At 38.3% G+C, this 72,089-nt stretch overlaps 2 protein-coding genes across 2 annotated transcripts; one reads left to right on the top strand and one right to left on the bottom strand.

Annotated features, from left to right (window-relative positions):
- The first annotated feature begins 14,877 nt into the window (after positions 1–14,877).
- On the top strand, positions 14,878–71,222 carry LOC114706876 (cytochrome P450 2C70-like). The gene is made up of 9 exons (XM_037206699.1): positions 14,878–15,097; positions 43,654–43,816; positions 45,755–45,904; positions 54,926–55,086; positions 58,526–58,699; positions 59,793–59,934; positions 63,657–63,844; positions 67,827–67,968; positions 70,730–71,222. Exons 1-9 carry the CDS (start codon positions 14,930–14,932, stop codon positions 70,909–70,911), a joined length of 1,470 nt encoding a protein of 489 aa, XP_037062594.1. The 5' UTR covers positions 14,878–14,929; the 3' UTR covers positions 70,912–71,222.
- On the bottom strand, positions 33,381–33,552 carry LOC114706871 (DNA-directed RNA polymerases I, II, and III subunit RPABC4-like). Its single transcript, XM_037206719.1, has one exon. The coding sequence runs from the start codon at positions 33,550–33,552 to the stop codon at positions 33,403–33,405; it is 150 nt and encodes a 49-aa protein (XP_037062614.1). The 3' UTR covers positions 33,381–33,402.
- Positions 71,223–72,089: the final 867 nt, after the last annotated feature.

Below are 72,089 nucleotides of genomic sequence, written 5' to 3'. Positions count from 1 at the left end.
TACTTACCCCACCTATACTTCCTGCCTGGCTACTGGACAATCAGCATTTTATTTATCAACCAATCATAGCAACACATATTCACAGCATACAGAACAATATCCCACAGCATATCCCCTTTTCTGTCTAATCAAAAAGGAAGGTTTTAACTTTAACATAGAAAAATTACATATAATAGAATGGTTATCAAGAAAGAATTATAGTTTTGTATCTAGTCTATTTGTATTTTTTCAAAATTAAAGAAAACATTCCGTCATCTGTCATATATTTGTGAGTCTAAAGTTTTATATCTAATTTATCTTGTATCATAACCAAGGAAAATTATAATTATAACTATCTAGTTTTTCAACTACATCAAAGACCCCAGAAGGATATAACATTACCTAAGCAAACAGGAAATGCATTGTAAGCAACTTCTAAAATTCTAGAATGACAGAGACATTTGGCTGCCTGGACAGTCACCCAAAATTCCTCTGTAGTGTTGGAGCATTCATCTTCAGCCTATAGGCCTAGAATCTTTTAGTCCTTCTTCCTGTATCCTGTAGAATGTCTGACAGTCTCCTTTGCGAAGCAGGAATGTGAAGAACCATTTTGGCCCATTTTGGCAAATTCAGTGGTCATTTTCCTATAGGTCCTGCATGTCCAGTTTATACAACATATTATCAGCAGTCCAGGCAAGAGCAGCCTCTTGCCCAAATGGCTATTTTGCCAAGAAGAAGATAAACTCCATATGGAGTGTCTTCAATGGCCATCCTCCTCTCTGAAGTAAATTGGTGCTGCCAGGAGCAGGCATATCTCATTGTCCGTGTCATGCTCAACTGCAATGGGTCAAGGAAGAAATAAAGAGAAATTAAAGACTTCCTAGAATTTAACGAAAATGAATGTACAACATACCCAAACTTATGGGACACTATGAAAGCAGTACTAAAAAGAAAGTTCATAGCAATAAATGCCTACATAAAGAAGTTGGAGGGTTGGGGATTTAGCTCAGTGGTAGAGTGCTTGCCTGGGTTCGATCCTCAGCTCAAAAAAAAAAAAAGAAGTTGGATTAATCTCAAACTAGTGACTTAACAGCATATCTGAGAGCTTTAGAACAAAAAGAAGCAAACTCACCCAGGAAGAATACATGCCAAGAAATAATCAAATTGAGGACTGAAATAAATAAAATAGAAACAAAGAGCATAATATAAAAAAAATCAATGAAACAGAGTTGGTTCTTTGAGAAAATCAATAAGGCACACAAACTCTTATCCAAACTAGCCAAAGGCAGAGAGAGAATATCCAAATTAACAATGTCAGAAATGAAAAGGTAGACATAACAACAGACAATGAGGAAATCCAGGGAATCATCAGGTCATACTTCAAAAACCTATACTCTAAAAATTTGGAAAATCTAAAAGAAATAGACATTTTTCCTGGATAGGTACCACATACTCAAATTAAATCAAGACCAGATAAACAACTTAAAAAACCCTATGACCTCTAAGAAAATAGAGGCAGTCATTAAATGTCTCCCAATCAAAAACAAACAAACAAACAAACAAACAAACACCCCAGGGCCAGATGGTTTCAGTGCAGAATTCTACCAGAATTTCAAAGAAGAGGTATTACTTATACTCCTTAAATTGTTCCACACAATAGAAACAGAAGGAACATTGACAAACTCTTTTTATGTGGCTACAGTTACCCTGATATACAAACTACCCAAAGATGCAAGAGAAAAAGAGAATTACATACTAATCTCCCTCATGAACACTGATGCAAAAGTACTCAATAAAATACTGGCAAACCAAATCTAAGAACACATCAAAAAATTCATTCATTATGATCAAGTAGGCTTTATCCCAGAGATACAGGAATAGTTCAACATACGAAAATCTGTCAATGTAATCTACCATATAAACAATCTGAAAGAAAGAAACCACATGATCATCTCATTAAATGCTGAAAAGCCCTTTGACAAAATGCAACACCCCTTCATTATAAAGGTCTTGGAGAGATTAGGAATACAAGGAACATACCTAAACATAATAAAGGCAATTTACAGCAACTCATGCAGCCAACATAAAATTAAATGGAGAGAAACTCAAAGCAATTCCACTGAAATCAGGAACAAGACAAGGCTGCCCACTCTCCCCATATCTATTCAATATAGTACTCAAAGTCCTAGCTAGAGCAATAAGACAACAAAAGGAGATCAAGGGGATAAAAATTGAAAAGAAAGAAGTCAAATTTTCCCTATTTGCAGATGATATGATAGTATGGATAAGTGACCCTGAAATTCTACAAGGGAACTTCTACAACTGATAAACACCTTTAATAATGTAGCGGATACAAGATTAACTAAAAAAAAAAAATCAAAACAAAAAACAGTAGCCTCCTATATACAAATGATAAATGGGCCAAGAGAGAAATCAGAGAAATATCATCCTTTACAATGGCCACAAATAATATAAAATACCTTGGGGCAACTCTAACCAAGCAAGTGAAAGACCTGTATGACAAGAACTTTAAGTCTTTGAAGAAAGAAATTAAAGAAGATATCAGAAAATGGAAAGATCTCCCATGCTCATGGATAGGTAGAATTAACATAGTAAAAATAGCAATCTTACCAAAAGCAATCTACAGATTCAGTGAAATCCCTATCAAAATCCCACCACAATTCTTCTTTGAAAGAACAATACTCAACTTCACATGGAAAAACAAAACCTCAGGATAGCACAAACAGTCCTTTACAATAAAGCAACTTCTGGAGGCATCACCATCCTTGACTTCAAGCTTTACTATAGAGCTATAGTAATGAAAACAGCTTGGTATTGGAATAAGAACTTACATGTGGACCAATGGAATCAAATCGAAGACCCTAACATTAATCCACACACCTACAGTACCTGATTTTTGACAAAGAAGCCAAAACTGTACAATGAAAAAAAGAAAGCATCTTCAACAAATGGTGCTGGCATAACTGGATGTTAAATGTAGAAGATGGCAAATAAATCTATATCTATCATTATGCACAAAACTTAAGTCCAAGTGGATCAAAGGCCTCAGCAGCTACATTGAACCTGATAGACGAGAAAGTAGGAAGTAGCCTGGAATGCATTGGCACAGGAGACCACTTCCTAAATATAACACCAGTAGCACAGACACTGAGACAAACAATCAATTAATGGGACCTCTTGAAACTGAGAAGCTTTTGTAGATCAAAGGACATGGTCAACAAGACAAAGTGACAGCCTACAGAATGGGAAAAGATCTTCACCAACCCCACATCTGACACAGGGTTGATCTCCAAAATATATAAAGAACTCAAGAAACTACGCAGCAAAATGTCAAGCAATCCAATTAAAAAATGGGCTACATACCTAAACAGAAATTCTCAACAGAAGAATCTCAAATGGCCAAAAGACATTTAAAGAATTGCTTAACATTGTTAGTCATCAGGGAAATGCAAATCAAAACGACTCTGAGATACCATGTTATACCTGTCAGAATGGCTAAGATAAAAAACACTGATGACAGTTTATGTTGGAGAGGATGTGGAGCAAGGGGAATATTCCTGCTCTGTTGGTGGGAGTGCAAACTTGGAAATCAGTATGGAGACTTCTCAGAAAATGGGGAATCAAGACCCGGTAATACCACTCTTAGGCATATACTCAAAGGATACTCAGTCACACCACAAGGAGAATTGCTCAAGTATGTTCATACCAGCATTATTTGTAATAACCAGAACCTGGAAACAACCTAAATGTCCCTCAAATGAAGAATGGATAAAGCAAATGTGGTACATATATACAGTGGAGTACTACTCAGCAGTAAAAAGCAATGATATCATGAAATTTGCAGGTAAATAGATGTAACTAGAAAATATCATCCTGAGTGAGGTAACCCAGACTCAGAAAGACAAACATGGTATGTACCCACTCATAAGTAGATACTAGATGTAAAGCACAGGATAACCAGACTATAATCTACAGCTCCAGAGAAGCTAGCTAACAAGGAGGACCCAAAGAGGGATGCAACAATCGCCTTGGGAAGGGGAAATAGATGAGATCTCCTTGAGTAGACTCAAGGCAAGGGTGGTGGGTAGTCAAGGGGAGGGGACTGGGGATTGAGAACATAAAGGAACTTGATGGTTGGTCTAGGAGAGGGATGGAGTGGGAGAGCAATGAATGAGATATCTTGACTGTGGAGACCCACAGAGGTTTTCTAGTGAGAACTTACTCAGGGTCTGAAAATCTGAGCTTGTTTTACTCAGTAGGGCTGAATAAGGGGATGATTTGACCACAGTGTGGTTACCAGGTGCTTGGAAGGGAAGGGTCTACACTTGGCTGTGTGGTGTGCTTTGACCTTCAAGGGGGAGGTCTTTTGCCCTGCCCTTTGGCAATATTATAAAAATCCCTTTTGAATAAACAGAAAAGCTATTGGGTCATGAATCAGGCCTCCTGAAGCTATCCTGTGTTTCTGTCTTTCCTACTAGGTCTCTATATCTAATATTTTTTATCCCTCTCTCCTCTGAATCCTTCAAAAGGTAGGAGCTGGCCTCTCATACTTGATAGAGGGAGACATTATGGGGTTAGGGAGAAACCTGGTGCTAGGGAAATTCCCAGGAAATCACAAGCATCTCCCCAGCTTAGACTACTAGCAATAGTGGAAAGGGTGCCTTAACTAGCCTACCCTGGTAATCAGACTGGTGAATGCCCTAACTGTCATCATAGAGCCTTCATCCAGTAACTGATGGAAGCATATGTAGTGATTCACAGCCAAGCACCAGGCTGAGCTCCAGGAGTCCAGTTGAAGAGAGGGAAGAGGGATTATATGAATAAGGGGGTCAAGATCATGATGGGGAAAACCTACAGAGTTAACTGAACCAAGCTTGTAGGATCTCACAGACTTTAGACTGACAACTGTGGAACCTGCATGGGACTGGACTAGGACCTCTGTATAAGGGAAACTATTGTATATCTTGGTCTGTGTACTGGTATCAGGTACTGTGTACTTGCTCCTGGTACTGGGATCAGGATCTATCTCTGGTGCATGAGCTAACTTTTTGGAGACCATTACCTATAGTGGGATACCTTGCTCAGCCTTGAGGCAGAAGTAAGGGGCTTGGTCCTGCCTCAACTGAATATACCAGGCTTTGCTGACTTCCTGTGGGAGCCCTTACCCTTTTGGAAGAAGGGATGGGAGGTGGGTCGGGGGAAAAGCTGAGGGGGGCAGGAGGAGGGATGAGAGGGCAATCTGTGGTTGGTAAATAAAATGAATAAAAAAATTTCTTAAATAAAAAAAAAGAACTTAATGTCCACATTCCTGACAGATGGGGTGGGTGATTTTTGGTTGTTTAGTGGGCTATGGATATTTTCATCATTTAAGGGGTTGGTTACAAGTTGTTTTTTTTTTTTTTTTTAACAGTCAGGAAAAAACCTGAACAATAGAGATTGGATTTGGGGATCTTGTTCTGGAAAGAAAAAGAGAGGAATATAGAAAAAATAGGATAAAAAGGTATATTATTGAATCTACTTTTTTTTTTTTTTTTGGTTTTTCGAGACAGGGTTTCTCTGTGTAGCTTTGCGCCTTTCTGAACTCACTTGGTAGCCCAGGCTGGCCTCGAACTCACAGAGATCCACCTGGCTCTGCCTCTTGAGTGCTGGGATTAAAGGCGTGCGCCACCACCGCCGGCTTGAATCTACTTTTAAGCCAAAAAAGCAGCCACTAGTCGTAAATAGTTTGCATTGTCTTGGATTTTTGTATATTGATACAAATTTGAGGTTGTTTTTGTTAGAACTTACTGTACATACATTTCTACTCTTGTTCAAGGTATTGTACTTATATAGCTCATTTAACAATACAATGTAAATTTCTGGTCCTTGAAAGTTACTATTACAAACTATTTAGGATAATAAATGTAGGTTAATAGTCACCTATTATAAAGCTTATAGTCATGTTAGGTATGTTTTCAAGGTCAAACAGAGATATATTTTAGATAGACAGGTAGTCATCAAACACTTCAGAGATCTACAGAATATAGCATTTAAGATGTTTTAATAACTTTTTTTTTTATGACAATGAGACGTGTGTGCTCCTGGCAACATCAATCTACTTCAAAGAAGATGATGGGCATTGAAGAAATTCCATATGGTGTTTACTTTCTTTATGGCAAAAATTAGCTACTCAGGAATAAATTGCCCTTGCCTTGACTGCTGACAACATGCTGTTTAAATTGGACAAGCAGGACAGAAATGATAGTGACCATCAAAATTTGCCAAGACAAGATGGGGCAGTCCTTCAAAAATCCCACTTCACAGATAAGTTTGTCAGATATTCTAAACCTGCAGGCTGAAGATGGATGCCCCAACTTTGCAGAGGACCCTTGAATGACTATCCAGTCAGCCAGCCTTTCCTGCCATTTCTTAATTTTGAAAGTTGTTTGCTCTGCACTTCTTGTTCACTCAGGTAATATATCCTTCTCAGGTCTCTGATGGAGTTGAAGACTAGATAGTTAAAGTTTTCCTTGTTACCAAATTCAGAAAAGAAACTCACATAAGAGGTATGAACTATATAAGGTTGAAAGGCACAAAAAGATAATTTTGGGTTGGTAATGCAAGTTAGGATAGAAAGTGAATTAGGTACAACACTTCAGACTCACCAAGATAGGATAGATAATGGAATATTTTCTCTGAATTTATCAAATGCTAATAGACTGGACATTGTTAATGTAATTATTGCCTGCCTATATTTGTATATAGTTATTGTAATTATTGTATATAGTTTTTCTATGTTAGTTAAAACTTGTGCTTTTTATTTAGACAAAGGGGGAAATGTGTTATATTTTGTTTGTGTTCTGACAAATAAAGCTTGCTTGGAATCAGAGGGAAAAGCTAGCCACTAGTAGGCCCTAGAGGTCTGGGGGTCTGTACAGAGAACAGGAATTGATAAGTTGGGGTGGAGACAGGATCCCTTTTGGACTAGAGGAATGGAAGAGGAAGGAAGAGTCTGTTTGCTCTCCTGCTTCTCTGATCTTTCTGGTTTTACTGAGATATCTGAGTCCTGGATTTTATTGATAACATTTAATTAGATTTATGCTTCAGGTCACATATTTAGACAGTTTTTCAGAGGCCATTTTACAAATGCCATTCTTACCTCTGCATTTGTTAACTGTATAAAATAATACCAACATCCAGATATATTTTAGCTAATTATAAACTAATATAGTTAATAGTGTACTAAGTCAGTCATATGTTGTATTATAAGTCAGTTTTAACTTACTTATATTTCTTTTATGTTAAATTAATTAAAAATCATAGTCAAATGTTTTATTTACTATACATGTATTGCACTAGGTACTTTGTACCTTCTTGGACTTTGCATACTTATATAAAAACACTAGCATCAATCTAGTAAACTACATAGTTATTTGTGGATTTCTTTCAAGATTCCAGGTCCCTGAGTCTTCTCAGGAAAAATGTACAATCAGAGAATAATAATCCAGTAATGAGTCACAGGTTATAATTTCATGGCTTGTTCATACATTTAAGTGTCTTATGAGCTTTTTGTTTACCCAGAAACCTAACTCATTCTTTATATCTTTTTAAGGAGAACACAGCATTTATTTTTCCCAGCTGTCTCCCATTACTAGGCTACAATGATTAGGTATCAAATAAAGGACAATTCTTTTTATTTTATATTAATTCTAATTTCTGCATCATTGTATATACTAGTAAACAAATTTAGTAAAATAGCAACCTTAGATAATTTGCACTGTAATTTGTACTGTTATGGATTCTTATATGTTGATACAAATGTAAACAAATAGTTTATATTCCTGTTTAAGATAATTTGTATATTGATACAAATACAGAACTATATTTGTTATAATGTACATATATTTCCACTCTTATTTGAAATATTTTTATATTGATACAAATGTAAATTTATATCTGTCATACTTTATGTATGTTCTACTTCTGTTTAGGATATTCGGTATATTGATATATATTTAAGATTATTGTCATATTGCATATCGCACTATATATTCCTACCTCTGTTATAAATATCTTGTGTATTGTCACAATTTTGAAGTCATCATTCTTTACCATACATTTGCTTATAGACTGTTTACCTTGTTTACGTGAAGCCTTAGTCCTTAGGTTATTTTGGTAGATAAGACATAGATTTATAGTCACCTATGCCTGTCATCTCTATAGTTATGTTAGTTAGGTTATCCAGATTTACAGATACATAGGTCAGATGGACAGGTAATCTTCAAACACTTCATAGACCTAGAGAATATGGCATTTAAATAACTTAGAATTCTGTTGCCGTGAGACGCAATTGCTCCTGGCTGCACCAATTTGATCCCGAGAGAATGTTGGGCTTCTAAGACATTTCTATTTGGAAGTTTGTCTTCTTGGCACAAAATGGCCTACTGGGCAAAGAACTGCCCTTACCTTGATGGCTGACAGTACAAATGCAGTGCTGTCCTTTCTGGACAAGTGGGACACAAGGAAAGCGACCACTGTACTCTGTCAAGACAGGGTAAGATGGTCTTTCAGAATTCCTGCTTCTAAAAATGGTCTGTCAGATACTCTAGGTCTGTAGCCAATTTAAATACACCAACAATGCTGAAAAACATTAGGTGACTGTCCAGGCTGCCAGCTGTCTTGGTTTACTCTTGCAAGATTCCCAAAAGTTGCTTGCATCCATCTACCATTTCTCAGGTACCATTATGTTCCTTCTCAGGTCTTTGGTGGGATTGAAGACTAGCAGTTATAGTTACAACTTAGTATATATAATATCTTAGAACATATTAAGTATTAGATTCAGGTTCTTTAGGATAGGACACCTTTTGGAATGATCTTTATAACATGCCATTTACTTATGCTCTATACTTCTCTGGATTTTAGTATGTGTTTCTTGCTTGATATTGTTTACATTGGTTGTAGTTCCATCTTATCTAAGTCATTATCCCTCATTATTCCTAGACAATATTTGATAACCATTCCTTTGTATATAGTCTTGTATTAGTTTAGAACCTTCTTATTTAGACAAAAAGGGGGAGATGTAGTGGGTAGCCATTCCAGCTTTGATCTGGAAGTTCCAACCCCCATTGAGACTCTGGCAACTGTCACGCCTACGAGGCGGGGCCAGGGAAGGCGCCTGGAGACCCGAGATCTGGATGGGCCAGCACTCTCTCTGTTCCAGGACCCTGAACGGTGGAGGTGGATCAAGCAGAGCTCCAGAGAACACTGCTGGACTGTGATACACCTTTCCGAGACCCTGCGACTTACCTATCCCTTAATTTGTAAGTTATGTCATTAAATAAATATCCTTTTAACTATGTGGAGTGGCCTTAATAATTTCACCAATAATGTCATGTGTACACCTCCACTTACTACTGGAATTTTTTTACAGTTCCTCCACAAGGAACCATGCTTCTTCTTGAACATAGTCCTCAATACTTCTTTTCCACATGCCCAAATTCCGAAAAGTCATGAGTGAGAAGCACCTTATTTCTTTCCATGTATTTCTATTGCTAAAAACAATGCCTAAAGAAATTGGAACATACACTAGGGAGTAGGTCTGAGAGACAGAAGAAGAAGCAGACTGGTGGCAGATATAGAGTCCCCAAACTATGCCCGAAGAGAAAGCATAGCCTCTGCCTTCCACACTCCAGCTCTTTATGCATACTTCCCAGTAAACACATATGCATGTGCATACTTACCCAAGCCTTTACAAACCTTATAAAAAACTGGGAGCCTTCCTCTTCCACCAAATTCCTTTCCTGAGAATCAATGAGAGCTTCTTTTATTGAATTTTAGCCATGGAACATCACAGTGGATTGCTAAGCTTTAGAGAACTGGAATGAAAATAGAAAACACAAATAGTAAAAATGTCACTCTAGTTTCCATAGAGTCAACCTATTTAGACTTGTAATAGTATTGTTTTATAATATTTTTATCCAGAAAACTTAAGTTTGAAGTCTGTATATATATCTCACATTATAATGATTATCACATATAGATGTCCTACCATGTGCCAGGCAATAGACCAGGCAGTTGACACACTAAAGCCAAGGAACCATCATACTATAATATTCAACAGGTAACTTTGTCTTATTTCACAAAGAAACTGATATAAAAATTCCATATTCATTTCTAGGGTTCTATTGCAAATGAATAAAACCTCAATATCCATACTATGCTTATTCATTATTTGATTACTGCACATCTTTCTCATACCAACTACATACTGAAATAGATATCAATAGTCAGATGACTGCTATAGACCAAACTGTGAAACACTTCCTGTTGAAATTCAAGAGGCTGTAATGAAGAGTTGAAATCTAAAATCTTGGGTAACCACAAGTGTTCCAATGCAGTTCTCATCTATTGTTACAAAATTACAGAGGGTGGCATCATAGGAACTGCACCACAGCATGCAGCATCTGTAGAAAAAAACACATTTTCACCATGCAGCATTCTTGGCTCGAAGCACAGGCTTTGTATGGAATCAAGGGAGATTGGGAAACCACAGTATAAGCTAAGACACACTGTTTATGGCATCTATTTCCTGTGTGAGCCCACACCCATTGATTTTATTTCAAATCAGGATCCAATTAATTCTTCAGAGTAAAGCATGAATGAATAATTGAGGAACAATGCAAATCTAAAATTATGACTCATTGAATGAAATAGTCCTCTTTCTTCACTATCAGCCACAATAATAGAAATAAGTATGAAATCAGGATTTGAAGAAGTAGACAAAACTTTGAATTCTATGATTATATTATAAAATGCAATGACCTAAATGTTTTTCAACCTGAAATCTTTCTCCTTATTAATTCCCAGAGTAGGACAAGAGGCAAATGGCAGGAAAGTCATAAAACTTTACTGATTTTGACTTTACACTCAATTTTAAAAACATTTTCTCTAGTAATAAAATTTCTGTGAAAGCAGCATAACTTATATCTCCTCTTTTGCTTTTTAAAAATTTTTATTATTAAATTTTTCTATTCATTTTACATACCTACCACAGATCCTCCTCCTCCCTCTTTCTCTCCCCAGCCTTCTCCCCAACCCATCCCTCATTCCCACCTCCTCCAAGGCAAGGTCTCCCATGGGGAGTCAGTAGAGCCTGGTATATTCAGTTGAGGCAGGTCCACACTTCTCCTCCCTGCACCAAGGCTGCACAAGGTGTCACACCATAGACACTGGGCTCCAAAAAGCCTGTTCATGCACTAGAGATGGATCCCGATCACACAGTCTGGGGGCCCCCTAAATAGTTCAAACTAAACAACTGTCTCGCATACCCAGAAGGCCTAGTCCAGTACCATGGGGGCTCCATAGCTATTGGTCTACAATTCAGGGGTTTCCACTAGTTTGGCTGTCTGTCTCTGTATGTTTTCCCATTATGATCTCGATATCCCTTGCTTATAGAATTCCTCCTCTCATTGATTTGACTCCTTTTGCAAAGTACTAGAGGAGCGTAAAGCATACTTGCTTTGGTGGATAATTTTTACTTCTATCTGGAGGATATTACCAGTAATTTGGAGAGGAGTAGACACAAGAGGTAGCTTCTCTTCCAGAGCTCTGTCTCCAGTGTGAGAAGAGAAGTAGATAGGTCAGAATGAGCAGGAAGACCACGACTGGATCCATGGTGACCTTTATGACTGACACAGATGTGATCAAGTAGCACAGAATGTTTTTAATGCAGGTGCATAATTGACCTTTTGTACTTTGGGGCCTCATTGACTAATCAGCTAGGCACTGTTTAACCTCTCTTCCAAGTAGGCTTTGTCCCAATGATAAGATAATTCAAGTTCTTTAACCTTGTCCTTTTTTATAGGGTGTCCTGTAGTGATTTTGGCTTAATTTTACTGAGTTATGACCAAATATTGGTGATAAATATTTAACAAATATTGATGTTTTGAATGTCTTTCTTTGAAAATAGTGAATTTTTAAAAAGCATTTCATTTTGAGAGTATAGTGTAAATATATCATTTTCCACTTTTCTTTTCTCATGCAAAAGCTTCCATATTTATATTTTCTTGTTATCTTTCTAGTCCATGTCCTCTTTTGTTTTTAATTGTTATTGTATACAAACTATATATATGTTTATGGATTTAAACATATGTATTGTTTATATCATATATATGTATACATATTTCTAAATATACAAATATAGCCTGTTAAATCTGTATAACATTGATTATGTTCCACATCCATGTACACCTCTCTATTTGTATTGCCCCTCAGATTTTTGGGTAAGATTTTATGGCTATACCTTCTGACATTCCTAGGAGAAATAATCACACTTTAATTTGGATGAAATAAGCTCAGTAAGTTTCTTTAAAAACAGCATAATTTATCACCTGGAGTAATGGTTGTTCCTTCTCAGCTCATCTTTTTTTTCTGTGATGACAATATGTACAGCTTTTTCCTCTACTTGAATGCAGGAAATAAGTCCCATTTGCAGAGGTGACATCCTTAAGAATACTTTTATTAATTCCATGAATTTTATACATTGCATTTAGATTATATTCACCCACAATCCTCATAGATCTACCTCTCATTCCATATCCACCAATATTTTGTCTTCATTTTTTAAACTAATCAATTCCAGTACATACTCTTGGGTATGTGATGTTTCACCTAACAGGGGATGTGCTTTTAAGAAAATCAAGTCTCCTATTCCTGGTAGCTTTCAATTAGTAGTAGCTCTTTAGCTAGGGGTGAGGCATTGTGATCACATTCATCCAACATGTGCTTGCTGGCATTTTGTCTGGCTTGAATCTCCACATGTCTTGTGTTTGCTGTTACAACTGTTTGAGTTCACGTATGCTGTTACCAGCTTTGTCTGGAAAGCACTTCTTCCTTGTAGTCATTCATGATCTCTGGCTCTTACAACATTCTGGCCCTAGATGTGCAGTGATTCCTGAGTCTTGGAATGCGATGAAGTGGAAAAAATTGTCCCATTCAGTAATGAGCATTCTGCAGGCTCTTATGCTCTGCATCTTGAATAGCTGTGCATCTTGGTGTTAATAGTAATTTAATGTGTTGTAAAAGGATAAAGCCAACATGTATCATTAGTATTCAGTTAAGTACTATGTCCTTTTAAAGTAATAGTGGTTGGCTCTCCCCTAGCATCTATAACTTATATAGCTATAGCTTCTCAGCCCTGGTAACAGTTTCAGTTATGGGTTTAGTCTTGTGGGCTGGGCCTAAAATCCACTCAGAAAGCAGTTGGTAACTCCCACTATATTCATGTCACTATAGCACTGGTGCCCTTGTCTTGTCATATTGTTTGTCAAAGGGTTCACAGCTGGACAAGACTGGTGATCACAATTCTCTTCCATTAGGTGTATAGCATCTTCCAAGTCTATGAAATTTAACCAGTATAGATAAATTTCCCACATAATATACGTGCATAAAAAGAGTTTAAATGAGATGCTCTAAATTGTGGTAACAATGTCCCTAGTGGCTACCAAATAAAAAGCTTCATGCCAGGCAAAAGTAAGGTACCTGTAAGATCCAATAGACACCTTTTCTCACTCCAACGGTCAGTGAAGGAATGTGAGGATTCTGCCAATTTCTAAGTATATCTATTCCAGTTATACATTTTGGGACTGAGGAAATAATGACTAAATGAGATTGGGACTCATTGGACCTACTTGGAGTCAGACCACAGCCAATTCTCCTCTTCTTCTAATCTTATAATGAGGGCTTTGGTTCGATTTTCTTCAACTTGAGTTATGTGAATGCCAGAGAAAAGATTTTCTTCCAGGGTACACTTAGAAAACTTTTGACTATTTATGCTCGTATGGAGCCAGACAATATTATCACTAAGTTCATTGTTATCCTTCACCATATTCTGAGATGCTAAATATTGGTTAGTTTTTTCACGGAGCTCATCCCTATCCTTTGTCAATTTACCCAGAGACACTAAGAACAACCAACCAAGCAGTGGTATTTTCCTTATTTTCCCCAAACAGTTAAAAGTTTATTGTATAGCATCACCAAATACATTTCCACTCACTGTTGGTGAATCAGTATAATCAAATGCAGTTAGCTCCTTAAATTTGTAATATAGTTCACATCATGGGCTTTCAATATTCTCCAAACTTCTAGGAAAGGCTTCAGTAACTAGAGAGGCTTCAGTAATTGTAGGTGTTGGAAAATTGGAAAGCCTATTTCAGATACTTAAGAGACTCTCTTTATACTTCTGTTTCTCTAGAACCACTTCTGGTGCCAAAATCTGTATTAGTCAGGGTTCTCTAGAGTAACAGAATTTATAGAATGAACCTCCCTATCATTATAAAAAGGAGATTTATTAGCATTATTGGTTGTAAGCAAAAAGTAAAATAATCCAGTAGTTGCTCAGTCCACAAGGCTGGATGTCTCAGCTGGTCTTCAATATATGCTTGAATCCTGAAGAAGTAGGCTCTAATGCCAGTGAAGGAGTAGACTTGCTAGCAGGGTGCGGACAAGCAGATAAAGAGCATAAGGTTTCTTATGTATGCTTCCAGAATTAGGTGTAGCTCAGATTAAAGATGTGTGTTTTTCAGACTCAAGATCTTGATTAGAAGTGGATCTTCCTACATCAAATTAATAAAAAATACCTCACTTATGTGTCCTCCATTTCTGGGTTTTAGTTAATTCTAGATTTACTCAAGTTGTCAATCAAAAGTAGTCATTGTATTTAACTTTACTGTTAAATTATAGTCATATTACACTCTGAAGAAGGAAGAGTTATGTTGAAATGGCAAATACATAGAAAAATAATGTCAGGAATTTGGAAGTTTTGTTTATACAGACCTATGTTTACTGAAGATAAAGAGGTCTCATCCAAAGTCCAAATACTTTACTGCTTTGGAGCTGCATTTATAGACTCTTGGAGTGGAAGCTTTCTAGTGTATTTGTTCAAAGTGGGCCAATGACTCTCTTCATAATCTTGGGGATTTGCCTTTCTTGTTTGAGTCTTCTTTTCCTATGGAATCAGCACCATGGCAAAGGGAAACTCCCACCTGGGCCCACACCTTTTCCAGTTGTTGGAAATATTTTGCAAATGGATATTAAAAATATCATCAAGTCTCTGAACATGGTAAGTGTGATTAGCTTCTTTTCAGGGGTTTTCAATGAGTGAATGATACATTACTAATGTTATGATTTGTGACCCCTGTGAAAGACCATAGACTCAATTCAGTTATATTGAAAAAAAATGTGTTGATTACCAAGTAGCAGGATGATAGCTTTAAAGCTGAATCCCAGGCATGTCATGATGAGGGGTATAAGGAAGGTTTTTTATTTTTTTAAGGCAAACCACAAAAAGAACTTTAATATCTGTGCAAGCAAGCCAAAACTGGTCTGTTCTGCCAAATTGAGAGGTTAATGAGACTCAAAACAGTCTCTGAATATCTGTGTAAGAAAGTTACAGAAGCCAACAAGCAATTAGTCATATCATAACAAGTAAATGGTTATGGCTGTGTATTTCTAGGTGGGGGGGTCAGTCAGTCATGGTTACTGGGAGCTTATCTTTCAGGAACTGGAGTCAGGGACAGACAGCTAGTAGGTCCCTAGCATAAAATGGAGTTTCTTTAGTTATTAGAGTCTCCAGTGGCACTAGATCATATGAATTATATCATTGATTCACACTTATATAGGGCTAAAGGTTTATGTTTTGATTGTGTTGAATTTTTTATATATGTTCTTAGCCAGTTTGTGATGCAAGAGCCTATGGTAACATTAATAATAACAGGAGAGGATTTTAGTCCATTACATTCCCCACTGACTCTAGGAAAATGAGTTAGGAAATTTAATTTTAGGGCCTCTGATATATATAGTGTTTGACATTGACATTTACAAATGATGCATAAAAATATGATGTGTAAAGTGGAGAGGCAGAGAAAATAAACTTTTGTTTTACCCAGGTAAAATTTGGTGGTCACGAAGTAATCCATTTAATCAGATCCAAGCCCCCTTCTTGAGTAATCTTTTTGTACGTTTTTGTTACTCCCCAATTTTAAGAAGTATCTGTAATACTGAAGGATCCTGGAAGCAGCATGAGCTTTGGATTACTAATAGGCACCATAGACAGTCATTTGTCTCTTTTGACAGTGACAGGGAAATTGCTTTTTTGGTAGAAGGGAACTAGTTTCCTATGGACCTAAATTACCAGCTCTTTGTGGAGATGGGCAACAACATACTCTTTTCAGTAATTGCTTTTCAGCTGAAATTAGGACATTATTGTCAGGGCCTAAGAAGACTCAAATTCTGGTTCAAGGCTGGGACAGGGCAGGGTACATCTGACTTGCTGCTCAGGTTCTGTTTGAACACCTGGGGCTAGTGTAGCTTTCGAAAGTCTGGAATGCTGGCCCGATGCTGGGGCTCAAGCAGGCAGGAAATTTCACCAGAAGCATCTGGGTTATATTGGTTTTCAGCAATTTTAGGACTTGCTGATTCCAAAGAACCCCCTGAAGTTGGTGTATTTGGAGCAGTTTGCAATCTTTAGTAGATTGGAAATCTGCTGAGACAAATACAGACTATGGATATTGACTTTATCTTGGGTGTACATTTGAAACTTCCAGGCCTGTGGTCTTGGTAATTGGGGGCATGAAAGAAGTCCCAAGATCATGGGGAAGACCATGTTTCCTGGCACAATGATAATGGACTAAATCTCTGGACCTATAATCCAGCCCCAATGAAATGTTTTTCTTTATAAGAGAGGTTATGATCATGGTGTCTGTTCACAGCAATAAAACCCTAACTAAGACAGAAGTTAGTACCAGGATTGGAACATTGTTGTTCTGATCATGTTCTTGTTTGGAGGAATTTGGTCTTTGGGACTTGGGGTTAGGAAAGAAGTGGAGTGCTTTAAGTACTACTTAATGGGCCATATTAGCAGGAGCATGGAAGACAGTGGTACTGAGGGTGATTTGAACTGTGGGGGTCTGGATCAAGAAGTTTCAGAGGATAAGAATGTAAATATGTTGCCTAGTGATGCTGTGATATTTTGATGAAGAATGTGGCCATTTTTTGCCCTTGTCTGAAGAGTCTGTCTGAGGCTAAAGTGAAGAGATTTGGATTAATTCTGTTGGCAGAGGAAATCTTAAAATAGCCTAACATTGACTCAGTCATGTGGTTACTAATGTTCACTCTCATGAAGATTTATAATGAAAAGGATTAAGCCGAGGAAGTAAAAAAATATAAAATGTGCAGATTGAGGATCAAAGGGGCACCAGGAAGTGCAAAAGCACTAAGTCCTGTGTTCAAGGAGATAATAGATTAAGAAATGGAACAAAGGAAATGGTGACCTCAGGGCGAGACCCCACACAGCTAAGCTTCTAACTTGTGAAAAGGAATTAAAGAACAGCTTAGGTCCAGGCATGCCAATGCATGCCTTTAATCCCACTACTCAGAAGGCAGAGGCTTGCAGATCTCTAAATCTGAGGCCAGACTGGCTTACCATCAAGTTATAGGACAGCAATCTTTGGCAGTGAAGAAAATTATCAAAATCAGGAAGTTGATGCAGATGCAATTGAACAAGCAGGCCATGTTCCAGCCCCAGCCAGCAGCAAACCTTGGCAGCTTCGGTCATGTGATTCTGGCTTTAGAATTAAGGATAGAAGAGAGGACTTATGGAATTTCCCTCCACTACTAAGGAAAGCTGCTGATGCCGGCATATGTCAGGGGTGTCCCTGCACGGAGGTGTGCATTGTGGTAAACTGTGAAGGTGAAGCCTGGATTTCCTCAGAGACCCTAAAATTTTGGAGATTCCAGTCATGAGATCCTTCCTGAGAAAAGCTGCTAATGGAGTGGAACCAGCCCAAGAAAAACAAGTGTGTCACACTCAACAAATCCGAAATGAGTTGGAGATCTGAAGAATGCTTTGACATCAGACATGGAGATTCAGTGTTTGGAGTTTGCTCAACTTGTTTTCAGTCTTGCTTTGGTTCACTATTTCCTCACTATGTCCCCTTCCTTACATTTTGGAAAGGTAATGTCTATCTTGTGCCATTGTATGTGGGAAGTATGTGATCTGCATTTTGATTTTGATTTTACAGGGGATTATAGTTAAGAGGCTAGAGGAATCTTAAGAGAGATTTTGAATTTTGGGCTTTTAAACAGGGTTAAGACTGTTATTCACTATGTGGACTTTTGAAGTTGAACCGAATACATTTCTGAATTATGGTATGGCTACAAGCCTACGCAGGCCATGGAGTTGAATGCGGTGGTTTGATTAGGAATGACCCCCATTGACTCATGTGTTTGAATTCTTGGACCAAGTGGCACTATTAGGAAGTATGGCCTTGTTGGAGTAGCTGTGGCCTTGTTGGAGGAAATATATCACCATCCAGGCAGGCTTTGAGATCATATATGTTCAAGCTATGCCTGCTGTTTTATAAATTTCCTTTTGCTGCCTATGGATCAAGTTGTAGAACTCTCAGCTGCTTCTCCAACACATGTCTTCCTGCATACTGCCATGCTTCCTGCCATGATGATAATTAACTAAACCTCTGGAACTGTAAGCCAGCCTTGATTAAATGTTTTCCTTTATAAGACTTGCTGTGATTATAGTGTCCCTTCACACAATAAAACTCTAACTTGTAGCTAGAGTTTTCCTGCCTTGCCCACAGTCTCGACAAATCTTTGTCACCCACAGCCGCTCAGTCCAAACCAAGTAAACACAGAGACTTATATTGCTTACAAACTGTATGGCCATGGCAGGCTTCTTGCTAACTGTTCTTATAGCTTAAATTAATCCATTTCCATAAATCTATACCTTGCCATGTGGCTTGTGGCTTACTGGCATCTTTTCATGCTGCTTGTTAGGGTGGCAGCTGGCAATGACTCCTTCTGCCTTCCTGTTCTTTTATTTCTCCTCTCTGTTAGTCCTGCCTATACCTCCTGCCCAGCCATGGGCCAATCAGTGTTTTATTTACTAATCAATCAGAGCAACACATTTGCCATACAGACCATCCCACAGCACAGCCAAGTGCATACCATCTTAGACACCTGCACTCAGGCCCGTGGTCCTAATCATCCTCTATGCGGACCTGCTGGGTAAAGCCACGAGGAATCCGAGAATGGGCTCCCACAGGACATACAGAACATCCCACAGCACTAACTAACTAAGACAGGTAGAGAAGCTTAGTCTGTTGACTAACACAACATAAGTACTTATCTGGAATCCATTTGACATGCTACAGGTGGATCTAAATTGTGACTTCCCAAAGTTTACATGAGTTTTTAAAGTTTACAAAAGTGATATCAGCATTATTGTTCTTTGCAATCTGTATTGAAATCTGCTTTGTAAAAGAAAAAAAAGCAGCTAACATGTATCTGTAAGCAGTTGGAATATACTCATGCCTGTCAGTCATATTAAAAGCTTGAGACCCAAAAGTATTTTGGAGATTAAAATCATGAACATTCTTTCCTCTGTCCAAAGTATTGGATGCATATAGATTGAACAGAGATGTTTTCAGCACAATAAGAAATTGGTTTGTTTAATCATTTGTCTTGAAACATAGGTGGTTGATTACTGAGAGCAGTCATTGAAAAACAAGATTTTAAAAAAGGGAATAGTAAAAGTTGCATTGAAACCTATTTTGTTGCTTTATCTCTTTTAGTGTGAAGCCTGTCAGAAAAGTAAAATGCATGAGTTTGCCATTTTTTAGGAGGAGACCTAGTAGCTCTCAAGAAGGAAGGCCTGGTTTTTATGCATGCAATGGCCTGAATAGACAGCTGGAGTCATAGGAGAGAGGGAAGTTGGGTGCTTGCTGCTGTTAAACAGATAAAGCTACATCCATCAACATCATCAGAGAACTGAGAAGGATAAGTTTGAGCAAGGAGTTTAATACAAATGTCCTCTGTATCAATTAAAATGACAGTGACTTACGTAGATGGTTACCATAGGTTTCTCTATGTTGGTTTTGGGGGCAGAGGTCATTGATCTTTGGCAGCCATGCAGGATACCATTAATTTTGTCATTGCCACACAAGGGAGCATTAGCTGTCAACTGCCAGATCCAGAAGATTAAAGAACTTTCATGTGGATGAGGAACTTGTGAGACTTGCCTACCTTGGCAAGGCAAAGAGGGGCAGTCAATTCTCCAGTTTCCTGCCTGTCCACAGTTTGGGCAGGGTCCTGGTGGTGGGCAAGGCATGGGGCAGTTTTTTTCCTACTGGTTAAAGGTACCACAATTCAGGTGGAATCATCTGTGTCCCATTGTCTTCTTTGGAAAAGACCTTAGGACTACCACTAGGGTCTGGCAGTTTTGTGTATCACATTTTAAATGCCATATTCAGCAGATCTCTGAGGCATTTGAAGGCTATTATTTAATTTATTAAGTAGACCTTATTTTAAATAAACTTTATTTGTTTCAGTGACTTGCTTTATTTTGGCTTTATTTTGAAAACATATACATCAGGCTAAATAAAGCTTGTCCCTGAAAATGAATTACATTTGTACTTAGCATGTTTACAAGCATAGTTTTGAGCACAGTAAAGAATTTAATCATTTGTAAGGTTACTAATCATTAATTTTCATGTCTTAAATATCTTTACCAGTTTACAAAAAGTTGGTAGTTTTTATAGGATTAGAAGTTTATAGTTTTATCCTAGTTAAGTTTTAATCTTTTTTTTAAATCATTTTTTTTATTTATTTTACAATACTATTCAGTTCTACATAATAGCCACAGATTCCCTTGTTCTCTCCCTTTCTGCTCCCCTCCCCTTCCCCCCAGCACACCTCCCATTCCCACCTCCTCCAGATCAAGGTCTCCCCCGAGGACTGGGATTGACCTGATAGACTCAGTCCAGGCAGGTCCAGTCCCCTCCTCCCAAATTGAGCCAAGCGTCCCTGCATAAGTCCCAGGTTTCAAACAGCTAACTCATGCAGCGAGCCCAGGACCTGGTACCACTGCCTGGATGCCTCCCAAACAGATCAAGCCAATCGACTGTCTCACCTATTCAGAGGGCCTGATCCAGTTGGGGGCCCCTCAGCCTTTGGTTCATAGTTCATGTGTTTCCATTCATTTGGTTATTTGTCCCTGTGCTTTATCCAACCTTGGTTTCAACAATTCTCGCTCATATACACCCTCCTCTTTCTCACTAATTAGACTCCCAGCGCTCCACCAGGGGCCTAGCCGTGGATGTCTGCATCCAGATTCCTCAGTCCTTGGATGGGGTTTCTGGCACAACTATTAGGGTGTTGGCCATCCCATCACCAGAGTAGGTCAGTCCCGGTTGTCTCTTGACCATTGCCAGCAGTCTTTTGTGGGGGTATCTTTGTGGATTTCTGTGGGCCTCTTTAGCTCTTTGAGACAAACAATCAATCAATGGGACCTCTTGAAACTGAGAAGCTTTTGTAGAGCAAAGGATACGGTCAACAAGGCAAAGTGACAGCCTACAGAATGGGAAAAGATCTTCACCAACCCCACATGTGACAGAGGACTGATATCCAGAATATATAAGGAACTCAAGAAATTAGACATCAAAACGACCAACAGTCCAATTGAGAAATGGGCTTTAGAACTAAACAGAGAATTCTCAACAGAGGAAACTCAAATGGCTGAAAGACATTTAAGGAATTGTTCAACATCCCTAATCATCAGGGAAATGCAAATCAAAACAACTCTGAGAAACCACCTTATGCCTGTCAGAATGGCTAAGATCAAAAACACTGAAGACACTTTATGCTGGAGAGGAAGTTTTAATCTTAAAAATTTGAATTGAAGATTCAATTGAAAATCCTCTGGCAGTAAGTTTAAATTTCAAACTATAAATATAGTCCATAGAAATACTGGGAACCTAACCTGAATTTTTTATAGTGTACCATTATAGAATATTATAGTTTCTTGTATGACTCAGTTTATCCAAATAGCTAAATCTTTTATTTCTATTTTTAATTAATAATTAATTAATTTTTCGTAGCCATTCATAGTTTACCCTCCCTCCCTCCTCTCCTCCAAGTGTCCTCCTCAGACATCCCCTCTTTCCCCCATCCACTCCTCCTCCTTTCTCTTCAGTAAAGTGGCAGACCTCCTATGTATATCAGCCAGCCCTGGCGTATCAGTTGCAGTAAGACTAGGCACCTCCTTTCCTACTAAGGTTGGACAAGGCAACCCTGTAGGAGAAAAGGGTCCCCAAAGCAGGTAACAGAATCAAAGACAGCCCCAGCTCCCACTGTTAGGAATCCCATAAGAAGTCCATGCTACACAACTGTAACATACATGCAGAGTGCCTAGGTCAGTCCCCTACAAGCTCTCTGGTTGGTAGTTCAGTCTCTGTGAGCCCCTATGAGTTCAGGCTAGTTGATTCTGTGTGTTTTCTTGTGGTGTCCATGGCTTTTATGACTCCTCTAATTCTCCATCCCCCTGTTCCTCAGGATTTTCCAAGGTCTGCCTAATATTTGTCTGAGTTTCCACTAGTTGCTGAGTGAAACCTCTCTGATGACAATTGGGCTAGGCAACAATATATGAGTATAGCAGAATATCATTAGGAATCATCTCATTGACTTTTTTTGCCAGTCATATTTGGTTCTACCCTAGGTCTCTGGACTGTTTAGACTCTGGGTCCTGGCCCTCTAGGCCATGGCAGGGGTGGGCTCCCTCTCATGGTAGGGGCCTCAAGCTGGACCAGTCATTGGTTGGCCACTCCTATAATTTCTGTGCCACCTTTACCCCATAATATCTTTTAGGCAGGGTAAACTGTAGGTCAAAGGTTATGTGGCTGTCCACTAAAAGTAGGATGTCCATTTTTACTATGGTAACCCTAACAATTCATAAGCAAAAAGGATTTTCCAATTTTTTTGATAATTTTTTCAATTTCTTTCTTCAAAGACTCAAAGTTCTTGCCTTACAGGTCTTTCACTTGCTTGGTTAGAGTTATTCCAAGATGTTTTATATTATTTGTGGCTATCATGAAGGGTGTTGTTTCCCAAATTTCCTTCTCAGTCTATTTATCATTTTTATATAGGAGGGCTGCTAATTTTTTTGAGTTTATTTTGTAGCCAGTCACTTCGCTGAAGGTGTTTATCAGCAGTAGCAGTTACCTGGTAGCATTTTTTTGGGGGGTTGCTTATGGATACTATCATATCATCTGCACATAATGATTGTTGTATGAATCCTAATTGGTCTTATTATAAAAACCTGGAGTTAGATATCAGGGTAAATGTTAAAAGATCAGAGGAAACAAAGGAACAAACCACTAGAGAAACTTCTCACCACTCCCGAATCCTTAGGCTGAAAGGGAGGCAAGATCCTGTCTCCAAGAATCCTTAGACCAAATGCCTGTAAGTCCTCAGTGGAAATGGCTCCAAACTCCTGTCTCCTCTCACCTTATATTCCTTTCTCCATCCAGCCATATCACTTCCTGTCTAACTGTCTTAGTGCTGGGATTAAAGGCGTGTGACTCCCAATACTGAGATGAAAGGTGTGTGCCACCACTGCTTGGTTCTGTTTCTCTTTTAGACTGGATTAATCTTGTGTGTAGTCCAGGGTGGCTTTGGGCTCGATCTCTGCCCCTGAGTGCTAGGATTAAGGGTGTGTGCCATCACTGCCTGGCCTCTATGTTTAATCTAGTGGCTGGCTCTGTCCTCTGATCTTTAGGCAAATTTTATTTGTTAGAGTACAAACACCACCACAAACCATTCGATTTCTTTCATTACCATTTGTATCCACCTGATCTCCTTTAGCTATATCATTGCTCTCGTTAAAACTCCAAGTAGTATATTGAATAGATATGGAGTGGACAGCCTTGCTTCACCCCGATTTTAGTGGAATTGCTTTAAATTTCTCTCCATTTAATTTGATGTTGGCTATTGGCTTTCTCTATATTGCTTTATTATGTTTAGGTATGTTCCTTGTATCCTTGATCTTTCCAAGACTTTTATCATGAAGGGGTGTTGGATTTGTTATAGGCTTTTTTAGCATCTAATGAGATGATCATGTGTTGCTGGAGGGCTTCTCTCCAGGTTCCCCAAGCCCCGCAGTCCCACAATCCACTTATAAAATAATCACTCAGACGCTTATATCACTTATAAACTGTATGGCCGTGGCAGGCTTCTTGCTAACTGTTCTTTTATCTTATATTAACCCATTTTTATAAATCTATACCTTGCCACGTGGCTGGTGGCTTACCGGCGTCTCTACATGCTCTTCTCCTGGCGGTGGCTGCAGTCCCTCCCCTCCTTCTTCCTGTTTCCCCAATTCTCCTCTCTCTTTGTCCCGCCTATACTTCCTGCCTGGTCACTGGCCATCAGTGTTTTATTTACATAGAGTGATATCCACAGCACTTCCCCTTTCTTCTTTTTTTAAAAAGGAAGGTTTTAACTTTAACATGGTAAAATTACATATAACAAAACAATTACCGAGCAAGAATTATAGTTACAATATTAAAAAAGATGTCCTATCTATCTTATATTTGTGAGTTTAAGGTTTTATAGCTAACTTATCTTTTATCATAACTGAGGAAATTACGACTATCTAGCCTTCAACCACATCAAAGACCTGAGAAGGAACATAATGGTACCTGAGAAATGGTAGATGGATGCAAGCAACTTTCGGGAATCTTGCAAGAGTAGACCAAGACAGCTGGCAGCCTGGACAGTCACCTAATGTTTCTCAGCATTGTTGGTGCATTCAAATTGGCTACAGGCCTAGAGTATCTGACAGACCATTTTTAGAAGCAGGAATTTTAAGAGACCATCTTACCCTGTCTTGGCAGAGTACAGTGGTCGCTTTCCTTGTGTCCCGCTTGTCCCGAAAGGACAGCATTGCATTTGTACTGTCAGCCATCAAGGCAAGGGCAGTTCTTTGCCCAGTAGGCCATTTTGTGCCAAAAAGACAAACTTCCAAATGGAAATGTCTTAGAAGCCCAACATTCTCTCGGGATCAAATTGGTGCAGCCAGGAGCAATTGTGTCTCACGTCAACAGAATTCTAAGTTATTTAAATGCCATATTCTCCAGGTCTATGAAGTGTTTGAAGATTACCTATCTATCTGAAATATATCTATGTATACCTAGAAGACTTAACTAACATGGCTACAGATATGATTATCATAGATGACTAATTATTAATCTATTTTTTAATTATCCATTACAATTTTAAATGAGTTATATAAACATAATACCTCAAACAAGAATAGAAATATATATATATATATATACAGTATAACAAAATTAACTTCAAGTTTGTATCAATGAACTAAAATTTATACCAATGTAAAACATTTTAAACATAAACTAAAATCTATACCAGTGTAAAACATTTTAAACAAGTTGTTCTTTAAAAGTAGGTTCATTAATCTACCCTTTTATCTTATCATCTCCATATCCTCCTATATATCATATCCCTTTTCTTTTTTAGAAAGAGATCACATTTATAATCAACCTGTTTTAAATAAAAATATTGGTTTTTCTCTGTCCCACACCAGAGGGCTCTTCTGATTTGGGACACAAGAATCCCTTAACCATTTTTTTTTTTTAAAGCAATATGTCTGGGTTTAGAGGGGAGTGAGCCAATTACACCTCTAAAGCCAGCTTGGTATATTTGGGAATTTGGGCGTAGCATCTCTTACTACTTCCTGCTGGAGGGGGCGCTGTATCTTATGGGGACGCAAAGAAAATTTTAGACCTATGGGGTAGTCCGTGAGGCTGTATTGTGTGAACCAGTTGCCTTGAAACCGATCTGGATGTTGGATCATCTGGGCCATGGTGTCATCGGAGTCCTTTCAGGGGTCTTGGCTGGTGAAACCTGATGTATCTTAATCTGGAACAAGTCCACAGCCTCTGGCTTTCTGTGGAAACAAAAGCAGAACCTCTTTTCCAAAGTAACATATCCTTATATCCAAATTTTGAAGTCAAGGTACCTTTAAAATATACATTTTGGCATAACTCAACAGCTTTTGTAATCAAATGTTTTTCTTTAATTATGAATATCAAAGAGAACATAATCCAGATTCTCTGTGTGGTAGCCATCTTTATGTGGCTTATGTTTTATATTACCTTGAGCCTTGAGCCTATTGCTTTAAACTGTACCATTGTAAGCCTGAAACGGGGCTGTGGCTGCTGGCTCCGCCCACTTCAGCTTCCCAACATGGCAGTGGTACGTTTTCTGCCAGCTCTGGGAGTCATCAAGTCTCAGAAATAGTGGGTCTAAGCTTTTATCAAAGCAGCGTGTAGCCAGAAACCTCTTTTTTTTTTTTTTTTTTTTTTTTTAAATACTAGTAAAGACTAAATCTACCACACAGCTTAATTTGCCGCTGGTAGATGCCTCATTTCCACCATACTGCCGGTCAAACACACCCGCCAGGAACCTGCCAGTGTTCAAACCTGCGTTTTGCCGCATCTAGCTGCCCGTATGAGACAAGAAGCAGGAACCTGGTTTTGGCTCTGTTTAGAATTGGTTATTAAATATTCTCAGGTTTAAGGTGGAAACTCGAGCCGTTGGGCGCCATTTGTTGCTGGAGGGCTTCTCTCCAGGTTCCCCAAGCCCTGCAGTCCCACAATCCACTTATAAAATAATCACTCAGACGCTTATATCACTTATAAACTGTATGGCCGTGGCAGGCTTCTTGCTAACTGTTCTTTTATCTTATATTAACCCATTTTTATAAATCTATACCTTGCCACATGGCTGGTGGCTTACCGGCGTCTCTACATGCTCTTCTCCTGGCGGTGGCTGCAGTCCCTCCCCTCCTTCTTCCTGTTTCCCCAATTCTCCTCTCTCTTTGTCCCGCCTATACTTCCTGCCTGGTCACTGGCCATCAGTGTTTTATTTACATAGAGTGATATCCACAGCAATCATGTGTTTTTTTTTCAGTTTGTTTATATGGTGGGTTACATTGACAGATTTTCATATATTGAACCATCTCTGCATCTTTGGGATGAAGCCTACTTGATCATGGTGGATGATTTTTTTGGTGTGTTCTTGGATTAAGTTTGTGAGTATTTTATTGAGTATTTTTACATCAATGTTCATGAGGGAATTTGGTCTGTAATTCTATTTCTTTGTTGAGTCTTTGTGTGGTTTGGGTATCAGGGTAACTATAACCTTATGAAATGAATTTTGCTTTGTCCTTCTGTTTCCATTTTGTGCAGTATTTTGAGAAGTATTGATAGTAGCTCTTCTTTGAAAGTCTGGTAGAATTCTGCACTAAAACCACCTACCCCTGGGCCTTTTTTGGGAGACTTTTGATGACTGCTTCTAGTTCTTTCAGGGGTTATAGGTTTATTTAAGTTTTTACTTCTTTACATTTCTTTAGATTTTCAAATTCTATGGAGTACTGGTTTTTGAAGTATGACTTAATGATTCTTTGGATTTCTTTCATGTCAGTTGTTATATACCCCCTTTTGTATGTCTAATTTGTTAATTTGGATAAACTCTTTCTACCTTTAGTTAGTTTGTATAAGGGTTTATCTATCTTGTTGATTTTCTCAAAGAACGAACTCTTTGTTTCATTGATTTTTTGTATTATTCTTTTTGTTTCTATTTTATTGATTTCAGCTCTCAGTTTGATTATTTACTGCCTTCTACTCCTCTTGCATGTGTTTGCTTCTGTTTGTTCAAGAGCTTTTAGGCGTGCTCTTAGGTTGCTAGTATGAAATCTCTCCAAATTGTTTATGAAGGCACTTAGTGCTATGCCCTTTCCTCTTATCACTGATTTCATTGTGTCCCATAAATCTGGGTAAGTTTTACATTAATTTTCATTGAAATCTAGGATGTCTTTAATTTCTTTCTTTTTTCTTCCTTGACCCAGTGGTGATTCAATAGAGAGTTGTTCAGTTTCCATGAATTTTCTGTTGTTGAAATCCAGCTTTAATCCATGGTGATCTGATATGATACAGGGGGTTATTTCAGCTCTCTTGTATCTGTTGAGACCTGTTTTGTGACAAAGTATTTGGTCAGTTTTGGATAATGTTCCATGAGGTACTAAGAAGAATGTATATTCTTTTGTGTTTGGGTAAAATGTTCTGTAGATGTCTGTTAGGTCCATTTGAGACATAACATCTGTCAGTTCCATTATTTGCCTGTTTAGTCTTTCTCTGGATGACCTGTCCAAAGGCGAGGTTTGTGGCATACTGAGGTTTCCCACAATTAATGTGTAAGTTTCAATGTGTGATTTAAGCTTTAGTAATAAATCTTTTACTGTAGACAAATTCCTAAATGGTCTTTTTAATAAAAACCTGGAGCTAGATATTGGTGTAAAAAGCTGAGAGATCTGAAAAGCAGAAAGAAGCCAGCCACATTCTTACCACTTGGAGATCTTCTGCCAAAGAGACCTACTTCCTGTATACCCATGCCTATATGCTTTCTGTTCTGCCTTTCAGTTCCTCTCTCTCTCCAGCTACATTACTTCCTGTCTATTTGTACAGACTTTCAGACCTCTATGGTTAGTGCCTGGCTTTGTTCTCCAGTATGGCCTTGAATTCACAGAGATCCAGACGAATCCCTGCCTCTCAAGTGATAGGATTAAAGGCATGTGCTACCATTGCCTGACTTCTATGCTTGATATGGTGACTGGCTTTTTCCTCTGATCCTCAGATAAACTTTATTGGGGGACACAGATAAAATATCACCACATTTTACAAATGTGGGTTCCCATGTGTTTGGGCAGAGATGTTAAGAATTGCAATGTCCTCTTGGTGAATTTTTTCTTTGATGAGTATGAAATGTCCTTCTTTATGTAGTACAGTAGCTATACCTGTTATAATTTAAGAGTGGCATGAAGGAGTCAAATCATAAAACAGGGCTCATGTGGGAGATTTATCGGGCGAGAGGAGAGAAGAGGCAGAGAAGGGGACAGAGACCAGTCCCTGGGCATGAGAGCAAAGGAAGAGAAAAAGAGAGAGAGAGAGAGAGAGAGAGAGAGAGAGAGAGAGAGAGAGAGAGAGAGAGAGAAAGGAGAAGGCAGAAAGTAAGGGAGGGAGGGAGAGGGAGAGAGGGAGAAAGAAAGAGGGAGAGAGGGAGAGAGAGAGAGAGAGGGAAAGAGACAGAAGAGACAGGAGGTGGGCGAAGCCCACCTTTTTTTTTCTTTTTCTACAGCAGCTTTATTTGCAATAGTTCCAAAAATCCTTTAAGAATTAATGAGGGGGCCGGGCGGTGGTGGCGCATGCCTTTAATTCCAGCACTCAGGAGGCAGAGGCAGGCAGATCTCTGTGAGTTTGAGGCCAGCTTGGGCTACAGAGTGAGTTCCAGGACAGGCTCCAAAGCTAAACAGAGAAACCCTGTCTCAAAAAAAAAAATTAATGAGGGAACAGACTATGATACATCAGTACATCACATCATGGAATATTGTGAAGGAAGCCAAAAGGAAGCAACTTTTTTTTAACTTTATTTTATTTTATTTTAACTTATTACTCAAAGGTTGTTGCATAATTGGAGACTTTTCTACTTTAAACACAAATATTCTTACTCTCCACAGAAAGGCTGATTCTGAATGCCTCATCTGGTGACACCTTTTATAAGGAAATGTAGTGAATGTGCACAGGGGATGTTCTTAGTGGCTACAGCTGAGGAAATATCCTGTCAGGACCTAAGGGCAGGCCAGGAAGATGACTAAATGCTAACATTTGAGTATATCCTCAGCTGTAGCCACTAAGAGCACCCTTGTGGCCATTCACTATGTTTCCATATAAAAGGTAGGCTTTGCCCACCTCTCCTTCTCCCTCTCCTCCATCTCCCCCCTCTCCCCCTCCCCTCCCTCTCCTCCTCCCCCTCTCCCTCTCCCCCTCCTTCCCTCCCTCCCTCCCCTCCCTCCCTCCCTCCCTCCCTCCCTCCCTCCCTCCCTCTCTCTCTGTCTCCCTCCCTCCCTCTCTCTCCCCTTTTGTCTTTCTCTCTCTCTTCCTTCGCTCTCATACTCAGGGACCAGTCTCTGCCCCCTTTTCTCCTCTCCCCTCAATAAACCTCCCACGTGAGCTCTGTTGTATGGTGTGACTCTTTCACACCACTTTTAAATAACAACATTAGCTTGCTTCTTAGGTCCATTTGCTTGGAAAATCTTTTCTCAACCTTTTCCTCTGAGGTAATGTCTATCTTTGGTGTTGAGGTGTTTCTGGTATGCAGCAGAATAATGGATCTTTTTTGTATCCATTCTGTTAGCCTGTGTCTTTATATTGGCAAATTGAGCCCACTGATATTGAGAGATACTAATGACCAATAATTGTTAATTCCTATTATTTTTTTTGTTGTTGTTGGTAGTGTGTGTGTGTGTGTGTGTGTGTGTGTTTCCCTTCTTTGAGTTTTACTGAGGTGAGATTATTTATTGTCTGTATTTTCATGGGTATAGTTAAGCTTCTTAGTTTGGAGGTTTCTTCTTAGTACCTTCTATAGGGGTGGGTTTGTGGATAGACATTGTTTAGGTTTGACTTTGTCATGAAATATCTTGTTTTCTCCATTTATGGTGATTGAAAGTTTTGCTGGGTATAGTAGTCTGAACTGGCATCTGTCATCTCTTAAAGTCTGCAAGACATATGTCCTGGACCTTCTGGGTTTTAGAGTTTCCATTCAGAAGTCAAATGCAATTCTAATAGGTCTGCCTTTAAATATTACTTGGCCTTTTCCTTCATAGTTTTAAATTCTTTTTGTTGTTGTTATTCTGTATGCTTTGTGTTTTGATTATTATGTGGCATACAGACTTTTTTCCTGGTCCAATCTATTTGGTGTTCTGTAAGCTTCTTGCATCTTTATAGGCATGTCTTTTTTTTTAGGTTAGGAAAATTTTCTCAATGATTTTGTTGAATATACTTTCTGTGTTTTAGAGATGGGACTCTTCTCTTTCTCCCATTCTCATCATTCTTAGGTTTGGTCTTTTCATAGTGTCCTTGATTTCCTGGATGTTTTGTGTTAGTTTTTTAGATTTAATCTTTTCTTTGACCAATGAATGTATTTCTTCTATTGTATCTTCATTTCCTGAGCTTCTCTCTTCTATCTCTTGTATTCTGTTGGTGATGCTTGCATCTGTAGTTCTTGTTTGCTTTCTCAGATTTTCCATTGAATTCTCTCCACTTGTGTTTTCTTTATTGTTTCTATTTCCATTTTCAGGTCTTGAACAGTTTCATTCACCTGTTTATTTGCTTTTTCTTGGCTATTTTTGCCAAGAAGAAGATAAACTCCATATGGAGTGTCTTCGATGCCCATCTTTCTCTTTGAAATAAATCAGTGCTGCCAGGAGCAGATGTGTCTCACTGTCCAGAAAGTCTAAGTTTTAAAAACATTTTAAATGCCATATTCTGTAAGTCTTTGAATTGTTTGAAGATTACCTACCTAACTGAATTATATCTTTGTATACCTAAAAAACTTAACATGACCAAAAGTTTGACTATCATAGAAGATTAATTATTAATCTGTATTTCTTAATTACCCTTTACAATTTAAATGAGTTACATAAACATAATACCTTAAACGAGAATATAACAAAATCAACTCTAAATTTGTATCAATAAACTAAAATCCATAGCAGTGTAAAACATTTTTAAACAAGTTGTTACTTTTTAAAAGTTGGTTCATTAATCTACCTATTCAATAATATCTATATTTTACCTTTCTATACCATATCCCCCTTTCTTGTTTTAGAAAGAGATTGACTGTGATCAATAACAATTTGTAACCAACAACCTAAACAAAGACAAACATCCATAATCCATTTATTGGGAATGTGGGTGTAGTTTTCTAGGCTACTTCCCTCTGATAAAGAGTGCTGTATTCTTATGGGAATCCTGAGAATATAAAGTCCTGACTGGAATAGTCTGTGAGGCTGCTTTGTCTGAGCCAGTTGCCTTGAAGTTAATTTTGGATATTGGATGATCTGGGCCATGGTATCAATGGAGACCTTTCAGGGGGTCTTGACTTCTCAAACCATATTTGCTAGAAGCAATCCATAGGTTCTTATTTTCTGTGGAAACAAAAGCAGAACCTCTTTTCCAAAGCAACATATCCTTAGACATAGATTTTGAAATCATGATATATTTAAAATATACATAATGATTTAACTCAGCAGCCTTTTCAATCAAATGTCTCTCCATAGTTAAAAATACCAAAGACAGCATAATCCAGACTCTCTGTGTGATATCCATCTTTATGTGGCTTATTTTTTATATTACCTTTACTGTCTGTTTAAAGACTTTATTTTTTACTTTAATCCCAGCACTTGGGAGGCAGAGCCAGGCAGATCTTTGTGAGTTCGAGGCCAGCCTGGGATACCAAGTGAGCTCCAGGAAAGGCACAAAGCTACATAGAGAAACCCTGTCTCGAACCCCCCTTTCCCCCCAAAAAAAAGGGAAAAAAGACTTTATTTTTTAAAACCATTTCTTTATATAACTATCTATAGCTTGGAATTTTACAGGTTCCCTCTGCCATCCCTTTGCAATGGTCTTACAGATCTTAACTTAAGAAAAAGAAAGTTTACATTTCAGCAAGAGTTTTGAATATCAATGACATTTAATGGGGAACATTTTTTTAAAAATGAGAACCAAGGGAGGGGGAAGAAATCAAAGAACTAGACATCAATAATATACATTTAGCCATACTAATTTTACATAATCCTTTTGGTTTAGAAAATTTTAATAACATGAGACAAACCAGTAACAAATAAATTTTCCATTTGTTATAACAAAATTTTCCTAAGTGGGTGGTAGACACTATCTGGACCCTTTATCCAGTACATATCACAGCTTTCCCATTGTTGCATAGGTGCACTCATTCCTGATTCTTAGTTTTTACCCTTTATACCACAGTTTTCTCTCAAAACCTTGAGGCCTTATTAATATGGCTGATTTGCATACAACCTGGTGGGAGGAGAGCCTGGGTACTCAGGTGAAGGTCCAATGACCTTGCTTGTCGTCTTCATTTTGAAGGAACATTAACTTTTAAGAGTTTCATCTCTGATTATTTTAAGCAGGTGTATCTGGAATTATCATTCAGATTTTAGTCAGAGGGTTTTGTTTTATTTGATAATCAGTTATGTGTTTGCAGATGGAGGCAGATAAGTGAAAAGCTTAATAAGTTTTTTTATTATAATGTCATTAAGTTGGAGAATGATATAATTATCTGTAACATAGAGGCCATAAAACAGAAAACTATTAAAAACCAGATGTCTACAGGAACTCAGAAAATGTTGACATCATTGTTTTTGTTTTCTTTGTGGATTTTAAGCTATATTCAATAAGCTTTCAAATCTTAATTTACAGAAAGTTAATATTTTAGATGTTTTAAAGCACATACCATTTTTTAAAACAAAATTCCTTTATACAAAGTATCAAAATACAATTACATTTCTAAAATGAAACCATAGGTTTACAGTTGTAGTCATAAGTAAGCTAAGTCAAAAGCTGTACAAGAAACATCAATGGGCAAATGAAGACACTCCTGAATTCCCACTTTTCATCGAGCATCAAAGACCACCAATCTTTAAGTCCTCTTCTTGTACATTATTCTGTATCCACATTCTCTGCATCTGATTGGATCCCTGGACTTTATTTTATTTTCGGTGTGACACTCTCCACAAATATTTCTCATCGGCTGCTGCTTTGGGAGCTGAACGTCTTTCTCAGTGTCCATTGTTAGTGCCTCGGCAGCTCAAAGAAGCTTCTCTGTGCATGCAACCCCGAGTTTTCTCTTGGGCTGTTTTGATTTTATTTTTGCTCTAGAGTCAGATGGCCTTCTGACTTAGGACAGAGATATTGGAGGAAACTTTTAAGCAAACACCTTTGGACTGTGAGAGGTTAGGTATTACATAACTCCAGAGCAAGCTTTTTAATATCATAGATCAGTGTAAAACAATATTTCAATATTATCCATACTGGAAAGAAACATGAATCCTTGCAAAACTGAATCTAGTGACCAGCAAGGTCTTGAGACCAGAGAAAGCAGAGAACAAAGAAGGTTTAGAGATAAAACATTCTGGGCACAGGACAGCTGTAAATGCAGAGAGCAGTAGGTGATGGAAAAGGGGGCCTATGGTGCACTCTAGGACTGTGTTCTGGGGACACCCACATTGTCACAGCCTAGTGGCATGGGAATTGGCAACAGCCAGAGCTCCATGGTCAGAGAGAGGAGCCAGCTAGGAGATAGAGGAAGCAGGGAAAAGACATTCTTCAGATGCAAAGCCAGGGAAAATTATTGCAAACAAGTGGGCATAGGGAGTAGACTGCAGCAAGCCAGTGTGTGTGTGTGTGTGTGTGTGTGTGTGTGTGTGTGTGTGTGTGTGAGAGAGAGAGAGAGAGAGAGAGAGAGAGAGAGAGAGAGAGAGAGAGAGAGAGAGAGAGAGAGAGAGAGAGAGAGAGAAACTCAATGGGCAGAGCTAGACTGGAGGCAATCAAGAGCAGTCTGCCTTTTGGAAATCCTGAAAATGTAGCATACAGCTCAGAGGTGATTGGGCTGGGTTCAGTCTGTCATCCCTGCAACAAACTTGAAAACATAAGTATAACAGAAAAGACAACAGCATGAAAAGACAATATGACAATGGAATCAGAGAGACCAAATAAATTCTATCATGTGGTAGACACCTTCATTCACATACCAAAACCAGAAGAACAGGAGGGAATCACCTCTGTAATGAAAACTGGGCCTATGATTGTGTCCAATCTCACCTTTCTCTCTCCAAATGTCTGGACTCCAAAAAAGAACAGAACAATTAATTCACTTATATGTCAGAGCTTCAGAATCATGTTACCTGGAAAATTTTACTTTTGTTTTTCTTTCAATTTGCAAATGTAGAGTAATTGAAATCTAGGTTCCCTGGGCCTATTAAGCCCACCTTTGATTTGCTCCCTCTGGGTCCTATCCCCTATTAGCAGCCTTTAATTTGTGGTAGCCTTGTAGTCTGGGCTTCAGGACATATAAGTCTACCAGGGCCTCTCCCAAACTCAAGGCCTTAAGTCTAGTGTCTCCTAAGGATATTGCTGGGGCACTCAACTGTTGTGGAGTTTGTGACCCCTGGAAAAAGACCATAGACTCAATCCAAGTATAATTGAAAGATTTAAAAATTAGCTGCTAGAAAGACAATAACTATAAAGTTGAATCTCAGGCATGCTGTGAAGGAGGGGATAAGAATTTTTTTTTGTGGTCTGATTGTTCTTTATTTTACATCTAGAATCCACCAATGAGTGAGTACATACCATAACTGTCTTTCTGGGTTTGGGTTACCTCACTCAGGATGATTTTTTCTAGTTCCATCCATTTGCCTGCAAATTTCATGCTTTCATTGTTTTTCTCTGCTGAGTAGTACTCCATTGTGTATATGTACCACATTTTTTTCATCCATTCTTCCGTTGATGGGCATCTAGGTTGTTTCCAGGTTCTGGCTATTACAAATAGTGCTGCTATGAACATAGCTGAGCATGTATCTTTATGGTATAAATCAGCATTCCTTGGGTAGATGCCCAAGAGTGGGATGGCTGGGTCTTGAGGTAGTTCGATTCCTAATTTTCTGAGAAACCGCCATACTGATTTCCACAGTGGTCGTACAAGTTTACATTCCCACCAACAGTGGAGGAGTGTTCCCTTTGCTCCACATCCTCTCCAACATTGCTGTCATTGGTGTTTTTGATCGTAGCCATTCTAACAGGTGTAAGGTGGTATCTCAGAGTCGTTTTGATTTGCATTTCTCTGATGATTAAGGATGTTGAGCATTTCTTTAAATGTCTTTCAGCCATTTGTAGTTCTTGTTTTGTGAATTCTCTGTTTAGCTCTTCAGCCCATTTTTTAATTGGACTGTTCAGTGCTTTGATATCTAGTTTCTTGAGTTCTTTATATATTGTGGAGATCAATCCTCTGTCAGATGTGGGGTTGGTGAAGATCTTTTCCCAATCTGTTGGCTGTCTTTTTGTCTTATTGACTGTGTCTTTTGCCCTGCAAAAGCTTCTCAGTTTCGAGAGGTCCCATTTATTAATGGTTGTGCTCAGGGTCTGTGCTGTCGGTGTTTTATTTAGGAAATGGTCTCCGGTGCCAATGCGTTCAAGAGTGCTTCCTATTTTCTTTTCTATTAAGTTTAGTGTAACTGGATTTATGTTTAGGTCTTTGATCCACTTGGACTTGAGTTTTGTGCATGGTGACAGATATGGATCTATTTGTAATCTTTTACATATTGACATCCAGTTATGCCAGCACCATTTGTTGAAGATACTTTCTTTGTTCCATTGTATAGTTTTGGCTCCTTTGTCAAAAACCAGGTGTTCATATGTGCATGGATTAATGTCAGGGTCTTCAATTCGATTCCATTGGTCCGTATGTCGGTTTTTATACCAGTACCAAGCTGTTTTTATTACTATAGCTCTATAGTAGAGTTTGAGGTCCGGGATGGTGATGCCTCCAAGGGTTGCTTTATCGTATAGGATTCTTTTAGCTATCCTGGGTCTTTTGTTTTTCCATATAAAGTTGAGTATTTTTCTTTCCAAGTCTGTGAAGAATTGTGTTGGGATTTTGATGGGGATTGCATTGAATCTGTAGATTGCTTTTGGTAAGATTGCCATTTTTACTATGTTAATCCTACCTATCCATGAGCATGGGAGATCCTTCCATTTTCTGATATCTTCTTCAATTTCTTTCTTTAGAGATTTAAAGTTCTTATCAAAAAGGTCTTTCACTTGTTTAGTTAGTGTTATCCCAAGGTATTTTATATTATTTGTGGCTATTGTAAAGGGTGATGTTTCTCTGACTTCTTTCTCAGCCCTTTTATCATTTGTGTATAGGAGGGCTACTGATTTTTTTGAGTTGATCTTGTATCCTGCCACTTTACTGAAGGAGTTTATCAGCTTTAGGAGTTCCCTGGTAGAGGTTTTGGGGTCACTTATGTATACTATCATATCATCTGCAAATAGTGAAAGTTTGACTTCTTCCTTTCCAATTTGTATCCCTTTGATCTCCTTTTGTTGTCTTATTGCTCTAGCTAAAACTTCTAGTACTATATTGAATAAATATGGGGAGAGTGGACAGCCTTGTCTTTTTCCTGAATTTAGTGGTATCGCTTTGAGTTTCTCTCCATTTAATTTGATGTTTGCTGTTGGCTTGCTATAAATTGCTTTTATTATGTTAGAAATGTTCCTTGTATTCCTAATCTTTCTAAGACCTTTATCATGAAGGGGTGTTAGATTTTGTCAAAGGCTTTTTCAGCATCTAAGGAGATGATCATGTGGTTTTTTTCTTTCAGTTTGTTTATATGTGTATTACATTGACTGATTTCCATATGTTGAACCATCCTTGCATCCCTGGGATGAATCCTACTTGGTCGTGATGGATGATTGTTTTGATGTATTCTTGGATTCGGTTTGCCAATATTTTGTTGAGTATTTTTGCATCAATGTTCATGAGGGAGATTGGTCTGTAGTTCTCTTTCTTTGTTGCTTCTTTGTGTGGTTTGGGTATCAGGGTAATTGTAGCCTCATAAAAAGAGTTTGGTAGTGTTCCTTCTGTTTCTATTGTGTGGAACACTTTGAAGAGGATTGGTATTAGTTCTTCTTTGAAAGTCTGGTAGAATTCTGCACTGAAACCATCTGGTCCTGGGCTTTTTTTGGTTGGGAGACTTTTGATGACTGTTTCTATTTCTTTAGGGGCTATTGGTCTATTTAAATGGTTTATCTGGTCTTGATTTAATTTTGGTATGTGGTATTTATCCAGAAAATTGTCCATTTCTTCCTGGTTTTCCATTTTTGTGGAGTACAGGTTTTTGAAGTATGATCTGATGATTCTCTGGATTTCCTCATTGTCTGTTGTTATGTCTCCCTTTTCATTTCTGATTTTGTGAATTTGGGTGCTCTCTCTTTGCCTTTTGGTTAATTTGGCTAGTGGTTTGTCTATCTTGTTGATTTTTTCAAAGAACCAACTCTTTGTTTCATTGATTTTTTGTATTGTTCTCTTGTTTTCTATTTCGTTGATTTCAGCCCTCAATTTGATTATTTCCTGGCATCTATTTCTCCTGGGTGAGTTTGTTTCTTTTTGTTCTAGAGCTTTCAGTTGTGCTGTTAATTCATTGGTATGGGATTGCTCCATCTTCTTTATGTGTGCATTTAGAGCTATGAATTTTCCTCTTAGCACTGCTTTCATAGTGTCCCATAAGTTTGGGTATGTTGTACTTTCATTTTCATTGAATTCTAGGAACTCTTTAATTTCTGTTTTTATTTCTTCCTTGACCCATTGATGTTTCAGGTGAGCATTATTCAGTTTCCATGAGTTTGTGGGTTTTCTATAATTTTTGTTGTTATTGAGTTCTAACTTTAAGGCATGGTGGTCTGATAAGATACAGGAGGTTATTCCAATTTTTTTGTATCTGTTGAGATTTGTTTTGTGTCCAAGCATGTGGTCAATTTTTGAGAAGGTTCCATGGGGTGCTGAGAAGAAGGTATATTCTTTTGGGTTAGGATGGAATCTTCTGTAGATATCCATTAGGTCAATTTGAGTCATAACATCTGTTAGGTCCTTTATTTCTTTGTTAAGTTTCAGTCTGGTAGATCTATCTTTTGGTGAGAGTGGTATGTTAAAATCTCCCACTACTAATGTGTGGGGTTTGATGTGCGTTTTAAACTTTAGTAGTGTTTCTTTTATGATGTGGGTGCTTTTGTATTTGGAGCATAAATGTTTAGAATCCAGACTTCATCTTGGTGGATTTTTCCCGTGATGAATATGTAATGTCCATCCTGGTCTCTTTTGATTGATTTTAGTTTGAAGTCTATTTTATTAGATATTAGGATAGCTACACCAGCTTGTTTCTTAGTTCCATTTTCTTGGAAAGCCTTTTCCCAGCCCTTTACCCAGAGGTAGTGTCTGTCTTTGGAGTTAAGGTGTGTTTCTTGTATGCAGCATATGGATGGGTCCTGTTTTCTTATCCATTCTGTTAGCCTGTGTCTTTTTATAGGTGAGTTGAGACCATTGATATTGATGGATATTAATGACCAGTGATTGTTAATTCCTGTTATTTTTTTGGTTGTGTTGTGTTGTCCTTCTGTGGTGTATGTTGGTGTAAGATTATCTATTGCTTGATTTTTCATGGATGTGTTTAACTTCTTTGGGTTGAATTTTCCCTTCTAGTGCTTTCTGTAGGGCTGGGTTTGTGGACAGGTATTGATTTAATCTGGTTTTATCCTGGAATATTTTGTTTACTCAGCCTATGGTGATTGAGAGTTTTGCTGGGTATAATAGTCTGGGTTGGCATCCGTGGTCTCTTAGTGTCTGCATGAGGTTTGTCCATGATCTTCTAGCTTTCATAGTCTCTATTGAGTAGTCTGGTGTTATTCTGATGGGTTTGCCTTTATATGTTACTTGGTCCTTTTCCTTTGCAGCTCTTAATATTTTTTCTTTATTCTGTGTGTTTAGTGTTTTGATTATTATGTGGCGAGGGAACTTTTTTTTGGGTCCAGCCTATTTGGTGTTTTGTAAGCTTCTTGTATCTTCATAGGTATTTCTTTCTTTAGGTTAGGAAAGTTTTCTTCTATGATTTTGTTGAATATATTTTCTGTGCCTTTGAGTTGGTATTCTTCTCCTTCTTATATCCCTATTATTCTTAGGTTTGGTCTTTTCATGGTGTCCCAAATTTCCTGGATGTTTTGTGTTAGGACTTTTTTGTCTTTATTGTTTTCTTTGACTGACGAATCTATTTTCTCTATCGTGTCTTCAGTGTCAGAGATTCTCTGTTCCATCTCTTGCAATTGGTTGGTTATGCTTGTTTCTGTAGTTCCTGTTCGTTTAGTCAGGGTTTCTATTTCCAGCATTCCCTCAGCATGTGTTTTCTTTATTGTCTCAAATTCATTTTTCAGATCTTGGAATGTTTCTTTCATCTGTTTAATTGCTTTTTCTTGGCTTGATTTGATTTCTTCCCATTTTTTGTTCGTTTTCTCTTCCATTTCTTTAAGGGAGTTTTTTATTTCCTCTTTAATGGAGTTTTTCGTTTCCTCTTTAAGGGAAGTTTTTATTTCCACTTTAAGGGAGTTTTTTATTTCCTCTTTAAGGAAAGTTTTTATTTCCTCTTTAAGGTAGTTTTTCATTTCCTCTTTAAGGAAAGTTTTTATTTCCTCATTGAGGGAATGTTTTATTTCTTCTTTAAGGGCCTCTATCATCTTCTTAAAGTCATTTTTAGGGTTGATTTCTTCTGTTTCTTCTGTCATGGTATGTTTAGGTCTTGCAGGTGTAGAATCACTAGGTTCTGATGTTGCCATATAGGTCTTTATGTTGTTGCCTCTATTTTTGCACTGGCGTCTACTCATCTCTTCCTCTGTGCGATGCAGGTGGTGTCTGCGTCTGAGAGTGCCTCTCTTGTTCTAATTTTTAGTCTTGGTTTAGTAGTGGTTCTTGGTTAAATTGGTGCTATTGGGCTATTTCTTCAGGGCAGCTGATTTCAATCGGTGAATTATATACTTATGATTCTGGTGATCTGGTTTGGTGTCTGGGTAGCGCCTTCTTCTGTGTTCCCAGGTCATGTTTTGTTCATTTGTCAACTCCTCAGCTGATCTTGTTTCTTCAGACTTTAAACTGTAGGCATCTGAATCCTCTCCCAGATGGGTTTCAGCTGAGCAGGGTAGTCTCACCAACACCTCCAAGTTGTTGGGTTTCACAGGATCAGCAGCTGGGCCCTGGGTTGTCCTCAGAAGGAGTGTTCAGATTCGTTCTGGTTCTGACCCACGGAGATAGCTTCTTCCCCAGATGTTGGGGTTAGGGGTGTCCCTGTTCCAAGCTGAGTCTGCTTGTCTTTGTCCCTGGGCCTGTCTACCTCTGCGGTCTGCCGCCGGGCCTGTATGTCCCTGTCAGCTGCCGCTGGGTCTGTCTGTTTCTGGGGGCTGCCACCGGGCCTGAATGTCTCTGCGGGCTGCAGCTGGGACTGAATATCCCTGTTGGCCGCTGCCGCCGGGACTGAATGTCCCTGTCGGCAGCTGTCGCCGGGGCCCATTTACCTCAGCGGGCCGCCTCTGGGCCCATCTACCTTTGTGGGCCGCCTCTGGGCCTGAATGTCTATGCTGGCTACCGCCGGGTCTGAATGTCCCTGTCGGCCGCTGCCGCCGGGCCCGTTTACCTCCTTTTTTTTGTTTTGTTTAGGTTTTTTGTTTGTTTGTTTGTTTGTTTTGTTTTTCGAGACAGGGTTTCTCTGTGTAGCTTTGCGCCTTTCCTGGAACTCGCTCTGTAGCCCAGGCTGGCCCAAGAATTTTTTTTTAAATGTAAAAACTGCAAGGTCATTAATATCTATGCATGCAAGCAAAAATTGGTCTCTTCTGCCAAGTTAAGAGGTTAAGGTGACTCAAAACAACATTTAGGTATTCACATAAGGAAGTTACAATCTTCCCAAAAGCAGTTAGTCATATCATAACAAATAATATGGTCACAACTGTAAATTTCTGGGATGGGGGTTCACTGAGTCAGGGTTCCTGGGAACTTACCTTTTCAGGGACTGGAGTGAGAGACAAGTGGCTAGTGGGTACCAAGATGGATTCCTAGTATAAAACGGAGTTTCTTTTGCCATCACACTTAGTACTAAATAATATATGCTCCTAAATTCCATTCAGATGTTGCCAGGGGCCAAGAAGAAAAGCTTGACACTTGGGGTTTCAACTGATTAGTTTTGATCACTTGTCTTAAAAGAAGTGTAGGTATAGAAGTTAACAGTATGACAAGGAAAGGTATTTTAATATTACTATAGCCAGTCTGACAGAGATCCAGGAGCTTTCTTTGGGTTGACAGTTTTGAGGTTTTTTTACAGGTGAGAAAAACAAAGGCAGGCTTGAGGGGTTTTAACATCACTGTGTTATTTATCAGTGTTGAGGAAATTTCTGGTTCCTGAGGGTAGGGGATGAAAATTGACTTTAATTTTTTTTTTTTTTTTTGTTCAAGAAGTTGCTAAACTGCTCAGGGGCGATCTCCTGGGATTCTGGATGGGGTACTTTGGCTGCCATGATGTGGCCACTCTTGTTTAGGGGTGTACTCTTCATAGAGTGAGCTGTCTGTAGAGAACTGCTGTTCCTGGTGGTTTAGGATAATAACTAGAGGCTTCCAGGGTCACTGTAGAGGCTCTATAACAGAACCTGTGAGCTTGAAAAGACCTTAGTCATGTCTATGGCTTCAACCTTGAAGCAGGAGGATTGGCCACTTCAGATAAACACTTGAATGCTTACCTATCCTTCAGGTAGAGACCAAGAGGAATTGAACCACAGTTTAAGGTAAAGGGAGCAGGTACATACCGAAGGCAGAGTGTTAAGTTTTTTACTGTGGTTAGTTCTTCATCAGGTATCTGAAGGCCCAAGAGAAGAGTGATTGTGTGTGTATATGATGTGTATGCATGCATATGTGTGCGGATATGTGTGTTTGAGTGGGTGCACGTGTGTCACATTGAGGAGCAGTCAGCAGACAATCTTGGGTACCTGTCCTATTTTGAATCTTTTGTCCTATTGTTGACTTTGAGACAGTACCTTTGTCACTGGTGTGTATCAGTCACTGCTGTGTATCTCTGGCTCAATGGCTGTGAGTTTCTGGGGATTCTCCTCTTTTTTCGTGTTGTGGGAGTGATTTGACTGCATGCGTCTGTGACTGTGTTCTGCTTTATGTGAGCACAGCAAGTGCTTTATACATGAAACCATTTCTCCAGCCCAAGAATGATAAAACATTTTTTAAGACAAATCTGAGCAGCTGGCCAAGTCTTGCTCTGCATAATACTAGAAGGAAATGGGATCCAGGAGGTGATTTTTGACACTGTCTGGGGCAGAACAGTCTCTGTTCACATCCTGTCCAAGGTCCCTTTTCAGTAAAGCAATTATTCTCTGATGATCTGCAGTTTAAATGGAACTGTGTTCACGTATATAAATCTCTTGATTTATAAGTTCTCAAGTCTACATTTTCCTAGAGTAAAAATTGATTTGAAGCCAAGGACATAACTAAGGATTTAGGAGTTTTGAGTTATTATCACATTTTCTGGATAATGAGTCAATGACTGCTGTATCATTGATTCAAGTGGCAGTCATTCACTGAAGCCTAAAGGAATGACCAGAAATATATCTTTTCTTTGAGACAGCCAGTCACTAGAGCACTTACTGCCCCTATATAGCTCCTTGTTCTTGGGCTGGTATACATCATGACTTGGGGAAAGTTTTAAAATCTTTCTGAGCTTTAATTTTTGTTTCTTTAACATGTAATTATCCTCACAGGTTACTTGACTTTGCTTGCATTCAACAGTGATGAATAGTTGCTTGGCATCAGATACCATGCTCTGTGCATGCAGCTGAATTTAAGGACAATTAGAATGTATAAAGCCTTATAGAAGGTACAGTCTGGAGATCAGGAATGCCCTTCCTTCTGTATTCTAAATACTGTTAAAACTCAGAGACCTCACCATAAATGATGACATGGAAAATGGATGACAGAAGATGATTATTATTTTATAGGTGGGGTAACAGAGAATGATACCCTGTACTCAGGAAAAAAAAAACATATCATGTATTGCAAGATCAGGCAGGAAAAGAAATGTGATATAAATGTATGTTTGACAGGGAAAGGTAAAAATGAAATTTGAACAAATATGTTGCATAGAATAGTAGTAACAGCAATGTTAGAACATAATCACTATGGCTGTTTAAGTGAAGTTTCTTATTAAATTACTGGGTCTAAAGATAATTAGTGCACAAATATTAAAATGTCTCTTCATTATGAATGAAAGTATTTCTGTCATGATCAGCCCTGCTCTGTTTCCAGCTAGCAGAAGAGTATGGCCCCGTGTTCACTGTGTATCTGGGCATGAAGCCCACGGTGGTGCTGCATGGATATGAAGTACTGAAGGAAGCTTTGATTGACCGGGGAGATGAGTTTTCTGGCAAAATGCAATCATCATTATATCGTGAAGTCAGCCAAGAGTTAGGTATGGCTCTGTGTTGGGGCACATCCTGAAGTTATATAGATAAGGAAACTGAGAAACTAGAAACAGAAAAAATGAGGTATTGTTTTTAAGATTCTGGCTTCTTTTACTTGAAAGAATAACTTACAGTTTCCTCCATTTTGCTGTAAACGTGATTTCATTTTTCTTTATGTTTGGACAAATTTTGATTCACACACACTAGTAGATTTTAATGGCATTTTGTATTCTATTTCAGTACACAGATACAGCATCCATTGTCCATTTATGAATTCATGTTCTTTTTTCTTACCTTTTGCCATCCCCCATTCCCTCTAGTGATTGCTAATGAAATTAGCATGAACCCATTTTCTAAACTGATTAACATTATACACACTGTCCTCATGAAAGATTAGTTCGAACTTGTGACTAAGGCATAGTATTTTATGTTACACGCAGTAAACATAATGATAAAGATACTGAGACAAATGAAAGGAAAAGTGACAAAATATCCAAGTCATCAAATATTATGCCTTGTGTACTGAAGCATGAGTCTATAGTGATTTTAAAAATGTGTATAGCATGGTAACTAGTATAGATATGAATATTTTATAGCCTGTGATATGGATTTAGATCAGTGGTTATCAACCTGGGAGTTGTGATCCATTTGTGGGTCAAATATCAGGCATCCTTTATATCAGATATTTACATTACAATTAATAACAGTAGAAAAATTACAGTTATAAAATAGCAATGAAGTAATTTTATGATTGGTTGTCACCACAACATGAGGAACTGTCTTAAAGGGTCATAACAACTGGAAGGTTGAGAACCACTGATCCAGATGATTTTAAAAATGTGTGTGGTGTGGGAACCTTATAGATACAAATATTTCCAGACTTGTATCCAGTCTTTTATTTAAAAAAAATCATGAGTAATATTTGAATATAGTGTAATGGGAAAGAAAGCATAGCCATACTCCTTTAAGAGAGGTCCACAGGGACACTCAGTATTTATGTAGTGCATTGATATTGTAAATGTTTTTTCCTGTAAATCATTTCTAAGACTTTATTAACATAATCATAACATTTCTCCCTTCTTTTTCCTCCCTCAAACACCTAGCAAAGAAGCCAGAAGCTGAAAACTGATAGTTAGAAACTAAATGTATGCTAGTTATTGGTTTTTGGAGCTGATATAAAGATGTTCAGTTTTCTGATAGAGCACTGGGTGCCCGCAAAAGTGACAAGGGATCTTTAGTTCTCTGCATTGTTCTCTAAGACTCTTCCTTGACAATCTTTGGTTTTTAAATAAGCTTATCTTGTACCTTGATCATGTTTAAATTTAGAGAATTCATGTTGAAATTTCTAGATGCAAGGGTAACACAATACATGAAAAGTTTAAGCAAGCAGAGAGTGAATGTTAAATACAAAGAGCAATCCTTCAGTTACTATCTCCCTTATCCAGGAACATAGTTTTATCAGAAAACTTCCAATGCAGAAGTCTTGCACTCTTACCCCATCTCTGCTCCATGCTAGGCAACCACTTCACTACCCAAACATATTTCAGTATTCACTTCTCTGGAGAATTACCTCTTGATGATTTTTTAAAATTTACATACAATCTGAAAAGTTAGCCCTGACTTGGTCTCACTAAAATTTATTATCTGTGTGATCATAAAGGAAGCATTTTGCTTTCATGGTCTACATCATTGTCAGCAAAATGGAGGAGACCAAAGATTCACAGAATTATGCTGAGGTTTTGAGATGTTAATGGGGGACACAAGGTTTTCAGTATTTGAAATCTAGAATCCTGGTAATGAAACACTAGTTTGTGTTAAGAGAGGTATCAGGTAGGTGAGTCTGACAAAACCTTGTCTTCTATGCCTGAATAGGAGTCAGTATTATTTCCCGAGATGAATACTCTCAACTAGAATTCATGATAATAGATTTTCTTTTATCCCAACAGGAATCATTTTCAGCAATGGAGAAATATGGAAGCAAACACGGCGTTTCTCCCTCACAGTCTTACGGTCTATGGGGATGGGAAAGAAAAGTATTGAAGACCGAATTCAGCAGGAAGTACTTTGTCTGGTGAAAGCATTGAGAAAAACCAATGGTGCATTTCTATTTCTGTAATCAACAGATAGGGAAGAAGAGCTATGGCAAACAGGCTGTTTATAAAAGTCATGGAGTCAGAAGTATAATTGAAGGTTACTCTTCTTACATGACAACATTAAGAAATAAATTAGTTATGATGCCAGTTTTTCCAAGACCCATGCTGACTAACTTTTGCCCAGTTAACTTTCAGTATTATCCATAGTTCTTGTTTTCATTTGATTATGGAAAGAGAGAAAGCTACATAAAATGAAATATTTTTAAAGTTATACATAAAAGTAGCACAGAAAATTAACCTTACATTAGTAGGCTCTATCTAGTAACAGGACCACATGTAACTGCAGGAGGTAGTTGGAAAAGTTACTATGAACACAGGAAGGAAAACATGCATTTTGGTTACATTAGTTTTGAAAAGTAAGAAAGCTGTCAATTAATATTTTGAGAAACATTAAAGGTGAGCAAATTATCTAATATGTTGGGTACAGTTGTTCACATGGGAGGATATGAAATGATGGAGCAGCCTCAGGACAAATCTCAGTGCATGACTGTGTGCACATATGCAGGTATAAGGCATGGGGAAGGAGAAAGAGTGGGCAGGAGAGCAGGTAGGAGGGGATGAGGTCAGGTTCACAAAAATATATAGCTCTAGACCTTCGGTATCTAAATATTTTTTAACAACATATTTAAAATAATATTTTGTTTTCTATGGTGAATTATGTGTTAAATCAATATTCTAAAATTGTTTAAATGCATATTTACCATTTTTATTACATAAAATGCAATTATTACAGATAATGTTCACATAATCTCTTTGATCTGTGGAAAAATATGTAGAAGTGAAGTGAGTGTGTTAGCGAAGGTTATTTGGGTGATATTTGCAGAAATAAAAAAACATAGTGCATGTATTATGTATGTTATTTTTATGAGTTCATTTTCAAATTAATATATTGTTTATCCTCATGTGTTTACCACCTGATGGATTTCAGAATATTAGTAGCTGAGTAGTATAGTGTTGTGCAGATTTAGATGCAGTGTACTTCATTCAATTACTCTATTTCTGGTTGATGGATTTATCTCAGTCTTTGATATTAGGACCATAAAAATATACAGTGTATGAAAGTCACTGTAGATGTTTGAGATCCTTGTCAATTTCCTAAAATAATATATATTTTTCTTTTTTTCATTTTTCTTTATTAAGAAATTTTCTACTCACTCTACATACCACCCACAGATCCTACATCTCCTCCCTCCTCCTACCCACCCATCCCAAGCCACCCCACATCCCCACACCTCCCAAATCAAGGTCTCCCATGGGCAGTCAGCAGAGCCCAGCACACTGAACCTAGGCAGGTTGAAGCCCTACTCCACTGCACCAAGGCTGGTCAAGGTGTCATACCACAGGCACTGGGCTCCCAAAAGCCTCTCCATGCACCAGAGACAGATCCTGATCCCCCTGTCTGGGTGCCCCCAAAACAGTTTGAGCCAAACAACCATCTTCTGTATCCAGAGGGCCTAGTCCAGTCCCATGGGGACTCCTCAGCTACTAGTCTATAGTTCATGGGCTTTCACCAGTGTGGCTGGTCATCTCTGTATGTCTTCCCATCATGATCTCGACACCTGCTGCCTGCAGAATCCCTCCTCTCTTGTCCATTGGATTCTTGGTGCTCAGCCTGGCTCCTGGTGCCTGGCTATGGATCTCTGCATCTGCCTCCATCAGTCACTGGACAAAGGTTCTATGATGACAGTTAGGGTATTCACTAGCCCGATCACCAGAGTAGACCAGTCCAGGCACACTCTAGACCACTGCCAGTACTCCCAGGTGGGGTCATCCTTGTGGATTCCTGAGAGCCTCCCCAACACCCTTCCTCTTCCTTTTCCCATAATGTCCTCATCTATCATGGTATTTCCCTCCCTGCCCTCCCACTCTGTCCCTGTTTTGGCTTGACGCTCCTATTTCCCTATGTTCTCATCCCCACTCCTTGCCCTCCGCCCACCATCCCATCTCCCAGTCCACTCATGTAGATCTCAATCATTTCTCCTTGGCTGGGCCATCCAGGTGTCCCTCCTAGGGTCTTTCCCTGTTAGCTAGCCTCTCTGGAGTTGTGGGTTGCAGTCTGGCCATCCCTTCCCTCATATCTAGTACCCACTTATGAGTGAGTACATACTATGTTTGTCCTTTTGAGTCTGGATTACCTCACTCAGGATGATATTTTCTAGTTCTATCCATTTGCCTGCAAATTTCATGATATCATTGTTTTTTTACTGCTGAGTAGTACCCCATTGTGTATATGTACCATATTTTCTTTATCCATTCTTCAGTTGAAGAGCATCTAGGTTGTTTCCAAGTTCTTGTTATTACAAATAATGCTGATATGAACATAGTTGAGCATGTGTCTTGTGGTAAGAGTGAACATTCCTTGGGTATATGCCCAACAGTGGTATAGCTGGATCTTGAGGAAGACTTATTCCCAATTTTCTGAGAAACCACCATACTGATTTCCAGAGTGGCTGTACAAGTTTTCCTTCCCACCAACAGTGGAGGAGTATTCCCCTTGCTCTACATCCTCTCCAACATAAACTGTCTTCAGTGTTTTTGATCTTAGCCATTCTGACAGGTGTAAGATGGTATTTCAGAGTTGTTTTGATTTGCATTTCCCTGATGACTAAGGTTGTTGAGCAGTTCCTTAAATGTCTTTCAGCCATTTGAGTTTCCTCTGTTGAGAATTCTCTGTTAAGCTGTGTAGCCCATTTTTAATTGGACTGTTGGGCATTTTGATGTCTAATTTCTTGAGTTCTTTATATATTCTGGAGATTAGCTTTCTGTCAGATTTGGGGTTGGTGAAGATCTTTTCCCATTCTGTAGGCTGTCACTTTGTCTTGTTGACCATGTCCTTTGATCTACAAAAGCTTCTCAGTTTCAGGAGGTCGCATTTATTAATTGTTGCTCTCGGTGTCTGTGCTACTGGTGTTATATTTAGGAAATGGTCTCCTGTGCTAATGCATTCAAGACTACTTCCTACTTTCTCTTCTATCAAGTTCAGTGTAACTGGATTTATGCTGAGGTCCACTTGGACTTGAGTTTTGTGCATGGTGACAGATTTGGATCTATTTGCAATCTTCTGCATGTTGATATTCAGTTATGCCATTTGTTGAAGATGCCTTCTTTTTTTGATGATACAGTTGTTTTGGCTTATTTGTCAAAAATCATATGTTCATAGGTGTGCGGATTAATGTCAGTGTCTTCAATTTGATTCCATTGGTCCACATGTTGGTTTTTATGCCAGTACCAAGCTGTTTTCATTACTATAGCTCTATAGTAGAGCTTGAGGTCAGGGATCATGATGCCTCCAGAGGTTGCTTTATTATTATTATTATTTTTAGTTTTTTTGTTTGTTTTTTTATTTTTTATTATTGTTTATTTTACAATACTATTCAGTTCTACATAATAGCCACAGATTCCCTTGTTCTCTCCCTTCCTGCCCCCTCCCCTTCCCCCCAGCACATCTCCCATTCCCACCTCCTCCAGATCAAGGTCTCCCCCGAGGACTGGGATCGACATGATAGACTCAGTCCAGGCAGGTCCAGTCCCCTCCTCCCAGATTGAGCCAAGCGTCCCTGCATAAGTCCCAGGTTTCAAACAGCTAACTCATGCAGCGAGCCCAGGACCTGGTACCACAGCCTAGATGCCTCCCAAACAGATCAAGTCAATCGACTGTCTCACCTATTCAGAGGGCCTGATCCAGTTGGGGGCCCCTCAGCCTTTGGTTCATAGTTCATGTGTTTCCATTCATTTGGTTATTTGTCCCTGTGCTTTATCCAACCTTGGTTTCAACAATTCTCGCTCATATAAACCCTCCTCTTTCTCACTAATTAAACTCCCAGTGCTCCCCCCGGGGCCTAGCCGTGGATGTCTGCATCCAGATTCCTCAGTCCTTGGATGGGGTTTCTGGCACAACTATTAGGGTGTTTGGCCATCCCATCACCAGAGTAGGTCAGTCCCGGTTGTCTCTTGACCATTGCCAGCAGTCTTTTGTGGGGGGTATCTTTGTGGATTTCTGTGGGCCTCTTTAGCTCTTTGTTTTTTCCTTTTCTCATGTGTTCTTCATTTACCATGGTCTCCTATTCCTTGTTCTCCCTCTCTTTTCTTGATCCAGCTGGGATCTCCCGCTCTCTTTCCCTCGACCCTCGCCCTTCATTGCTCCCACTCATGTCCAGGCTGTTCAAAACAAATGGTGCTGGCATAACTGGATATCAACCTGTAGAAGGCTGCAAATAGATCCATAACTGTCACCGTGCACAAAACTTAAGTCCAAGTGGATCAAGGACCTCAACATAAATCCAGCTACTCTGAACCTGCTAGAAGAGAAAGTAGGAAGTAGTCTTGAACACATTGGCATAGGAGATCACTTCCTAAATATAACACCAGTAGCACAGACACTGAGAAAAACAATCAATCAATGGGACCTCTTGAAACTGAGAAGCTTTTGTAGAGCAAAGGATACGGTCAACAAGGCAAAGCGACAGCCTACAGAATGGGAAAAGATCTTCACCAACCCCACATGTGACAGAGGACTGATATCCAGAATATATAAGGAACTCAAGAAATTAGACATCAAAATGACCAACAGTCCAATTGAGAAATGGGCTTTAGAACTAAACAGAGAATTCTCAACAGAGGAAACTCAAATGGCTGAAAGACACTTAAGGAATTGCTCAACATCCCTAATCATCAGGGAAATGCAAATCAAAACAACTCTGAGATACCACCTTATGCCTGTCAGAATGGCTAAGATCAAAAACACTGAAGACACTTTATGCTGGAGAGGATGTGGAACTAGGGGAACTCTCCTCCACTGCTGGTGGGAATGCAAGCTTGTACAACCACTTTGGAAATCAATATGGCACTTTCTTAGAAAATTGGGACTCAATCTCCCCCAAGATCCAACTATACCACTCCTGGGCATATACCCAAGAAATGCTCAATCATTCCACAAGAGCACTTGATCAGCTATGTTCATATCAGCATTGATGTAATAGCCAAAACCTGGAAACAACCTAGATGCCCTTCAACTGAAGAATGGATAAATAAATTGTGGCACATATACACAATGGAATACTACTCAGCAGAGAAAAACAATGACATCATGAGGTTTGCAGGCAAACGGATGGATCTAGAAAAAATCATCCTGAGTGAGGTAACCCAGACTCAGAAAGACAAATATGGTATGTACTCACTCATAGGAGGATACTAGATGTGGAATAAGGATGCCTGGTCTGCTACTCACATCACCAGTGAGGCTACCTGGAAAACAGGACCGCAAGAAAGACACGGAGAAAAGTTTGCTTTATTATACAGGATTCTTTTAGTTATTCTAGGTTTTTTGTTTTTCCATATAAAGTTAAGTATTGTTCTTTCCAAGTCTGTGAAGAATTGTGTTGGAATTTTGATTGGTGTGGCTGTAGAGTTTTTTCTCTAGGTCCTGCCAAACCCTGGCAGTCCCTTAGCCCACTTATAAAATAAACACACAGACACTTATATTATTTAAACTGCTTATCCATTAGCTCAGGCCTAACATTATCTAGTTCTTATTCTTATATTCAGCCCATTTCTATTAATCTATACTTTGCCACGTGGCTTGTGGCTTACTGGTACTTTACATCTTCCTTGTCCTGGCAGCGGCTGAAGGCAGTATCTCCCTTCCCTTCCTGTTCCCTCAATTCTCCTCTCTGTCAGTGCTGCCTATACTTCTTGTCTGGCTATTGGCCAATCAGTGTTTTATTTATTAACACATTTGCCATACAGAACATCCCACAGTGGATGGGGATTGCATTGAATCTGTAGATTGCCTTGGGTAAGATTACCATTTTTAATATGTTAATTCTACCTATCCATGAGCATGGGATATCTTTCCATTTCCTGATATCTTTGATTTCTTTCTTCAGAGACTTAAAGTTCTTATCATACAGGTCTTTCACTTGCTTAGTCAGAGTTACCCCCAAGGTATTTTATATTATTTGTGGCTATTATAGAGGGAAATGTTTCTCTGATTTCTTTTTCAGCCTGTTTATCATTTGTATATCGGAGGGCTACTGATTTTTTTTGAGTTAATCTTGTATCTTGCCACATTACTGAGGGAATTTATCAACTGTAGGAGTTCCCTGGTAGAAATTTTTTTGCGTTAATTATGCATACTATCATATCATCTATAAACAGGGAAAGTTTGACTTTTTCCTTTCCAATTTGTATCCACTTGATCTCCTTTTGTTGTCTTATTGCTCTAGCTAGAACTTTAAGTTCTATGCTGAATAAGCATGGGGAGAGTGGACAGCCTTGTCTTGTTTCTGATTTTAGTGGAATTGCTTTGTGTTTCTCTCCATTTATTTTGATGTTGGCTGTCACCTTGCTGTAAATTTCCTTTATTATGTTTAGGTATATTCCCTGTATTCCTGATCTCTCTAGAACCTTTATCATGAAGGGGTGTTGGATTTTGTTAAAGGCGTTTTTCATCATCTAGCAAGATGATCATGTGTTTTTTCTTTCAGTTTGTTTATATGACTGATTTTCATATGTTGAACCATCCTTGCATCCCTGGGATGAAGCCTACATGGTCATCGTGGATAATTTTTTGATGTGTTCCTGGATTTTGTTAGCTAGTATTTTTGCATCAATGTTCTGAGTGGGTGGGTGGGATTTGGGGGATGTAGGGCTTGTGGGTTACAGGGTCTGATGGGGGATGGTGGTCATCTGACCTGTCTGCAGGAGGTCTGCCTGCCAACTGGCCTGAAACTGGGACTGCAATATGTGGTGGTGTAGGGGCACAGGGTTGTACCACTGGGCCCAAATCCTTGGGGCTGGGGTGTTGGGGTATGAGGATAGAGACTCACCTCTTAGTCCAATCAGGTGCTGGAGGGCTCTTTAAAATAATATTTTGAAGGTTGAATAAATAAAACAATGTATTGGAATTCAATCATATATGAGAAGTGATTTTTGCATATATATATTATAATCTAACAATGTAGTATAATGAAATACAATAAAAACATTTTCTGCAAATGCTGTGAAGAACAGGGAAGAGGTAGTGCTTTGAAGATTCCATCAAAGAGGTGGGTTTAGGATGAGGAGTCTCTGTTTCACCCAAGGCTAGCATGAGTTGGATTTACTGCCTGCATTAAACTAATACATACTGGGCCTTTTACTCCATGTGTCCAGATGTGGGTGCAAAGGATTCGTATGGGATGAACCTGAGAGCTGGTAATGTGTGCATCACATTCTTTAGTACATTCCTCAAACTACCACTTACACTTTCAAACATTTAGCTATATTTGCATTTTCTGTCATCCGTACACAAGAAAAGCGCATTTAAGCTGTCTTGTGTACTCTGTTTAATGTAGTTGCATGTTTCTTATGTCTGTTGATCCATATTACTACCCAATTACTGATGTCTTTATTTCAGGCTAGAAATTTATGGAAAACAGCACATAAGAATACATACTTTGTAGTTGGCAGTACCTCAGAGGACAAGGACATCTGCTACTGGAAATTATCCCCTAGACACTACAGGGAAAATGTACTGATGAACTCTCAATGATATATATGATTGCCTGAATAAGAGCAGCATATACAAATATTATTTTTGAGAACTTGGTACATGAGCCCTGGTCTATATAACTTCCACTACCTTCTCAAATTCATGATCTCTTCATTATTGTTTTTATTATTGTTACACATATAGACACATGTATGCACACTTGCATACTCAACCTACTGAGAACCATTTATTGTAGCTTTTATATGCCCAGAGCTGACCACTGAGAACTAGACAACCTCTGTGGGAGTTTATCCTTGGAGTAATGATTGTCCATCTCAGCAGTCACTGATTGCTTGTAGCTTTTTATCTATAGATAGGGACACGTGAGATTTCCATTGTCCTGGTTGCCAAGTTAACTACTGTCATTATGTTGCTGTTATTCAGGCAACCACATCATTGAAAGTTCTTGGGTGCATTATTTCTGTCATGTCTAGGAGATAATTTCTAGTAGCAGATGCCCTTGTCCTCTGGCTCTTACTCTCTCTTCTATTCCTTTTCTGTGATTTTCCCTGAGGCCTAGGTATAAAGTCTGCATTGCAGATACATCAGTTAAGAGTACCCGACAGTCACTTATTCTCTGCACTCAGTTGTGGATTCTGTAATAGTCTCAATCTGTCAAAAAAGAAGCTTCTGTGAAACACGAGGATAATTATCCATGATATTGTTATAAATTAATTAAGACCTTAATTGAGATTTGTATTTAGGAGACAATTAGAAATTAATATTTCCACTTCCTCTCTAACAACAGAAGGCTCTGCCCTGTTATCTCAGCTTTCCCACAAATAGAAGGGACAGTATTTCCTTATCCATAGCAGATCTCAGCCTATGTGCCCTGCATTGTGCTCTGTCAAACCCCACTTTCCTTTACTCCAATATTTCCTAGGAAATTGAGGAGCCCCAGTCTCATGGAACTGCCCAGGGTACTGTGAAATTAGAGGAGATGCAAATGTAAGATATAGCATGGGTTTGCTGAGAATGTAAATATCTCATTTCCAAGTTTAAAATATTTATTATACACTGGCTCTTTTGAATATTTTGGATTTAATAAAACATATTATAAAAGGTTTTAGAAGAAAAGAAATTGATTTGAAACTTAAATTGTTAAGATTTCTGTAGACACTATAAGGAACAGCCATAATTAGATTTAAATTGAACACATTCATAAATATTTTAAAATAATCTATCTTTATGGTTTTCCTCTTCTGAATGTGGACTTAAGGAGCCCATTTAAAAGAAGAAAATACCTGTAGACTACAAATTAGATGGAGCTCATCAGAGTTTATTTGGGGGACACAGAATAAAGTGTCTCTCAGGCCTATGGAGCCCACAATGATGATTCCTCTCTAAGTATCTCACATTCCCAACTGTTTTAATTTGAAATTTTAAGGTCTGTATGAGGATTCTATATTAGCTTCGAACTTCATTTGTTCTAGGGTCTCCATGTGATCCAAACTTTCTTCTGGCCTGTGTTCCCTGCAATGTGATCTGTGCTGTCATTTTCCAGCGTCGTTTTGACTACAATGATGACACTTTCAGAGGCTTCATGAAGAATTTTCAAAGAAGTCTTGAAATTTTAACATCTCCTTGGACCCAGGTGAAGTTCAGCTTCATTTATATGTGGTGGTTTGACTAGGAATGCCCCCCCTAGACTCCTGTGTTTTAATGCTTTGTCCATTGAGAGTGGCACTATTAGGAGGTGTGGACTCTTTGGAGTAGGTGTGGCTTTGTTGGAGGAAATGTGTCACTAGGGTGTTGGCTTTGACTTCTCAGATGCTCAAGTCACACTCTGGGTATCACTGTCTTTTCCTATTGCCTGCTGATCCACATTAGAACTCTTAGCTCCTTCTCTAACACCATGTCCACTTGCATGCTGGCATGCTTCTCACCATGATGATAATGGACTAAACTTGTGAAACTGTAAGCCAGCCCCAATTAATTGTTTTCCTTTATAAGAGCTGCTGTAGTCATGGTGTCTCTTCACAACAACAGAAATCCAAACTAAGCCATTATATGTGAAAATACTATGTGACACAAGTCTATGCCTTCACTGTTCAGAAGCTAATACTCAGGTTATGAACTTTGTGCATCTGAAATGAGGTTTGAAGGGCTGGAACTCTGAGAAAATGTGGGTAGTTTTCACCTTCATAAAAGAGGCCATTTGAGTAAACTCTGGACTATGAAACGTCTTCTGCAGGGTGTTGAGGGAGTAAGAAGCTGAGCACTGACTGGTGCGTTCTGTTCTATAACTGTCCCCTTTACTGGAGGATCTGTTCTTTCCTCTTTGACTCTCTTCTTTCTTTTCATCCTTTCCTCCTTGCCTCCCTTATTTATTTATTTTCTCTTGGAATATACTTGCACAAAACTGATTTTCACCTGTTAGGTGATTTTTGTAACTATTTAGCCAAACACATCCTCGCATTAGTTCTCCATTTAAAGCCCACTATTAGCAATTCCGTGGCTCACATATTTTAACACAGCCCATGGGAGGTTAATATATTGGTATGCTTTGCAATCTGAAATGTTTGTATTATTATTTTCTGTAGGTTTCAATATATAGCCCAGGCTAACCTTGAACCCATGATCTATCTGATTCAGTCTCCTGAGAAGCAAAAATTACAGATATGATCCGGTTTAGTATTAGCATTTTAAAAATGATTTTATTTTAAATAATGTATCTACCTGAGAACATGTGCATGTGTGAGTGCAGGTGCCCTTCATGTCTAGAAATATGTGTTGAATTTCCTGAACTTAGAGTGATAGGTGGTTATAAGTTGCATGACATAGGAACTTTGAACTGAACTGGGGGCCTCTGTAAGAGCAGCACATGTTCTTAACTGCTAAACCTCCTCTCCATGTCCACTACTAGTTTATATTTTTTAGAGGCAACTAAATTTCTGGGTATACTGATATAGCCTTGGCTACACAGTAATGTTGAGGCCAACCTGGGATACAGAGTGAAACTCTTTCACAAACCATATTTCCAAACAGACAAACAAACAACAAGAACAAAACAACAAAGAAAACGGCAACCAATCATATGTGAAGGTGGTTTGAGTGTTTTTTTGTTTCCTCTTGTTTACAAAATTCCTAGGGTATTTATTGTTCATTGTTATTTATTATGATTCCTAACCAATTTGTGAACTATCAACTCCAGTTCATACTGAAGGGGCAAAGATAATATAAGGTAGACTACAAAGAAATGTATTATCAGTAGGCTTCAGTTTTATCAAAGTATTTATTTTGGATAACAACAAAAACAACTCTTTTATGATTTTGTGAATATTTGTGGATAAAGCTTCAGGCTATAGAATTCATTTCTTACTGTGGTACATGGTCAGAAAATGTTTTGAACCTATGCTGTACAACCATGAAGAACAAATGTTTCTATAGATTATAAGGGCAATATGTGTTCCACAAAACAAGGATCATTGAGAGCAAATAGTTTACTCCCTTCAGTATTGGGGCAACAAATTTGAAACTAAACAATATGAAACACATTACCCAAAGCAGCTCTGGCTTGCTTTCTTTTATCAAAAGAGTATATTTAATATTTTACTTTCATTTGTAATAAGATGGCAGTTGAGTATAGAATGTCCCTATTTTATACTTTTCCCAAATTAAAAAAGTTATAGATGTTAAACTGGGAACATTTAAAAAATATATGTATGTATATGTATAATTGAGATTATAATCACATCAGTTTCTCCTTCCCTTTCTTCCCTCAAACCTTCCTATATATTTGTCCCCCCTGTGCTTGCATTCAAATTCAAGGTATCTTTTTCTTTAAGTGTTTATTATATATATATATATGTATGTATGTATATGACATGATTAGGCAAATTCATTAATAATGGCTTTGAGCTTCTCACATTATTAACCAGAAAATTAATCGACCTCTTGACCCTTTATAAAAAGTAAAGACTGGAATTTGTTCATACTGTTGTCTTGACAGTCATCTCATTCTATTACAATGAACACAGCACTGGAATACTTTCTGAGAGGGAAAGAATGAAGGATGTGATCATTTGCTGGGTCAGCACCATGTGACCGAGAAGTCCACCATCACAGCTTATCTGGTGCAGCTACAAAGGCCTCCTTAAAAGTGTCCTTGCTCTTGTTTTGGCTGTTGGGGGTGGTAAAGAATTTGAGGAGCTCCTGTAGGACTGGATGGAAATAGACCTGAAATGCCAGACTGAGCTTCTGATGCACTGTTTATTAATTGCAGCAAGTTTTGGATCCCTGATTATTTTTAATTTAAATTACAAATAATTACATTATTTTCTTCCATTTCCTCCCTTCAACCTCTTCCATGTCCCCACCACACTTCTCTTTCTCAAATTCATAGCCTCTTTAAAAAATTGTTTTTTATATATATATATATATATACACACATATATATATGTGTGTGTACATTAAATTCATACATATATAAGAATCATATCAATATATAAGTAAAACCTGCTGAGCAGGTCTGTTTCATATTGCTTATATGGATATAATTTCAGGCTGACCACTTCGTGTTACGTAACCACTTAGGAGACATCCCCTGAGAAGACTATTTCTCCCTCTCCCAGCGTTCCTCACTTATTTTGAGTGGAATCTCATGAAATTTCTCCCTTTCACTTCATCGTGTCTGTTGGCATTGCAATTTTTAGGTGACTGGAGAAATATGCACAGGATAAACAGGGAGAAAGACTGCTTTTATCCCTGCTATTACTTATTTGTTGTCTGAGGAAATTTGACTAGTCAAAATTCTGTATGTTAGTGTTCTCAGTAGGACAGAGGGGACAGTGGGATTATCCCACACAACCTTTGGAAATCTGCTATCAGGAAATGAATGTGATCAGAAGTTGCTTCCCAAGCTGTGCACATGGCAGCTCTAACCATTTGATCCATGCTGTGCCTGCTCCTCCAAATGGCAGGCATCTAGAAGCACAGGAGGCATGTGAAACTCACCTTTATGACTGTTGGACAGACAGCTGTGTCCTGGAGGGGGCGCTGTTTGCACTAACGCAAGTTTTTTTCTCTTCCAGCTGTGCAGTGCATACCCTGTGTTATACTATCTCCCAGGAAGCCATAACGAGTACATTAAAATCTGTACTGAAATAAAAGAGTTCATTTTGAAGGAAATAAAAAGGCATCAAGAAACTCTGAACCTCAATAGCCCTGAGGACTTTATTGACCATTTCCTGATTAAAATGGAAAAGGTACAAGGGACCCTGACTTACTTCTGCACATTTTTGCACATTCTGACTCAGTTTTCCTTTTTCTCGGTGAAATTGTGATGTTCCACCTAATGTTCCTTCTAGCAGTATTCATTATTTGTCAAACCAATTTCCTAGGCAAGTTGTATAGAATATTCAGAGATAATTAAGCTGGGCAGTGGTGGCACACACCTTTAATTGTAGCACTTGAGAGGCATAGGTAAGCAGATCTCTGTGAGTTCAAGGCCAACCGGGTCTACAGAGCGAGTTTCAGGATAGGCTCCAAAGCTACACAGAGAGACTCTGTCTTGAAAAAAGCCAATTTTTTCTCAATTTATTTAGAATTAGAAATTCTATATTTCCCATATTCAAGGTTAGTTCTTTACTAACACATACAAATGAATTCAAGCATAATGAGAACATGTCATTATACGTAAAGAGACATCCATGAATAGCAGGTGTAAAGACTTAGGGAATACAGGACTTTTCTTTAGAGAGACTCTAGGAAGCCTTTGCAGCTGAGCTCAGCCTTGAGGAAACACCAGTTTAGATTAATGAGAGCTTAATCTAGAGGATGGTAATTGTAGTCTTCACATGAGCAAAATTTGAGGTGACATTGGTTTGAGTTATGGTGGTGGATATAAGGACTGAAGAGGTTTAAAATAGCAGTGGAGTTTGTATGTGTATAGTCCTGAAGACTTTAAATGTAATAAAGATTCATTAGTTGCTACAACTGATGTTATCAAAAACCTACTCAATACACATGAAAAGATCACAGAGGAACTTACTTCTTCCTTGTGAGTGAAAAGTGTGGAACAACAACAACAACAAACCCTTGGAATTTTGTAACTCCAATTGTGTATTAACTGTGTGAAGGAATCCTAATGCTCACCCCAGCATCTACTTTTATCTTCAGATAGAACATTCTTTAATGTCTAACTTACCCATAAAAATGTGTCATATTGAATTGTTACCTATAAACCTTTAAAACAACCAAACAAACTAACAAAAAACCAAAACTAATAACCAAACAAACAAACTAACAACAACAACAACAACAAAAACAAAACTAATTCCTCTCACTTATAATTATTAGGAAAAACACAATAAAAATTCTGAATTTACCATGGAAAACCTGGCCATCACCATATTTGATCTGTTTTCTGCGGGAACAGAGACAACGAGTACCACAATGAAATATGGGCTTTTGTTCCTCCTGAAGCACCCAGAGGTCACAGGTATGATCATAGATGGGCAGATGAATGTCCAGGTAGAAATGGGCAGATGGCACTAGAAACTGTCCCACTCTTTCCTAGAAGAGACTCTGTACTAGCAACATTTGCATGATCAATGCACTTACCCCTCACCAGATGAATCCAATTCATACCAGATCACAGTAAAGAAAGAATGAAATATATAAGCCATAATAGAGAATCGAAGGGCAATGGCCACTGTTCTCCCTGCTATAAGTCAGAATCCTTGATTTGGGTTATAACAAAATCATAACAGTTTTCCAAATAGAATTAGCCTCCCTCTCACATTTTTTCATGTGTCTTAATAAATACTTATTTCTTTTCCAGAAAGTATTTATCATTTAAACTTTGTTAGCATATATTAATTATAGTCAATGATATGTTTCATTACATTTTCACACATATATAATTATTTTCAATAAATCCCCATTATTCTCTATTTCCCCCATACCTCCCAGTAAAACCCTTCTTCTTTTCAACTTGTCCCATTTTAATTTCATGTCATTTTTTAATTTTTGATAAAGCAATATTTTAATTAGGTTTATTTATCTGATCATTGGTGAGGGCTTTTTTTTTAAACTGTATTATCAACAATTTACCAGTGGCTGCATTGCTCAAGAAAATCTCTCTCTACATCTCAGGAAATATTAACTCCCTTACAGATCCTCAGGAAACTTTTAGGCTTCATGAACCCCTCCCCTCTCCATGAGGGAAGGTTGATGAGACCTGTCTTGTATAGTTGTTTGTGGGAAATTCTAGCTCCTGAAAGGTCAAGGGTGCAATGGCCATTTCATGACTGATATACAGCTTTCCACACTATACATCTTTCTCCTGTCTTACATTCTTTCTTTCTCCTCCTCTCAGATGTTTCTGAGTTTGGAGGGGGTGAGGTAGATGTCCCATTTGTAGCTAAGCAATTCAATGTCTCTTATCTTCTCTGATTTGTCTTTTAAATAACTACCACCCATTACATCAAGAAGGTTCTCTGAACAAGGTTTGGAGTAGCACCAATCTATGGATATTAACATGAATCTTTACAAGGCAATTGAAGGGCACATCATATTCATTTTGCAAAACAACAGTAATAGCTTTCCTTCAAAAGCCTGTAACTTTCTCAACCACAGACATCTGACCAGCTTTGCAGCACCAGACATCAATGTTCTTCTTTGGAGAGTGACTTAAATCTAATCATTTTAGTTTGTGAGAGTATACATGACTTCGTCTTTCTGGGCCTGGATTTTTTTTTTTATTCAGTATAATATTTTCTAGTTCAATCTAGTTACCTGCAAATTTTATAGTTTTTATTTCACCCAGAGCTGAATAAAATACCACTGTATATATGTGTAACATCTTATTGATTTATCAATTAATGGGCATCTAGGCTGGATTCCATTTCCTAGCTGTTGTGAATAGAGCAGCAATGAATAAGTATAAGCAAGTATTTCTGTAGTGAAATATAGAGTCTTTGGGAAACTATCCAAGAGTGGTATATCTGGGTCATTAGTAATCCTATTTTTAGCCTTGTGAGAAATCCCCACATCAGTTTCCACAATTCCTGGACCACCACCAACAAATAATGGTTGTTTTTGAGCACACCATCAGCAACATTTAGTGTTAGATTTCTTGATGATAGCCATTCCCACTGGTGTGATATAGAATCTCAAAGTAGTTTTAATTTGTATTTCCTTGATGGTTAATGATGTTGATAACTTAAAAAATGTTTACAAGCCTCTTATGCTTCATTTATTTAAGAACTCTTTTCAGAACTATAGCACATATTTTGATTAGGTTGTTTGTTTTGTGTTTAGATTTTTGTGTTCACTGTATATAGTAGATATCAATCCTGTATCAGCTGAAAATGATTTTCTAGTGTCTTGTCAGACACCTCTTCACTTGATTGACCATTTCCTTTGCTGTAAAGGGTCTTTTTAATTTCACTATGTGCTTATGAATTGCTGACTTTATTTCATGAGACACTGGAGTCCTATTCAGTCCTTTATTCCCCCACCTTGTAGCCTTATCCAACACTCTTTTTCTTCTTCATGTCCATGTGTTCTTTTTTATCTGTGTTTCATCCTTCTTTATCACCTAATACCCTGGTTTGGTCTTCACACTTACAATTCTTTACACAATACATACAAACACAATAGATTAGGATCCATCTATGAGGAAGAACATGCAGTTCTCCTCTCTGAGTTTGGTTCACCTCAGTGTTATGTGCTCCTTATCCATTCCTTTTACTGAGCAATTTTATGTTGTAGTTTTTCTTCATAGCTGGAAACTCTTCTGTTCTCTATATGTATTACATTTTCTTCATCCATTCATCTATTGATGAACATCGAGGTTAGCTCCATTTCTTTGCTACCAATAAACAAGGATCTATAAATGTATCTGTGGTAGCATACAGAGTTCTTGGGTCTCTATAAATGTGTATGTGTTAGCATATAGAGTTCTTGGGTATATGTCCAGGAGTAGTATGGTAAGGTCATATGGTAGATATATTTCCAACTTACAGAGGAACCTCCTAATCATTTCCATAATGTCTGTACTAATTTGCACTCACATCAGCAGTGTGTAAAGGTCCCCTTCCCTATATTCACAGCAGCATTTGCTATCAGATTCCTTAAGGATAGCCACTCTGACTGGGGTGACTGGTATCTCAAGGTAGTTTTAATTTGCATTTTCCTGCTGACTAGGGATGTTGAACACTTAAAAATACTATTGAGTGAGTTGCGTTTCTTTTTATGAGAACTGTGTTCATCTGCCCACTTGCAGATTGGCAGAATTTTTTGTGTGTTTAATTTTTACAGTTCTTTGTAGTTTCTGAATATTAGTGCCCTGTTTGAAATATTGCTGGCTGTTAGTTTCTTTTGCTGTGCACAGACTTTTTATTTCATGTGCTCCTAAGAGTCTTGTTGATTCTTGGGTCCAGTACCCTGTTATCAAAGCTCTGTTAAGAAAGTTCTTGCCTACACTTTCTTTTTATAAAATATGTATGTATGTATGTATGTATGATGTATACAGTGTTCTGCCTTCCTGTATGCTTGCATGTCAGAAGATGGCACTCAATATCATAATAGATGGTTGTGAGTCACTATGTGGTTGCTGGGACTTGAACTCAGGACATCTGGAAGAGCAACCAGTGCTCTTAATGTCTGAATCGTATCTCCAGCCCCAACACCTACTTCTTGAAGTGTATTTTTGATGATTTCTTTGAAGTCTCATGATTTCAGGGTTTAATTTAAGTCTTTGATCTAGTTTGAATTAATTTTTGCATAGAGTGAAAACATGAATATAATTCATTCTTTTGCAAATGGATGTCCAGTTTTGACAACACTGTGTAGTGAATAGGTGTCCTCTTTTCCCCATTGCATGTTTTATTTTTTGTGTCAGGCTGCTGCGAATGTGTTTATTTTTTTAATTTATTCCTGTGTGCTTTTTATTGTTTGATGAAAAGATATGGATTTTATATATTAACTTTCTATTATGCCACTTTGCTGAAAGTGTTTATAATCTCTATTAGTCGTATGGTAGATTCATTCATGTCTCATATATAGAACCATGTCATCCATGCATTAGGTTTTCTTCCCTTATGGAAACAGGGGGACTTAGATCTCTCAACTTCCTACCACAACATAAAATGATCAAGAATCACACAAAAACAATTCTTTTCCATTTTATAAAAATTATGATTTCTGCCCTGGAAGCTAAAATTCAGGAAGAAATTGAACAAGTGATTGGCAGACATCGGAGCCCCTGCATGCAGGATAAGAACCAGATGCCCTACACAAACGCTGTGCTGCATGAGATTCAGAGATTCCTGGATCTTGTACCCATTCCCTTTCCTCGTGAAACAACACGGGATGTGGAGTTCAGAGGATACCATATTCCCAAGGTGAGATACATTTCATCTGTTTCCTCACTAGGCAGTTTTGCCTGTCAACAATCAATTAATATTATTGTAGGTTGCTTGACTTTCCACAGAATCATACCTCAAACATGTTACCCCCTACTTTATGCTCCTTTGTCTGTCATTTATTTGTTTATATAGCTTTCTAAATGTCACAGGCTTGGGTTTTCACAAACTTTTCAATACATTGATCTGTTCACACACTTCCTGTCTGTTAATGCAATCTGCTGTCAACATCCTTGTTTTCCAGTGGTTTTTAATACCCTTACCAATTAACCACAATTGTATATTTCCATTTTCCTACATACATCTTGTTTCACTTACTTAAGAGAAGTTCAATCTAACAGTGGATTTTCTCTTTCTTGCTTTGGAGGAACTCATCTATGAATCTCAGTAAGTTGGTATATTATCAAACACATTGGTATTGTTTTTATATACATATCAGCATACATATTTTATTTTAAAACTTGAGTGTATTCTGGATCAAAAAATAATATCCCAGCTCTAGCTTCCTGATCACTGGAGTTTGCAGGCTTCTGCCACCATGTTCTACTTAGTTTTAGCCAACCCTTAATTTGTTGCTTTTAATAAATAAAACCAATTTATTCCAATTAACTCACAAATTAAAAACATCACACAGCTAGTTTAAATAAACCACTCAAACACCTGCCCAGTTCTCAAATTTGCTTGATAATCACTTTCTCCACTGAACCCACTCCCTGGCCTTCATATTATTAATTTTACCGAATATTGATTAATATTTGTTGAAATTCAAGTTTGCTGGAGGTAAAGACAGAGCTTATCTCTGTCTGAAAACATCTTTGCATTCAGATCACAGGGAATATTTTGAGTAATCAATCATATATTTTAACGTTTGGCCCAACATGCCCAATTCACAAAGTCTCCAAAGATGTTGTTGATCTCACCCAGAAAGTTTAGGGTTCTCTTACTATGGCCTTTCTGATTCTGGGATGTACACCTTTCCCTTTTGGCTTCTGTGTGGGCCTTACAAGGGAAGCTTGACACTGGTTGTTTAAGCAGTGAGACTAATGCTATATAGCCACATAGAGTCCTTTAATCCTTTCCTCTTGGAACCTGCCATCTGGATAAAATCATGATAATGGAAACCCCACTTTGTACTATTTTCCTTTTTAAAGAAACGTCTATGTTCCAGAATATCCACAGTTTTGACCAAGTTCCACTCTAAGAACATATGTGTATACTGGAGACCTTCATGTAGAGTGCTGGCACTCAGTTTATATGCATCTATGTTCACAAATGTCTTTATGTTTGGTATTCACATGCTTTCACTTTCATGCAGCTAATTTTCAAATATGCCTTCTTAATTCTAGAATTTATGTTTTTGCACTTTCCATTTATTAATATTCACTATTTTATAGTACTTGGTTATATTAATGACAATATTCCTTCACCTACACATGTAGTGTCTCTATGTTCTTTTACAATTGTTCCTACAAGGGCTCAGGTACATTTGTAACAGCTATATTTTGGAGTCTTGTATGATCACTCTAAAGCTATACAATCATACAGCCTGTTCACATTGACTGATAGTTTTTTCCTCATTGAAGCTGCATTTCCTTCTTTTCCATGCCTACTGATTTTTAATTTGATGCTTTGTTAAGCATTTTGAATGTTGTTTTAGAGCAGTTTGTTATACTGTCTTCCTGTAAGGGTGTTGGTTGGCATTTTTACAGGAAGTTAAACTACTTGCAGATGCTTTCTACTGTGTTAGTCTTAGCGCTATGCTTGCCATTGTGGTTTAGCTGTTTTCATGGCCATTATCTCAGGTTGGGTTTCTCTGTCAACTGGTTTTGGGGGGAATTTTTTGAGTTACCATATAATATCCAGTATTCTAACCATGTTCTCTTTTCCCTAGACATATTGGGGCCTCAGCTTCTCCTTTCTTGGAGTACTGCTCAATAGTAGTGTATGGCTCTCAGCTCTCACCCTCTGAGCTGTGGTGCTGTTATAGTGCCATAGGATTGCCTCCTTTATGAAAGCCATCAATCCCCTAGCCAGAGCCTTATAGAAGAGATGCTACTGTGCTTTTTGAGATCTGCTGTACTTTTAAGTTGCTCCTCCTCTCTGTACCCTCTTTACTGTAGGTGCTGTTAGGTTAGAGACACTGTAGCCACAGGCCCCTCACTCCCAGAAATCAGGATATGTTCCTCTGAAACTCTCTCCAGAAAGAGAGTTGGGAAGTAAAGGCTACTGTGGCCTTGTATCATCTGCCTTTTGTAACATTAGGCAGCCAGGCCCTGATGTACAGCCAAAGCAACACTGAATTGTGGCCTTATTTTTTATGTAGTGCCTCCAAATAACACATTCCCTATACCCAAAGCCAAGATACATCATGTCAGAACACCCACTCCCTATCTAAATGAATATAGGAGAGATGTCAAATTTGAAGGTACTTTGCCTTTTGTGGTCCTATCAGCTGTTCTATGTCTATGATGCTATAATTGTCATAATGCTCTTAGCATGTGGAAATTCCAGTGTGTAACCTCTAACACCAAAGATAAAAAAAGCATTTTATATATTGTTAATTTATATGTGCAGTGATCTGATACAAGTGTGATAATTTTTTGTGTGATTAAAATGAACCACTGAAATGTTGACCTCTGGGTGGTTACAGAGTTCAAGGCTAAGACTCCATTGATTCTGATAACTAAACTCTAATTCATCGTATTCATCTATAATTCTACTACTCTCAGTGAAAACATAATCTTGAATTTGGAAGTGCTTTCCTCCTTCCATCAGAATCTTACAATTTGCTTGTGGAAGAACACAGCCAGAGAGGAGGTCCTTTTCAGCTGCTCACATGATGGAAGATAGAAGGTTTTCGAAGAAATTGGCAATGAGGTTTTGAAAAATGACTCACCTTTTATTCTGAAGTCAATGAGATGAATAGTTTTTTTTTAATTGAAATAGATTTTTTTCATACACTGTATTCTGATTGCACTTTTTTCTCTCTCATCAGAAAACAAACAGGCAACTCAAAACAAAACAACAACAATACTAAAAAACAAAAACAAAAAACCCACTACCAACAAAAACAAACCAGAATAGAACAAAACAAACAAAAGAAAAGGAGACAAAGAAAAAGCACAGGAAAGACACAGATGCAGAGGCACACATTTGCACCCACAGAAATTCCATAAAAACACAAAAGCAGAAGCCATAATATATAAACAAAAGATCTGTAAGATAAAAAAATGTCAAGAGATGTATTATGAGACAATGCTCCAACAATATCATTGAGTCAGTTTTCTGTTGGCCATCTACTTCTGTGCATATTGCCTGCTCTAAAGTGTGGTTGGCTTCCCCAATGAGACTGTTGGAGAAAAGTAATTTTTCCTATGTGAGTGGTTATTAACTTGAGATAGCATCTGGGTAAAGGATGGGGGCATATGTTCACTTCCCTTCTCAGAGTTGGAACTCTATTTGCCTTAGACCTTTGAAAGTTCTGTGCATGCTGTCAGTCTTGGTTAGTTCATAAACATGTCAGTCCTGTTGTGTCTAGAAGGCCTTGTGTCCTTGGTATCCTTCCTCCCAACTGGCTCTAGCAGTCTTTGTTCCTCCTCTTCTACCAAGTCAAATAGAATTTTCAGTGGCAATACATTGTAAGATGTCACTGATGAATACGAATATGAGTGCAATCAAGACTGATGCACTCCAGGATCCTTCTTTAATTCTCCAAGCTGCTGGCATCAGACCACAAATTAGTGATGGTGGCTGTGAATTCAATGCACAGATGGAATGAGAATTACAGAATATAAGACTTATAGTCCTGTTATTGATGTATTCTTTAACATGGAACAAATGACTTCATTTTTGTGCCTTAATCTGCTCATCTACACAACAAAGAGATCAAATGAGAGGTGCTGGAACTTTTTTTTAGGTTTACAGCTTTCATCGTAAAAGACTTTGGTTCTCTTTCTTTCAGGGTACAACTGTAATGACATGTCTGACATCTGTCCTGAATGACAAAAAAGAATTTCCCCACCCAGAGAAGTTTGACCCTGGCCATTTTTTGGATGAGAGAGGCAACTTCAAGAAGAGTGACTACTTCATGGCTTTCTCAGCAGGCAAGCAAACTTTGTTTCCACGTGTTTTAGGGCCCAGGTGAGGTGAGATAAGCTGTGCATGGAAGCTCCCATGGGTGGTATAAATAACCATTTATATGAATCCAGAGGCAGCAACCCCAAAGTGAAGGCTTTTTTTCATCAGATTAGAGGCTTCACCCACTGATTCTGCTTCCTGTCCTAGAGCTGAGCTTCTCAGAAACTTTTTCTAAAAGAAATACTATTCTGAGGCCTTTCTCTCCATACAGAGGACCCAGGTCACTATAAACCCAAAGAAGTTACATGGAGTGTCTGCCTCATTGCTCTATTATGTGAAGAGACACCATGACCATGGCAACTTCTATAAAGGAAAGCATTTCATTGGAGCTGGCTTATAGTTTCAGAGCTTTAGTTCATTATTCTGATGACAGCAAGCCTGGTGACACATAGGCAGACATGATGCTAGAGAGGTATTTGGGAATTCAATATCTGGATTGGCAGGCAGCAGGAAGAGAGAGACACTGGTGTTGATTTGAGCATTTGAAACCCCAAAGTCTACCCCCACTGGCACACTTCCTCCAGTGATGCCACACAATTCCAACAAGGCTACACATCCTAATGCTTGTCAAGTAGTGCCACTTCCTAATGATCAAGAATTCAAATATATGAGTCTATAGCAGCCATTCCAATTTGAACCATCACATTCTACTCATTGGCCCCTGTAAGCTTGTAACCATATCATAATGCAGAAATGTGTTCAGTGCAACCTCAAAAGTGCCCATAGTCTATCATAGTTTCATCACTGTTTAAAAGTCCAAAGTTCAAAGTCTTTTGGAGACTCATAGCCATCTCTTAGCTGTAATGCTCCCTATAAAAACAAAATAAAACAGCACATCACGTACTTCCAACATATAATGGCACAGGATATCCATTAGCCATTATAAAAGGGAGCAAAGGGATCATAGTGAGGAAATACTGGACCAAAGCAAGACCAAACACCATCTGGGCAAACTTCAAACACTGAATCTCCATGTCTGATGTCAAAGGGCTCTTCAGCTCTCCAGATCTCTTTTCACCTTTGTTGACTGCAACATACTTTTCTTTCTTGTGATGGTTGCACACCCTGTTAGCAGTTTTCCTTGGCAAGTATCCTGTTGGAGTCCTGCCCTGACCTATCAAAGGGTCCTTGAAGTAGGGAGTGAGGAATTAAGAAATGCTAGCTAGGAAAATATATAGACGTAGTTGGAGAAAATGATAGAGACAATGAGATAGCTTTGGGAGGGTTCTACGTCAATACCCAGTTGCCTCGAGTTTAATCCCTATGGGATTTTTGTACACTAGGAAGGTATGATGCAAGAGACCTCCCCCTTTCAAGATCAAAGTAGAAAGTACAAACAAGTATAGACCCTTCATTAATTCTCTAAACACCTGGTAACCATGCCTAAAGGCAAAGCATCATTAGGCCCTGAAGCATAAGGTAACCATGCCTTTGGCCAAAACATCCCATTATGCAGTCTTGGAGAACAACATAAACTCTGACTCTATGATCTTGAGTCTAAATAGAAACAAACCACAAGTTGGAATCTTTTTGGGCTCCACAGATTCCCATGATTTGGGCATTTCCAAAGTCTTTGGATTGGCAGTGAAATCCATGATTCATTTTTAGCTTCACACACTGACCTCTCTGCACCTCTATGAAAGGGCCCCCAAGCTGCACACCTTGACTCAGCTGCTTTCCTTAGCTGTGGAGGGAGATTCTACAACCTCTTTCTTATATCCTTGACTCTAAAACCAGAACCAGTGGCTGAAAGCAGCTAAGTTCTTCTGGTTGCTGGGTTTGGAACGTGGCCCCCTTGTTCAAATACATTTTCACCAACTTCCTGTTTTTGATGATTTCCTTCACTTTCTAAGCTTCGTTGATAGGGGAATGTCTTTCTGTTCACTGCGAATATGTGTTGCTCTGATTGGTTGATTAAGCTGTTTGGCCTATGGCAAGGCAGCTTAGAGGCAGGCAAGAAATTCAAAGAGAGAGACAGGAAGAAGGCTGGGAGAGACGCTAGTGAGCTGCCCAAGGAGCAACATATAATGGAATACAGGTAAAGCCACAGAACATGTGGCAATACATAGATTAATAGTTATGGGCTAATTTAAGATATAAAAGCTAGCTAGCAAAAGGCTTGAGCCATGGCCATGCAGTTATAATTAATATAAGTCTCTGTGTGTTTACTTGGGTCTGAGCAGCTGTGAGATTGGCCAGTGAGAGAGATTTGTCCCTACTGCTGGCCAGCAGGGACATGCGAAAACTTCAACTACACTTGGCTTTCCTGGAATTAGCTTTGTAGTCCAGATTGGCCACAAAATCAGAGATATTCCTGCCTCTGCCTCCTGAGTATGGGTGAGTCAAGCTCAGCCTGGTCTGCATTGCAAGTTCCAGCATAGCAAGGGCTACAAAGATAAATTATGTCTTGAAAAAAAAAGAATAATTAAATTAGTCACCATTTTAAGAGTGAGCAAGGTGGGGGACAGAAGCACTAGAAGTCAGGAAATGGAGGGATAAAAATGATGCAAATACATTGCTCATTTATGAAATGAAAATATTTAAATAAGAAAAAACCAAAAAGAATTTGAAAAATAAAAGAAAAGGAATGGAAGGCCAGGAAAGAAATTGAGATAGTACAAAAATGCAGTCAGTTGTTGGGTAATTAGTCATTCATTAGCATCTATTCTATGTGTGTTAATTCAGAATCAGAATTAAATGACTTATCAGTTGTTGCATCTTTTTTAGGAAGAAGAGCTTGCCTTGGAGAAGGTCTGGCCCGCATGGAATTGTTTTTAACGCTGACCAACATTTTACAGCATTTTACTTTAAAACCTCTGGTCAATCCAGAGGACATTGATACTACCCCAGTTCAAACTGGCCTGTTGTCTTTGCCTCCATCCTATGAGCTCTGTTTCATTCCAGTCTGAAGTTGGGTAGTCTTTCCCATAGATGACTGAGACCCTGCTTCTATTTGTGAGCAAACAGGTCTTTCCTGTTCTATATACCTGTATCTTGCGATCCTTCTTAATGGCAGAGCTGCTACCTCTAAACTATACTAAAATTTTCTCAATTCTTAGGAAGCAGTTCCAATTTTCAAATATTAAAAACCCTCACTGATTCAGCACTAATAAAATTTTGTTTTGTTGCAGTGTTTGTCAGATCATTAACTACATTTTCATTTGGGTGCATTCTAAACGGACAATACATATCTTGTTTTAATAAAAGTTAGCAAACAGAACTTACTCTGTGTTTGTCAAGAAAACTAATTAAATATGGAACCCAATCATCACTCACTCTTGTGTCAACAACTAGGAGAATAATCTCTTGACAATGTGTCATGTATAAATTTTGTCTTTTCTCCATAACCTATTAAAGTATGATTATTATTATAAATCTTCCTAAGTGATATGCATGGTTATATATGTAAGCACACTGGCAGGTGTCTGTGTATGCACACAGGGAGATAGCAAGGGAAGATCATGCCTACCAAGAGGAGTAACATTAACATGTGATAAAACTTAAATTTCCCAGTTTCCAAGGATAGTCTTCTCCCTTCTTCCTCCAGAGCTACTGCTCTGTACTTCACATATGACTCTATATAACATCATATACACAAAAATAAGTGTATGTATATATGGGTTTAAAGTTAACTGTGCTTAGTAAGTGCTATTTATATATTATAGATGTTTTTATAAACATATAAACATAACTCATAATACCATATTGCTTGACTATTCTCTAACTTTCCAATTTATTTTCTATTTAAGTACATATCTATCTATTTAATGATATTTAGATTACTTAAAAATGCTAACCTCCATATGTTACTATGTCCACATGTCTTTTATGACTTCATATAGATTAAAAGTGGCTTGTTAGCTGTGCAATGGCCACTCAATAGTAAATATAAACTGGTACTTTTAGAAATATTGAAAATTATTACATTAAATCTCATGGAATTGTTCATCTAACTTATTTATAGATCTAGTTAACTGATAATTATTGGATCAAACACATGTATATGTGGTAAAATGAGTTCTTTGGTATATTCATTAATTTTGGTTGCCTTTCAGTGACATTTTACAGTATAGAAATCCTATTATCT

Source organism: Peromyscus leucopus, chromosome 1 (assembly GCF_004664715.2).
Source record: "Peromyscus leucopus breed LL Stock chromosome 1, UCI_PerLeu_2.1, whole genome shotgun sequence".
In the NCBI taxonomy this organism is placed as follows: Eukaryota; Metazoa; Chordata; class Mammalia; order Rodentia; family Cricetidae; genus Peromyscus; species Peromyscus leucopus.
The sequence above is the reverse complement of the archived record's forward strand: the minus strand, read 5'-3'. Positions and strand labels throughout refer to the sequence as shown.

Coding starts and splice junctions, on each gene's coding strand:
- LOC114706876 (XM_037206699.1), top strand. CDS start 14,930: ATGACTCTCTTCATAATCTTGGGGATTTGCCTTTCTTGTTTGAGTCTT. Junction 55,087..58,525: donor TAACATCTCCTTGGACCCAG/GTGAAGTTCAGC, acceptor TTTCTCTTCCAG/CTGTGCAGTGCATACCCTGT. Junction 67,969..70,729: donor CTTCATGGCTTTCTCAGCAG/GCAAGCAAACTT, acceptor CATCTTTTTTAG/GAAGAAGAGCTTGCCTTGGA.
- LOC114706871 (XM_037206719.1), bottom strand. CDS start 33,552: ATGGACACTGAGAAAGACGTTCAGCTCCCAAAGCAGCAGCCGATGAGA.